Genomic DNA, 72,089 nt, shown 5'->3' with positions numbered 1-72,089 from the left:
TTTTACTTATTCCATTCAATTTGGATTCCTTTTATTCTTTTTATTTAATTATTATATTATACAATGTTGAAAAAAGTGGTGATCCTTTTTTTTTCTGATATTTTAAACTTTTTACCATTAAGTAGAATGCTAAGTATCTTTTTTGTGTGTGTAGATAATTTGTTTTGAATTGAGGAAGTTCCCTTTTGTACCTAGTTTGTTGAGTCTGTATCCAGATTGATTGGATTTTATAAGCATGTTAGGTTTTTGTTAAATGCTTTTTCAGCATCTATTAAGATGATCATGTATTTTTCCTGTTTTGGTCTGTTAATATGATAAATTGCATTGATTTAAAAAATGTTTAATTATAATAAAAAACACATGAATAACATTTACTGTCTTAACCATATTAAAGTGTTAATTACATTCACATTGCTGTGCAACAGATCCCCAGTATTTGCAATGATTTTTGAATGTTAAATCCACCCTACATTCCTTGGGAAAATTCCTCTTGACTATAATATATTATCTTTTTTAATATGTTGTTGGGTTTGATTTGCTAAAATTTTGTTTAGGCTTTTTCGGCTGTGTTTTTGAAAAATATTGGTTTACAGTTTTCTTTTCTGGTGATAGCATTTTCTGGTTTCATTGTCACAGCAACGCTGGCATCAAATAATGAGTTGGGAGGCATACCTTCCTTTTCAATTTTCTGGAAGAGTTTATGTAGAATTGGTATTGCTTCTTCCCTAATGTTTGGTAAAATTCACTAGTGGTTCCATGTGGCCTAGAGTTTTCCTTGTGGGAGAGTTCTTAAACTACAAGTTCTATTTCTTTAATAGATACAGAGCTATTAAGGTTATCTATTCTTTCTTGACTAAGCTTTGGTAGTTTGCATCTTTTAGGGAACTGGTCCATTTCAGCTGAATTGTCAAATTTATAGGTATAAAGTTATTGAGAATGTTCTCTTATTTAAAAAAATATCTGTGGAATCTGTGGTGATATTACATCTCTCATTCTTGATTTTATAATCTGTGTTTTTCTTTTTTTTCCTTATCAAGCTAGCTGAGAGATTAATCAATCTTATTGAACTTAAAGAAACAGCTTTTGGTTTCATTGATTTTTAAAATTGTTCTATTTTGAGTTTATTTTTGTGTATGGTGTTAGAAAGTGGTCCAGTTTCATTCTTTTACAAGTGGTTGACCAGATTTCCCAGCACCACTTGTTAAAGAGATTGTCTTTAATCCATTGTATATTCTTGCCTCCTTTGTCGAAGATAAGGTGTCCATATGTGCGTGGATTTATCTCTGGGCTTTCTATTTTATTCCATTGATCAATATTTCTGTCTTTGTGCCAGTACCATACTGTCTTGATAACTGTGGCTTTGTAGTAGAGCCTGAAGTCAGGTAGGTTGATTCCTCCAGTTCCATTCTTCTTTCTCAAGATCGCTTTGGCTATTCGATAAACTCAAAATGGATTAAAGATCTAAACGTAAGACCAGAAACTATAAAACTCCTAGAGGAGAACATAGGCAAAACACTCTCCGACATACATCACAGCAGGATCCTCTATGACCCACCTCCCAGAATATTGGAAATAAAAGCAAAAATAAACAAATGGGACCTAATTAACCTTAAAAGCTTCTGCACATCAAAGGAAACTATTAGCAAGGTGAAAAGACAGCCTTCAGAATGGGAGAAAATAATAGCAAATGAAGCAACCGACAAACAACTAATCTCAAAAATATACAAGCAACTCCTACAGCTCAACTCCAGAAAAATAAACGACCCAATCAAAAAATGGGCCAAAGAACTAAATAGACATTTCTCCAAAAAAGACATACAGATGGCTAACAAACACATGAAAAGATGCTCAACATCACTCATTATCAGAGAAATGCAAATCAAAACCACTATGAGGTACCGTTTCACACCAGTCAGAATGGCTGTGATCCAAAAGTCTACAAATAATAAATGCTGGAGAGGGTGTGGAGAAAAGGGAACCCTCTTACACTGTTGGTGGGAATGCAAACTAGTACAGCCACTATGGAGAACAGAGTGGAGATTCCTTAAAAAACTGGAAATAGAACTGCCTTATGATCCAGCAACCCCACTGCTGGGCATACACACTGAGAAAACCAGAAGGGAAAGAGACACGTGTACCCCAATGTTCATTGCAGCACTGTTTATAATAGCCAAGACATGGAAGCAACCTAGATGTCCATCAGCAGATGAATGGATAAGAAAGCTGTGGTACATATACACAATGGAGTATTACTCAGCCATTAAAAAGAATATATTTGAATCAGTTCTAATGAGGTGGATGAAACTGGAGCCTATTATACAGAGTGAAGTAAGCCAGAAGGAAAAACATAAATACAGTATACTAACGCATATATATGGAATTTAGAAAGATGGTAACAATAACCCGGTGTACGAGGCAGCAAAAGAGACACTGATGTATAGAACAGCCTTATGGACTCTGTGGGAGAGGGAGAGGGTGGGAAGATTTGGGAGAATGGCAATGAAACATGTAAAATATCATGTAGGAAACGAGTTGCCAGTCCAGGTTCGATGCATGATGCTGGATGCTTGGGGCTGGTGCACTGGGACGGCCCAGAGGGATGGTATGGGGAGGGAGGAAGGAGGAGGGTTCGGGATGGGGAACACATGTATACCTGTGGCGGATTCATTTTGATATTTGGCAAAACTAATACAATTATGTAAAGTTTTAAAATAAAATAAAATTAGAGAAAAAAAAATAAAATAAAATTGTTCTAGTGTTTTTTATTTTACTGATTTCCACACTGAACTTTATTATATTATTTTATTTCTTCTTACTTTATGCTAATTTGTTCTTTTTTAAAACTGCTATGCCTTCAAGTTAACTAATCTTCTCCTCTGCCATGTTTCAGTTCAGTTCAGTTCAATCTCTCAGTTGTGTCCGACTCTTTGTGACCCCATGAACCGCAGCACGCCAGGCCTCCCTGTCCATCAGCAACTCCCGGAATCCACCCAAACCCACATCCACTGAGTCGGTGATGCCATCCAACCATCTCATCCTCTGTCATCCCCTTCTCCTCCTGCCCTCAATCTTTCCCAGCATCAGGGTCTTTTCAAATGAGTCAGCTCTTCGCATCAGGTGGCCAAAGTATTGGAGTTTCAGCTTCAACATCAGTCCTTCCAATGAACACACAGGACTGATCTCCTTTAGGATGGACTGGTTGGATCTCCTCATAGTCCAAGGGACTCTTAAGAGTCTCCGCCAACACCACAGTTCAAAATTATCAATTCTTTGGCGCTCAGCTTTCTTTGTAGTCCAACTCTCACATTCATACATAATTACTGGAAAAACTATAGCCTTGACTAGATGGACCTTTGTTGGCAAAGTAATGTCTCTGCCATGTTTAATATATCCTAAATTCCACAGCATTTTTCATCAAAAATGTATTTTTCACATCTAGAAGTTCTATTTGAGTCTTTTTGATAGCTTTCATGTCTCAACTTTTTGAATACATAGAATACATTAAAACAATTATTTTGAAATCTTTGATTGCTAGTTTTAACATCTGTATCAGTTCTTGGACTATATTGATAGATTGATTATTCTCCTTATTAGGGACTGTGTTTCCCTGCTTCATTGTATTCCTGGCAATCCTCAATTAGATGCCAGAAACAGTGACTTTTACTTTGTTGGATGGTGAATCATTTTTGTTCTTATAAATCTTCTTGAATTTGTTCTGGGATACTACTTGCTTTTCTTGGGTCTTACTTTTATGATATATTTGGTATACCTGCAGCAATCTAGGGTGAATTGTTCCCCACTACTGAGCAAAACCTTCTTGAATACTCAAACCCAATGCTCAGGAGTTATGATTCCTTTCAGTCCGGCTAGGGGAAGATGCAGTATTCTCAGCCCTGGGTGAATGTTGGACTTTATTTTCTAATCTTTTCAGATAATTTTTTTCCTTGGCCACTATATTACTTCACCTGAATTTATTGATCAGTACCCTCCTGAATATCAGAGAGGTGATCCTTTGCAGATCTTTGGGCTCTTCCTCTGTTACTCTATCCTATGAATTCCCACTTGGTGATCCAACTCTCAGCATCATCTCTTTCATTCAGAGTTTTGTTCTCTGCATCACAGCCTGAAAACTCTGAAGACATCAAGCTGGGACAATCATTGACTTACTCCTTTGTTTCTTGTCTCTCAAGGATAACTATCTTTGTTAAGTGTCTTGAAAAATTGTGTGTTTTTAAAAATATTTTATGTTTCTATTTTATGTTTTGTTTGTTTAAGGCAGGAGGGTAAATCCAATTCCAATAATTTAGCTGACTCCACTACAATGAGAGAATAGAAGTCAGAGGAGAAGGTGACAGCTCTGGTGGCCATGGACCAAGTAAGATGGCATCCAGATGGAGAAACACTGGGGGCAAAGATTGTTTCTAGGACAAAGGGAGACACGGTTACCCCCAACTTGGGGTTCTCAGTGGTGGAAGGTGTGGCATAAAAATGAACGTCTCCCTCTAAAAACACAACTCCACACCCCATACTATTTAATAGGAGACTGACACATTGCCAGAACCCAGCAACAGCAGAGAGAAACAGGTCAAGGCAGTGTGAGAGCAGGGACCTCTTTCCACCAGAGATAAGAAGCCACTTATTTAAAGTGACCTCCTCTATTCCTTTTATTCTCCCTTCTTCCCTTCTCATGGGAGGCACTAGACTGAGAAAAGAAAGGAGAAGGAGTAAAAGACAAGGAGACAAGAAGACAAGGTCAAGTCCCCTTCCCACTCTCAGAACTTGAGTTACAAGTCTGGCAAGCTCTGAAGAGGGGAACAGACTTGGATATAATATTGAAGTTGTAAACTGGACTGGACTGGACTTGAGTAACTGACATTGATAGGAAAGTGATGGCTGGAGTCTGCTTGGAGGTTTCTTGGGCAGTGAGACCGAGAGGCTGGACAGAGCTAGTTAACTGAAGGGAAAGGAGAAAATAAATTGATCTTTATTTATACCTCCAGTGAATTGAGGCTTCTCAGTAAACTGGCTACATATGATCTGTTAGCAATAGCTCCCAAATATTGAGACAGGTACTATACTGAGTGATGTACTTACCATATTTGTGCTTCATAACCTACAAGATAGTTATCATTTTATTTCCTCCATTTTGCAGGTGAGGTGAACTGAGACACCGCTGGTTTGCCTAAATACAGAGTGTAGAAATTTCAGATCTGAAATACTGATGGGAACAATTTCGTGTGCATCACTCTGGTCTAAGGAAAATCCATTCTACTCAGCTGCACTGCTCTTACACACGATACTCTCCTAAACATTTAGCCGTGTTCAGAGTTTGTTCCACTTTCGCAGGCTATGTTCTGTTGACCATTTCCTAGCGAGACCCGCCCGGTCAGCTCAACTACAGAGATGGAGGCAGATGAGCAAAGGGGATATTATGGGAAAACATTCATTTTAAGAAGACGAAATGTTGGATCAGGGCTCCCGTCTGAGTGAGAGACATCAAATAGGTGGGTGGCCTTGGACAAGTCATTTCATTTCTTTGTGCTTTGTCTTCCTGACATGTCACACGAGGACAGTAATTGTCTTAGTCCTTTTGGGCTACTGTAACAAAACACCACACAATGGAAGCTTGTGAACAACAGAAATTTATTTCTCACCATTTTGCAGGCTGGAAGTCTCAGGTCAGGGTGTCAGCATGGTGGAGTGAGGGCCCGCTTCCAGATCCAGACTCCTTTTGGTAGCCTCACCTGGCAGAAGGTACTGGGGACCTCTCTGGATTCTTTCATAAGAGCACTAACCCCATTTACCAGGACTCTGTCCTCAAGACTGAGTCACTTCCCAAAGGTCCCACATACTCATATCATCACTTTTTGGGGTTAGGGTTTCAACATATGAATTTGGGGGGACCATAGCAGTAATAGTATCTAGCCCATAGCACTCTTGTGAAGAATAAGGTATGCTGCTGCTGCTGCTGCTAAGTCGCTTCAATCATGTCTGACTCTGTGCGACCCCATAGACGGCAGCCCACCAGGCTCCCCCATCCCTGGGATTCTCCAGGCAAGAGTACTGGAGTGGGTTGCCATTTCCTTCTCCAATGCATGAAAGTGAAAAGTGAAAGTGAAGTCGCTGAGTCGTGTCCAACCCTCAGCGACCCCATGGACTGCAGCCTTCCAGGCTCCTCTGTCCATGAGATTTTCTAGGCAAGAATACTGCAGTGAGGTGCCATTGCCTTCTCCCGAATAAGGTATAGACAAAGCTATATCTTTGGAGGAGTCAGTATAGACAAAGCTCTTGATCAATATCTGGCCCGTGGCCTCCTCTATCCAAGGGTTAACCATTATTGTTATCTGTCCTCTATTACTAGGTAACTTCCTTTCCCCTGCTGAAGGAAAATGTATGAATGCACCCAAACATAGGCATCTAACTTTTTTCTCTGTATTTTCAGGTCTCCTCTCTCATGTCCATCATCACCCCAAGAAACATATCTTTACTTAGCAAAACCACTCTCCCCACTCACAAGAGCAAGAAGGGGGAGAATTTTTGCTCCTCCTGGAAAGAACCCACATCTGACAGTGGATTTCTGCCCAGCTTCCCTGAGTATACTTCTGGTTGCTCTGCTGGAGGCTGTCAGAGTGAGTAGTTAAGCCCATCTCTGCCTGGTTACCCAGATTAGAAGCTCTGGAGTCTTGTTCCATTCCCTCTGCAAGGGCCTGAGTAGCCAGGTGGGTCCCTACAGCACCTTCCATGTGCGCTAGGCGGCAGGTGCTGCATCTGAAAAGCGGGTGGAGCTGCTACACAACCAGTTTTCCTGGCGGCACCAGAATCCCCTGCGAGATCTGTAACAACACAGGTGCCTAGGCCCCAGCCCAGGATACTGGTGCTGTGGGTTTGGTGTGGGGCCCAGGCATATGCATTTTTTAAAGGCTGCACAGGGAATGATGGTTCAGCTGGTTGCAGAGACCTGCATCTGGAAGCCCCTGCTTTAGAGTGTTCCAGGGAATGGCAGCCGCACACAAGCATGAAGGGCAGCACAGATCACCACCCTGGACTCCCCTCAGCGGGTGAGAGCTTTTACAGCATGACAGAGTTGACAGGGACCTGACGGCTCACTGATGCAGCCCAAAGTAAGGATCAGGAGACTGAGGCCAGGAGGGCTTGCCTGCGGTCAGAGCCCTGCTCTGTGGTGACGATGCTGCACACTTCCCCGCTAGCCCAGGGACCCAAGAATACTTTTGAAAGCTACAGGAAGACTCTCCTGCATGAATGAGTGTCTTTAGCTTCTACTGGAACAACCCCAACTCCCCAATAATTCAAAACTCTATAGAACATGTTTTGACCTGAACTGGGATTCACCCCTCGGTGTTCTGGTCCCACAGACCATGTTCTTAATTGCAATGCATCTCTGCCCTTCCTCCAGGACCCGGGCAACTCTCCCTGCCTCCCACTCTGTACCCGACTCTGCTCCTGCCCTGTCTTCTCACAGTCCTTGGGCAAATCAAGACTTCTCTGGGTGTCAGCTTCCTCCTCTGTGAGATGGGGATAATGATTGCATGAGAAAATGTAGGCACTGCTGTGTGTAATTGTAGAAAAGAGTTAAAGCTTATCTTGCCTGTAAACCCTCTCTGACTTTCAATACTGGTTTCCTAGAGGCCTAGGACCTTGGGAAAATCTACATCCTAAACCCCTAAGTTTATAGAAACTGAACCCAGAAAGCTGAATGACTGTGAGAGGGGAGTTCGAATCTAGGTGAACTCACTCTGTACCCCTGTCCTTTCGTCCATATCACAGGCACATGGCCCTGCAGCCCTTCCATGGAACCTCTTACTGTTATTGTTTCACAGATTCCTGACTGCTAGCTGGTCGTCTCCCCTCACTCCTCTTCCCACTTTCCTTCTGTTAGCCTTTACGGAGCACTCATGTTAGTGTGTATTAGGCGGTGTTGGAGAATCTCATCTATAATATATGCTAAGTAAGTGTTTGATGGTGGTTTATTTATTTCCAGTTAATCACATATCCTGGAGAAGGAAATGGCTACCCACTCCAGCATTCTTGCTTGGAAAATTCCACAGACAGAGGAACTTGGTGGGCTGCAGTCCATGGGGTCGCAAATAGTTGGACATGACTGAGCACACACACGCACACAATCACATATTTAGCAATAAGCGCTTGTTTTGTGCTAAATTCTTTTCAGGGAAGCTGTGAGGGATCCAAGAGAAGCAGAGAAGGACATGATCCATGCCCTCTGTCCTCAAGGATTTGGCAGAGTTTGAAGGGAGCAACATACATAAGCACACGCAACACAGACACAGACAGATACACATACACACACCCCTCAAGGACACTAAGCGTCAGGCAAAAGGTGTAGGGGCTACATGTCAATACTGCTGTGTTCAATGGTGGTGATGGTGGGAGGGTAGGCAATCTGGCTTGCGGTTGGGAGGCTGCTGTCCTGTGCTCCCCCCACCTCTGTGATGGTGCTCCCTCAACCTACTCTCTGACTCCCCTTCTCTTTTAACCCCTTGTCTGCCAGGTCCCTCAGGTTTCTGTCTTCTAATCTTTTCTTAGTCTGTGTGGTTCTATGTGGTTTCATCTGTTTCCCTGAGTCAATGATCATCTACTTCTTTCTGCTTCTGAATCTGTATCTGCAGAGAGAAGAGGCTCTGAGTTCCTGACCCTTGTATCCACCTGCCTCCAGAACACCTCTGACCTGATAGCTTAACTGCACTTGTCCCAAACAACGTTTCCCTCCCAACCGGCTTTTCCTCCTTGAGCTCCGGAAAACCTGGAAGTCATTTCTGACGCCTCCCTCTCTCCTCTGGCATCCCGGTGATCATGATGTTCTTTGAATCACAGAATCTTGGAGCTATAACAATCCTCACAGATTCTTTTTTCTCCAACCCTTCTTTTCTCACCTGGGCTATTATGACAACCCTTACCTAACTGCTCATGCTCACTCATCAGTCCTCCACACTGGATACAGAGAACTCTTCTCAAAAACAAACAAGAAAACAAAACCATTCCATCATTGACAGCCCTTCAGTGTCTTCCCTCTGCCTGCAGGGTGAACATCCTGCTCTCAAAAGTGGCCTCTATAACCCACGTTATAAGTTGAGTTGTGTCTCCACCAAAAGCTGTGGAGATCCTAAGCTCTGGTACTGCAGAATGCAACCTTCTTGGGGAATGGGGTAGTTAAAATATGTGCATGCTCCGCTGTCCATGGGATTTCCCAAGCAAGAATACTGGAGTGGGTAGCCATTTCCTTCTCCAGGGGATCTTCCTGAACCAGGAACTGAATCTGCCTCTCCTGCATTGCAGGCAGATTCTTTGCCATCTGTGTCACCAGAGACGCCTGGTTAAAATGTGATTAAGTCAAATGTGTTAAGATGAACTCATATAGAAGGAGGATGAGCCCTTAATCCAATATGACTGGTGTCTTTCTAATAAGGAGGAATTTGGACACAGACACAGATGGAGGAAGGCCATGTGAAGATGAAGGTGGAGATTGGTGTTATGAGGTCCTGGGGCTGCTACCAGAAACTGGAAAAGTCAAGAAGAGAAACACTCCTAGGTACTGTGGAGGGAGTGTGGCTCTGCCAAAATCTTGATTCTGGACTTCCAGCCTCCAGGATTGTGAGACAACAAATTTCTGTTGTCTTACCCACCCAGGTGGTGGCACTTTGTTACTGCAGCCCTAACAACGTAATACTGCTTGTCATAATCCATGTATCAACTACTAACCTCCAAATCTCTTTCAGCTTCATCCGCAGTCTTGTCCCCATTATCTCAGCCACATCCAATTGCTTAGAGCTCTCTAAACCCACCAGACACACATCTCTGCTCACGCTGGTCCCTTCGCATGAAGGCTCGTTCCCCTTCCTACTCCCACCTCTCCTCCAGGCCTCACCTCTCTGCTTCTTCAGGGCCTTACAAGAATTCCCAGGCCCCGTACTGGGTCATGGCCTCCTTGAGAGCAAAGAGTCTGTTTCTCTTTTTTCTTTCTCTGTGGTGCCTTAGCACTGAATCTGACCAGCGTGATGTGACAAGAATCTGAGTTGGGTCATTGTTCTCCCACAGTTTATAATGTTGGTGGGCAGTGGGGTTCAAAATACTCCTTCCTCAACCCTCACTGTGTTGCCAAAGAGGATGCTACCCTGATTTCATACAATACTCGCCAAGAGCGAATCAACTGCAGGCCATGACTTCCAGGAAACCTCCCCCCAAACTGCCAAATTCTTCTCCCCATGCTGTTGCCTGGCTCTCGAGCAGACCTGAGGGAGGGGGACCCAGAGCAAGAGATTTCGCTTGTTCCTTTGAGGTCAACACCTAATCACTGTCCCTCTTCAAATGAAAAATGGGGAAAACACTAGCTAACTATTGTTTAGTGACCCCAACCCCCACCCCTTTAAAATAAACACTCTTTTCAATTAGGAAGATTTGTCACCGGGGACAGTAATTCCGTGTCCTACCAAAACAAACACAGTTGTAATTAGTTTTATCCAGGAAGAAAATTAACTCTGTTTATCTTAGCATAATTAATCATTGACCCTTTCTGTCCGGGCAGCTTGGGGGAGGGCGCGGGAGTGGGGGGTTATGATCTACAGCAATGGGGCATTCCAGGACCCATCTATCTCTCCTCTTGGTTACTCAGCTGTCTGCATGAGTTATTTGAAATAATATTCCTGGCCAAGAGTTATGGAGCTGCCTCAGAGCTCGATTTGAAGAAACACTAAATAAGGCTATGATCTTTATGGTTTCAGTCTGCTGAGAATTTTAGATGAGTATGCATCAGATGGGCATGAAGGCCTGCTGGGGCCCCAGGATTTACTGGACTTCTGTTGTGCCTTTCATAGTGACCTCTGCAAGTCCTGAGGGTGAGAAAGGAGCTGCGGGCAAAGGGTTTGGTTCTTGATGATGGGGGTGAGGCTCTTGCTTCAGTGAGAAGGGCATAAGCTTTGAGGTTAGAAGAATTTGAGTTCTACTCCTAACACATCTTCTAGCTGTGTGACTTGAGGCAAGATACCTTATCTTTTGAAGATAGTCACCTCCAAAATTAAAAAAAAAAAAAAAAGGTTATGGAGAGATCAAGTTTAGTAACTGATACCCTTGGGGATTTGGTAAGATTAGAAGTGAGGTATGCCAAGCCACTAGCCCGTTGCCTGGTACTAAGAAGTTGTTCAATAAACACTGGTAAAGTTTGTTATTCTTGTATGAACTGAGGATTCAGGGGTGGAAGAACATATGGAAAGTCTTCTCTCTATATTTTAAAAGTCCCTGCAACTCAAGGAGACCCTACTGTGTGCTGGACTTTGCGTTAGGCCCTGAAAATAGAAAGAGGGTCTAATCACAACCCACCTTATGGAGTTCACAGCCCACTGGGGAGAGACAGACACACCCAAACATTCTCAATCTGTTAACCAAATGCTAATCCAGAGATGTGGAGTGATATCATCGTGGTGAAAGAGAAGCAGAGACTAACTGAATTTGATTTCACAGTCAGTTAACATGTAATACCTCAATTAACCCTCATGATAATTCTAAAAATAGACACAATGGAGGGTGACCTAGGGACAGCATAATTCAGGCTCACAGATGTTAAGTCATTGTACCCAAACTGCATGGCTGGAAAGTGGTGCAGCTGGGATGTGAAGCCGACTTCTCTGACGTGGAAGCCTGGGCTTTGTCAGTTTCACCTCGGTCGGAGGTCCTGGCTGAGTTTTAATGGCTGGTGTCCTGCTTCAAGACCCCGAGTCAGGGGATTAAAACAGCGTGCTCCCTAGGGCTGGTGTCAGAAGTCTCCGCGATTAAAACTGCAACTTCTTTGGCATCAACCTCTTCCAAATAAAAATCTCTTGCAGGGGGATCATTTTAAATAACGATCTATGGTGATTTTTATGTTCTTGTCATCTGTCAGAATCATAAAAATCTACTTTTTTCGTAATGTTGACATGGCTAATCTCAGAGAAGTGCTTGTCCTCTATACTTGGGGACAAGAGAACTGTGAAATCAAGGAGACCAGTGTCCCGAGATGAGAGAGTCAGAGAGAGAAGATGGGTGGGGTGGGACCCCTTGAGAGGGGCCTGGTGAGCTCCCGCTGGGGTGAGGGGCTGCCAGAGGCGGGGAGATGGATCACACCTGCACTGAGCACTAGGTCTCCTCCTTATTTCCAGAGCAGCAGAGAGCTGCAGAGGTAGTTTTGGAAAGCGGGAGAGCTTCAGGTTCTGCCCACTGCAGACAGGGAGCAAGGCAAGCTTTAGTGATGTGCATGTTGCTGGCAGGATGTGGGGCTTTGGCCTCCCCAAACTTGGCAAGGAATCAGAGTGGGGACCAGTTCATTTTTGGTGCTGCAAAGGAGCCCATGGAAGAGAGCAGCCACAGATTTTTGAGGGCACAGAGGATGTTTTCCTGGGCTGTGGTGATGCCTGGCTTGCAAGGGTGGGCACCCCACACATCCCAACAAGTCACACAGGCTGACCGGCTAGAAAGAATTATATGCTGGGTCCCTTTTTGCCGGCAACAGGCTGTGCACGCTTGGACCACTTCCTCCCCTCCTAAGTGCCTTGGTTTCCTCATCTGTAAAATGAGATAACAGTACCTCTCTTGTCAGACTTGTGAGGACTAGATGACTATATTGTACACATTATCTCACTTAATCTTCGCAGCAGCTTCTGAAATAGGAATGCAATTATCATTAAATTTAGCTGAGTGAGAGGGTTCAAATGACTTTCCCAAGGTATATAGGTTTTAAGTGGCAGAGCCAAGGTTTAAACCCAGCTGTGTCTGACTCTAGAACCTTGCTTTGGCCATGTTCCATGATGCCTCTTTACTAGGAATGAATGGATGAGTTCCCGCACAAGCAGTCACCCAGCCTTGGAGGTTTTTCTGACAACGGTGATTGCACCACCTGTGATTCCCCCCCCGGCAGCACACAACCCTGGCGGATGCCACTTCCATCACAGGGGCCCTCTCACTGCTGACAGAGTTGGAGGCTGTGTGGCACAGCAGTTTCAAGCACAGGCTGTGGAGTCAGGCTAAACTGATTATAATATTGTTCAGGAAGTTCTGGGACTGAAGGACTCTACATGAGGCAGACACTCTCTGATGACGGGCTACCCCAGGATCCCAGATTTCTTGGGGACACAGAAGTAGGTCAAGACAGAGCTTGAAATCTCCATCAGAATCACTTACACTCTCCCCAAAAGGCTGCAGCCAACAGATAAGGGGCTACATCACTGAAACCAAAAATGGAGTCTAAGTTTTGTAGGAAAGGATGGGAGGTGGGTCTCACAGAAATGTTTTTACATTTAAAATCTTCCATTTAGAACTTTATACGCAGGATTTGAACATCAAGAAATCCAGACAAGACATTTTTCTCACTGATGCTTAAGAAGCCGTTTGAACTGTTTCTCCAGTGACCCTCTTCAGTCCAGCAAACATTTATGGAGAACGTATTGGGCACCAGGCACTATCCTGGGGATACAGAAATGAAACTGGGACAGTCCCTGTGCTTCAGAGAGTTTTCTCTCTGTGCTTTCAGAGAGCTGCATGGCATGGCAATGCGTGTGTGTGTGTGTGTGTGTGTGTGTGCATGTATATTGGGTGTGCATGTATATTGGGAGGGTGGGGAAGGGAGGGAAGGGGCTGTTGCACATGAGAACTGTGTCCTCCTACAGTCCTGGGAGGAACTAGTCACTCCATCTGCTGGTCAAGATTAACTGAGGTCATGCCTGCTGAGAGTGGGCAGGTGATTTTTCATTTGGAAACTGGTTAGTATCTACTGGAGAAAACTCTTGGAGATGGACTCTTTTCGTAAGAGGTTTTTGAGGACTTCCCTGGTTGTCCAGTGGTTAAGAATCTGCCTTCCAATGCAGAGGACACAGGTTCAATCCCTGCTCGGGGAACTAAGATCCCACATGCCATGGAGCAACTGAGTCCATGCAACCACTGAGCCTGCATACCAATACAAAAGACCCTGCATGCTGCAGCAAGACCCAGCACAGCCAAATAAATGCACTTAAAAAAAAATCTTTAAAGAAAGAGGTTTTTGAGATCAAGAGAGCTGAGCTCTGTGGGTATTGGTTAACAGAAAGACACCCACCTGTGGGTTGGGAGAGGTCACGGGGGAGTAAGAGAGGGAGAAGCCGCAGGGGAAGGGGTGGCTGGTGGATTTGGTCTGACTTTATGTCCAAGCTCCCAGCTATAAACATCTAGTCTTAGGGAGCTCAGTCTTTTGCACTAGTCATGTGAGAACCATCTGAGAACTGGATGCGACCACCAGGTGAACGGGAGTTAACAGGCTGACTGAAGCGCAATGAACCAGTCTCCTTCGGATGTGGAGACCACACATGGGAGGAGAGTTTACCAGGATGGGAGGGATTGGTTGGTTAAAATCTCAAGGAGAAAAGACTCTGGGGGCTGTGTCTCTGACTCCAAACCTCTGAGGGCTGAGGCAGAAGCAGTGGTAGAGGGCCAAGCTTTAGCTGAGTAGAAGGACAGCTGTCCTAACCGTGGGCTGCCTGGGGAGGCACTGAGTTCCAAAGCTGGCAATGTTCAGTGGAGCCTGGAGGCGAAAGAAAGCTCATCAGTGGGGCTGGGCAGGCAGGGAGGGTGGGAAGGGAGAGCCATGATGCTGCGGATCCCCTGACAGAGGAGGAATCATCTGGTGGAAAGATTGGTGATAAACAGGTCTAGTTGAGACACTGTTCATCTCATAACTGGAGAATGTAAAGTTTACAGTTTAAAGTTTAGAGTACTAGCCTACAGAGGAAGCTAACTGGCAAATTCCTACCTTCCCTAGAGATGTGGATACTCTGTGCCCCAGGATTTCCCTGCATGATTTGGCCTTCTGGGAAAGGCAAGAGAATATGATGCTTTCCTAGTCCATTTGGGCTGCTGTAACAAAATACCACATCAGATCAGATCAGATCAGATCAGTCGCTCAGTTGTGTCTGACTCTTTGCGACCCCATGAATCGCAGCACGCCAAGCCTCCCTGTCCATCACCAATTCCCGGAGTTCACTGAGACTCACGTCCATCGAGTCAGTGATGCCATCCAGCCATCTCATCCTCTGTCGTCCCCTTCTCCTCCTGCCCCCAATCCCTCCCAGCATCAGAGTCTTTTCCAATGAGTCAACTCTTCGCATGAGGTGGCCAAAGTACTGGAGTTTCAGCTTGAGCATCATTCCTTCCAAAGAAATCCCAGGGCTGATCTCCTTCAGAATGGACTGGTTGGATCTCCCTGCGGTCCAAGGGACTCTCAAGAGTCTTCTCCAACACCACAGTTCAAAAGCATCAATTCTTCGGCGCTCAGCCTTCTTCACAGTCCAACTCTCACATCCATACATGACCACAGGGAAAACCATAGCCTTGACTAGACGGACCTTTGTTGGCAAAGTAATGTCTCTGCTTTTGAATATGCTATCTAGGTTGGTCATAACTTTCCTTCCAAGGAGTAAGCGTCTTTTAATTTCATGGCTGCAGTCACCATCTGCAGTGATTTTGGAGCCCAGAAAAATAAAGTCTGACATTGTTTCCATTGTTCCCCATCTATTTCCCATGAAGTGGTGGGACCGGATGCCATAATCTTCGTTTTCTGAATGTTGAGCTTTAAGCCAACTTTTTCACTCTCCTCTTTCACTTTCATCAAGAGGCTTTTGAGTTCCTCTTCACTTTCTGCCATAAGGGTGGTGTTATCTGCATATCTGAGGTGATTGATATTTCTCCTGGCAATCTTGATTCCAGCTTGTGTTTCTTCCAGTCCAGCGTTTCTCATGATGTACTCTGCATAGAAGTTAAATAAACAGGGTGACAATATACAGCCTTGACGAACTCCTTTTCCTATTTGGAACCAGTCTGTTGTTCCATGTCCAGTTCTAACTGTTGCTTCCTGACCTGCATACAAATTTCTCAAGAGGCAGATCAGGTAGTCTGGTATTCCCATCTCTTTCAGAATTTTCCACAGTTTACTGTGATCCACACAGTCAAAGGCTTTGGCATAGTCAATAAAGCAGAAATAGATATTTTTCTAGAACTCTCTTGCTTTTCCCGTGATCCAGCGGATGTTGGCAATTTGATCTCTGGTTCCTCTGCCTTTTCTAAAACCAGCTTAAACATCAGGAAGTTCACGGTTCACATACTGCTGAAGCCTGGCTTGGAGAATTTTAAGCATTACTTTACTAGCGTGTGAGATGAGTGCAATTGTGTGGTAGTTTGAGCATTCTTTGGCATTGCCTTCCTTTGGGATCAGAATGAAAACTGACCTTTTCCAGTCCTGTGGCCACTGCTGAGTTTTCCAAATTTGCTGACATATTGAGTGCAGCACTTTCACAGCATCATCTTTCAGGACTTGGAACAGCTCAACTGGAATTCTATCACCTCCACTGGCTTTGTTCGTAGTGATGCTTTCTAAGGCCCACTTGACTTCACATTCCAGGATGTCTGGCTCTAGGTCAGTGATCACACCATCGTGATTATCTGGGTCGTGAAGATCTTTTTTGTGCAGTTCTTCTGTGTATTCTTGCCATCTCTTCTTAATATCTTCTGCTTCTGTTAGGTCCATACCATTTCTGTCCTTTATCGAGCTCATGGGTAGCAATATAGATGACAGAAATTTCTCAGTTCTGGAAGCTGGAAGTTAAAGATCAAGGTGCCAGCTGGTTGGTGTCTGGTGAGGGCTTGCTTCCTGGTTCATAGATGATCTGTCTTCTTGCTGTGTCCTCACATGGTGGAAAGAGAGCTCTCTGGGGTCTCTTTTATAAGAGACAGCTCCTCCCTCATGACCTTATCACCTCCCAAAGACTCGCCACACTGGAGGTTAGGATCTGAACAAATGAATTTGGGTGGGGAGAAAAACATTGTCTACATCAGATGAGGAAAAGAAAGAGGGGAGAGGGACTTCCTTGTGATCTGATGGTTAAGACTGTGCAATGCTAATTCAGGAGGTGCAGGTTTGAGCCCTGATGGGGGAACGAAGGTCCTACATGCTGTGCTGCTCAGCCAAAAGATTAAAAAAAAAAAAAAGGATAAAAATGGGGGTGGTGGGAGAAAGGGCAGGGGGAGGGACAGCAGAAGGTAGCATCCAGTGTTTAGTGGGCACCTACCAGATTTCAGGCACATTCACACCTTGGCCACATCGACTCCTTGTACAAGCTTCTGTGTTTCACAGATGATGGTCTGAGGAAGGCTCCAGGTAGGCTTGGCTGAAAAGCCTGCTGAAAAGCCTGCTCAGTTCTGGGTACGTCCTGCCTTCCTCGGGGTGGGTAGCACAGCACCTGAAATGTTGCCAGAGGTCATTTCTTGACCCCTCCCCCCAAACCGGCCTCCTGTAATCCGCTTGAAGTGAAGTGAAGTGAAAGTCACTCAGTCGTGTCCAACTCTTTGTGACCTCATGGACTATACAGTCCAAGGAATTCTCTAGGCCAGAATACTGTAGTGGGTAGCCGTTCCCTTCTCCAGGGGATCTTCCCAACCCAGGAATCAAACCAGGGTCTCCTGCATTGCAGGTGGATTCTTTAGCAACTGAGTTTGTTATCTGCTTGCCCTCCCCTTGATTCCTCCAAACTGTGGGTCTCTGCAAAAAAAGAATGGGGCACTTGGCTCCCTCTTGTGGTTGGATTAGTCAGAAGATGGCTTGGAGGAGCAATGCTTGTCAGGAACACTGGAAAAATCACGGCAGTGAAAAAGGTTTGTTGTAATTGTTTAGTTGCCCTAGAGTTAACTTGGGATCAGTAGTATGGCTGCCTGTGGCCCAGGGGTAAACTTCATTCATTCATTCAGATGTGCTCTTTCTGGGCTGGGCACTAAGGGTAGAAGATTAACAGTTTCTGAGTAGATGTGTATGTGCATGCTCAGTCACTCAGTTGTGTCCGACTCTTGCAACCCCATGGATGGTAGCCCGCCAGGCTCCTCTGACCATGGGATTTCCCAGGCAAGAATGTTGAATGATGGAATGGGTTGCCATTTCCTTCTCCAGTGGATCTTCTAGACCTAGGGATAAAACCCGCATTGGCAGGCATGTTCTTTACCACTGAGCCACCTGAGAAAGGTTTGGCTAACAGCATATTCCAGCAGTGGAGTTCTCTGGCACATAGTAGGTGTGCTAATCTGAAGAGTCACTGAATGAAATAAGACTTGGAGTCCAAGGTGGGCCATTGGGGAGGTCAGGGGGGAAAAAAAAGCACACCTAAATATTGAAAACTGTTTCATTCAGCAGACATTCTGAGGACTTCAAGCCTGGCAGGCTAAGGGAGGAGCCAGGATATATGGGAGTTTTTGCAACAAAGGCCAGATAGTCTGAACATCAAACGATTACTGTTAATTAAAGAAAACCAGATATCTTGAGTTAAGGAGTTTAGTGCTTTTCTGCGCATGGGAAGGTGCAAAACTCTGGGCTTATTGAAACCATTCCTCGGATATACACCTTAGCTACCCAGGGCCAGCATCCTATCCTTTTCCACCCTGAGTTCCCTCTGAGTTCACCAGTGGTGGGGAGGGCAGGGCTGCTGTAGCTGAGGACTTAGCTGCATGCAGTCCCTTTGTCTCCACCAGGGCTTACCCGATGGTTCAGCAGGTTAAAGAATTCACCTGCAGGGGACACAGAAGTCCGGGGTTTGATCCCTGGGTCAGGAAGATCCCTTGGAGGAAGAAGATACCTTGGATGAGGAAATGCAACCCACTCCAGTATTCTTGCCTGAAAAGGTCTGTGGACAGAGGGGCCTGGCAGACTAAGGGTTGCCAAGAGTCGGCCATGACTGAACACACACACACACACACACACACTGGACTTCCCTCAGGGCTCCCCCTCAGGGCAGCTTTAGTGGCTTGATGGCTTTCACATCCTCTGTTTACTGATAAGGCAGACACGGGGTAAAGGGAGAACCAATGAGGGAAGAGTGCCAGCTGGGCAGAACTCGAGGCTCCAGACTCTGCTCTCCAGCCACCCCTGGGAGCCCTACACAAATCAGTTACCCTCCACCGGAGGGCCTCGAGCCTCCGCCTGCAAAATCACAGAGTTGATTTATGTTGGTGCTGTTCATTCTAGGCTGTACTTATTAATCACCTGGGAAGTTTGAAAATATCCTGATAACTGGGCTCTCTCCCTAGAGATTCTGACTTAATAGGTCTGAGGTGGGGCCTGTGCATTGCTATTTTTTAAAATTTCCCCAGGTGATTACAGTATGTTGCCATGGCTGAAAAAGGCGTGGGTTATTTTTCCGAACCCCCAAACTCCCATTGCCTGTAATTCTGAGATTGCTTTTAAGGTATTTCACTAAATATAATTTGTATCCTGTAGTAGTAGATGATGTTATTTCACCATTAGGACAATGGGCTGATATTTGTCACCAATAAACCTCAAGATAGTTCTGGATGTTTGTGTCCGTGGGGTAATCCCATCAACGGGCCATGAGAATATGATTTATCCCCCGTGCCTCTAATGTAATTAAGTGTGCATTAAAAGAAGGCTGCGCTGCTGAGATGCAAATTAGTGATGGCAGTTTACCTTCAAATTGCCGTTTTGTTAAGGTTGCCATTGTGTTGTTTCAAGTGCTTAAAAGTGCATTATTCATGTAGCAAACACAGGAAGTCCACCGGGAGAGAAAGTACAACACACTCAAGAGACATTGGAGGCCTCTGGACTTTGTCACGTCCATAAGAACTATTACTTCATTCCCTCCCCTGTTTGTTCTCCCTGTATCCTGTGCCAGAAACGGAACAGTGGTGGGGAAAAGGGAAAGAGAAAGGAAGAACGGTCTGCAGCTTGGGCAGCTGCTCTTCAGATGCACCACTTCCAGCTAGTTCATATTAGAAATATCCAAAGGGTAAGTGTTGTTTTGAGACATGCCTCCCTGCTAGAGAACCTCGTGCACTGAAGGGGAGGAGCATGTGAAGAACATTTCAGAATTCTGAGCTGCGTCTGCGTCTGGCAGCCTGGCCTGCCTCTCTGCCCTGCAGTCTCTCCCTCCATCCTGAGAGCGCTCTGGCCGAACCAGAGAGTGGGTATCACAGAGAGGATGCTACAGGGACCCAGATGAGCCTGCTTTTAAGTGAAATGAGCTCTAGCTTCAGTTTTATAGAACCCCCACTGACTGAGCACTACCATCATCCAGATGCAATGTTTAAATGACCCTCTTCGCCAGTCTGAGGCATCAATAAGGTTTACAAGACGTTTCACTTCTTAATTAATTGTTCAAGTCTACCCTCCTAGAATATCTACCTCCCTTGAGGTCCAAGAGTATCAAGAACTTTCGAGAACGTCACGTAGCACAGAGGGTGGAGTGATGCTTCCAAGTGCAGTCCGTCCGTCAAGGAGACTGTAATCTTCCTGGAGATTCCTCAACTCCAGGCAAGTTTATCTCCTTCTTTTAAGTGGTCAGATCTTGGGAGGTCTTGCAAAGAACAGTCTTTGTGAACCTGAAAGTGTTCTATCACATCCCATCCCACATCTCAGTGTGTACTTGGTGCCTTTCGTTGGTGATAACTAAGAGGTGTGTCTAAAGTGTTCAAAGGAAAACCAAAGATCTACTTCAAGGTGATAAAAACAGTGTGTGTCAGAAATCACTGGCAATTTCTCTTGATGAAAAAAATCTTAAGTTCCGTGTCACTTGGCAGTCTATCATACATGTGTACATAATTTAATCCTGTCAACAATTTTGCAAGGTAGGTGAGTTAATCTCAAAGCTTGAATTTTTATTATTATTAGAGTGATAGAAAAAGCTAATAAGTTCTTACCACTTTCTTTGTTTCAAGAATTGTGCTAGGTCCTATATAAATAATAAATACTGTCTCTAATCCTTACCATAAGACCACAAGGTAACTACTATCATTCCATTTAACAAAGTAGAAAATCAAATCTTAGTAATTTGCTCAAGATTAGGTAGTTTGCACTTTGGGTAAGTAGCAGAGCTAGGATTCAGTATTACATCCTGCTGAGTTTCAAGCCCATGATCTGCACTGCATAATGACCTGCCTGCAAAGGTTCACCTGTTCTGGAGATGGTGGGACATGGTTTTCAGAAGATCCTGTCCTGACAAGGGCAGGGAACACTTTTCAGAGACATACAGTGTGCTCCAACCAAGGGGACCGGAGGTTGCCCAGTGCCCCTCCAGCCCCAGGGCTGACTGGTTGTGAGTCAGCAGGCAGTCTCTTTGTTGATCAGTCTGGATCAAAGAATATGTTAAAAAATATTTGTTGAAGATTGAAAGTGCTCTGACTTGGAACTGAACTGATGATAAAGAAACTATCTTAGAAAAAGTCAGAGAAAGGGAGGTTGCTGTGGTGTGCAGTGGTCAGGGAAAATGGAGGCAGATGTTGACCCAAGATGTGAAAAAAATTCCTTAATGACATCCATCAGACTGCCAGGATTAGGGGGTCTCTGGGAGCATATCTCTGTTACTCCTTTTCTAACAGCAGACTTTTAAAAGCCTGTCCTGTGAATTTTACCTCTAGATGGCACTCATGTATTTTTTAGCCTTTGCAGCTTGGCTTTCAAAGGAACTCAACCAGCAGCTCTGGCCAATGTCTGTCCGAATTTGCATCCAACTATGTTTCTCTAGGTCAGGATGTCCACTGATGGTTAATAAAATGCCAGAGGGGGGAAAAACATGTTTTTTAATCTTGTTTATTCTTACTTCATCCATGTACACCTCCTCTCAGCCTGTTTTGTTTTTGTTCAGTTGCTAAGTTGTGTCCCACTCTTTGTGAAACCATGGACTGAAATACACAAGGCTCCCCTGTCATTTGAAACTGAACAGCCTGGCATCCTGTATGATACATATTTGATCAGATGACACAGATGCTTTTGAGATAGTCTTTCTGGTGATTCCACCATCTCTCTGGATCCTTGCAGAGCATCAAGCCTTGGACTATGAGGCTGAGAGGGGATAAGATCCCAGCACAGCCCTTCCCTGGAGTAAAATAACTGTTTTGTCTCCAGTGACAAGCAGAGAAAAACTGTCTTCTTCAATTCCATGTTTATTCCCCTTTACTGTTACTCATTCTACTCTTGAAACATAGATCAGTAGACAGGATGAAAGTAAGGCTGAGTCAAGATCACAGTCATGAATATCGTGTTTGGAAAGATCATGAAAAGCAGAGACTCTGAAATATACCAAAAGATGTAACAAACAACAAATCAGGAGTAAAGGAACAGGAGGTGAGGCAAGAGCCGTTAAAGACACCCTGTCATCTTTAATTCTCTAGCCATGGAGAGAAGCAAGTGGATTTGAGGTTAGATGAGAAGTTGTGGGAACAAAGCGTAGCCTGGGCTGGTTGAATTTTGTGCTGGAGTCAAAGCATCTCTCCTTCTCCTCACCCTGTTCAGTGTCTCATGGTCATGCCCTTATTCAATGAATATCCGAGCACCTCTCCTGTTACAAGAATTGGTAGAGGCACTGAGGATATAACTGTGAGGAGACGAAGGTCCAATCCCTGGGTCAGGGAGATCCCCTGGAGAAGGAAATGGCAGCCTACTCCAGTATTCTTGCCTGGGAAATCCCGTGGATAGAGGAGCCTGGCAGGTTACAGTCCATGGGGTTGCAAAGAGTCAACCTTCCGAGGCGCAGTGGGTCCGGGGCCTGGCCCAGCCCTATGCCCACCTTTGTTGTGCTCCCAGGCAAACCCTGATGCTCCTGCCACAGAGGAGACCCTTCCGAGAGGTTCAGTGTCCAGGGAGCTCCTGTGTACATGAGGTGAGCACAGATTCCACATGGGTGTTTCAAGGCTTGGAATCAAAAAATCATGTTCTAACACGACTAGGAAGAGTAAGGTGTCAAATATCCTGTCTCGGGTTTGTTCTAATTCCTCACCATGGATTTGTATACCTAGGACCACAGATCTTTGCTGTGTCATCCTAATCACATCTAATGTTCATCCTAACTTATGATTCATATTCTGTGTCTGGAAATAGTCCCAGTATTAATAATACCTACACACAAAACAATTTACTGTTACAACTTATATCATCACAAAACATTAACAATCTTCTGTAGACCAAGCAAATATTTTTAACCATAACTGTTGTGCATAAAATTCACAACCAGAATCCCCAAAATCAAAAATATTTGCACAATAAAAATAATAATTTAAAATACCTGGGCTTCCCTGGTGGCACAGTGGTAAAGAACCTGTATGCCCATGGGGGAGATGCAAGAGAGGTGGGTTCGATCCCTGGGTTGGGAGGATTCCCCTGGAGTAGGAAATGGCAACTCACTTCAGTATTCTTTCTGGGAAAATTTCTTGGACAGAGGAACTTGGTAGGCTACTGTCCAGGGAATCACAAAAAGTTGCACATGATTGAGCACACATACAACTTAAAATACATAGACATATATACACTCACTTTCATACACTTCCAGAATTGTGCTTGGGAACCCATTTGTTGAGTGCCAGTGAGGGCATATTTTTGCTAAACTGCTGCTCCAGGTATTTTTGTTTGCAAAATCTCTCACAGTAGGGCACAGCTGTATATTTGATGAGCAGAAAAGAAAAATATGCTTGTGGCAACCAGAAAGTTTAAAGGTCTTTCCAGTTGTATAAAATGGACCTGCAGAAATGTATAAGCGTTCTCAGGATGCAAAGTTGGAGCTGAAATGTGATATCGAAGCAGTTGTAAAAAGTGTGCAGCAACTATCTCATGAGGTCAAAACTGGTACCCAGATATGCAAGAAATGTTCAGGACATGTAGCTTGTTGGCTTTGTTTCACATGTTGCATAATCTGATCTTGTGTGAATTTCACAAAAGATTCAAATTGTTCTGCTAGATTGGTGTTGAGGATTTGCTCATACTCCTCCTGAATTTCATCTTCATCATCTTTTAAGAGACACTCATATTATGGCACCCCACTCCAGTGTTCTTGCCTGGAGAATCCCAGGGATGGGGGAGCCTGGTGGGCTGCCGTCTATGGGGTCGCACAGAGTCGGACACGACTGAAGCGACGATAATAATAATAATAATAGCAGCATATTATTCCAATTTGTCAGAGTAGGTGGGCTCATCCTTCTTCATCCATGAGAAAGCTGGACAACTGTGAGTACTGTGAGTGCTGAGGAGTGAGGCTGACTTTCCAAAGTACAAGCTTCTTTGTCAACAACTTCTATATGTCTCCATCTTCAATAACAACTATATTCTTTATTTTTTTTTATTCTTTATTTTTTAGTTGTAGTATAATTGCTGTACAACAACATGAATCAGCCACATGTATACATATACCCCCTCCCTCTTGAGCGTCTCTCCCACCCCACCCCATCCCATTCCTCTAAGGTCATCACAGAGCACCAAGTTAAGCTCCCTGTGCTATACAGCAGCTTCCCACTAGCTAGCTATTTTACACATAGTAGTGTATATATGTAGAGTATATATGTCAGTGTTACTCTCAATTCGTCCCACCCTATCCATCCCCTGCTATATCCATGAAGTTCATTCTCTAGGTCTGCATCTCTACTTCTGCCCTGCAAATATGTTCATCAGTATCATTTTTCTAGATTCCATGTATATGTGTTAATACACGATATTTGTTTTTCTCTTTCTAACTTACTTCACTCTGTATGACAAACTCTAGGTTCAACAGTTAAGAAACTGCACTTCCATGGCAGGGGTAACAGGTTCAATCCCTGGTTGAAGAACTAGATACATAGCTAGTTGGAATGGGGTCTGTGTCTGAAGCAGCAACAGTAGCAGCAGTGGCTTGGCATTCAGAGACAGGAGGCCTGAAGTGGGCAAGGGCTCACCACTGTGGAGAGCCAAGGCTCAGCAGCACCACCTTGAATTCCATGGGCTGCTTGGATGTCACCATGCACAACATTCCAGGGACAATATCAATAAAATTAAAAGTTTAAATAAAATTGAAAAATTTCTACACACAGAGATTTGACCAAATCAGCACAAAATGATGTAAAAACTGTGAATGATGAATGCCAGAAATCATAAACCTTTCGACCAACCCATAAAGTAAATTTCAAAAGCAAGCGATTTTAATGTGTGTGTGTGCTCAGTCATGTCTGACTCTTTGCAAACCCATGGACTATAGCCTGCCAGGCTCCGCTGTCCTAAGGATTCTCTAGGCAAGAATACTGGAGTGGGTTGCCATTTCTTTCTCCAGGGGCTCTACCTGACCCAGGGATCGAACTTTTTATATTCTACAAAATATTTAAAGAGGAAGTGGTGCTGGTGAAGACTCTTGAGAGTCCCTTGGACAACAAGGAAATCAAACCAGTCAATCCTAAAGGAAATCAATCCTGAATATTAATTGGAAGGACTGATGCTGCAACTGAAGCTCTAATCCTTTGGCCACCTGATGCAAAGAGCTGACTCATTGGAAAAGACCCTGATGCTGGATAAGACTGTGGGCAGAAAGAGAAGGGGGTGACAGAGGATGAGATGGTTGGATGACATCAACAATTCAATGGATGTGAGTTTGAGCAAACTCCAAGAGATAGTGAAGGACTGGGAAGGCTGGTGTGCTGCAGTCCATGGGGTTACAAAGAGTTAGACACAACTTAGAGACTGAACGATAAAAACAAATGCAAAGATTATATTAATACATAAAAAAATTAAGACTTGTGAACACTCCAATATAATATTTATATCAAACTTGATAAAATCAGTATAAAACAGAAGAGTGACAGGCTAATAATGACTTAAGTTGTATGAACAACATGCAATTGCTGATATTTAATCATTTTAACCTAGAAAAATGACAATTTTATATAGATCAACATAGATCAACATATTCTAAATACGTATTAGCAAATCAAACCTAGTCTATGATCAGTTGAGGCAGTCGCTTTTCTACCATGACCAGTTAGTAGTCCATCCCAGAGAAGATGGGATTCCAGGCAGATCTAGGGCAGGGATGTGAACTGAAATAATCGAGCAGCATATAAAAATGAGGGAATGTCAGTGCCAGGGGAAATAGATGTTATTACCAATCATTCCTTTCTTTTTACCTTTCAGTCACTATAGTCTCATCCAGGAATGACCTGGATTCTCTTCTAGGCTCTGTTTATATCCTCCTTTCAGTCCAACCTCTATCTGGCAAGGGAATTTCTGCTATGCTCCTTTAAACTCCCCACTTACCATCCCATCTTACACGATATTTCAGCTAGAGCAAGGCTTACTTACGATAACACACCATTCCACATATGTTAGGTCTGCAGAGACCTTGTGGAAACCGTAATTCCTGCCCTTAAACTTTACCGATTGTCTTCCTCATCATTGGATTCTACTATGGAAGGAAATGTGTTGGAGCAGTGGGTTAGAAGTAACATGTCTCTCATGCTTCCCTCCCTTTTTCTTCTTGAATATTCAGAAGTGTTTCCTTTTCTAGCTCTCAGGGGAACCAGAACTCAGTAGTGTAATGGTGTAGGCAAAAAGAAGTAAGAATAAAAAAATCTATTTCTCTTACATGCCCTAGATTCGACTATTTAGACGCATAATTATTATCATATAAGATGTAATTGCAAAAGGAAGAACTTACCATTTTAAGAAATCTTTAAAAAGTAAATAGAGACACAGACATAGGGAACAAACTCATGGATACCAAGGGGGAAAGGGGAGTGGGATGAATTTGGAGATTGGGATTGATGAATATATACCATTGATACTATGTATAAAATAAATAACTAATGAGAACCTACTGTATAACATAGGGAACTCTACTCAATGCTCTGTGGTGACCTAAATGGGAAGGAAATCCAAAAAAGAGGAGATACATGTGTATGTTTAGCTGATTCACAAACTGTACAGTAGAAACTAACACAGCATTGTAAAGCAACTATACTCCAATAAAAATTAATTTAATAAATGGTCCATGCTTCCATGTTTATTCAGAGTTATTGTGTTTGGTATAAAAGCTATGATAATCAAGCTTTTCTGGCTGAGTGGTGAGCAGGACTGTAGTCCCTAAGTTTCTTTGTCTCAGATAAATGCAGGTGGGATGTCAAAGTCACAAACGTATTCCTTCACATTCATACTTAACTAACTCAGCAGTGACGTTTGTTCAGCAGTGTGGTAGTTTGGTTACATTAACAGAAGACTTAGTTCCATTTAATACAGTAACACTTTGAGAACAGAATCAATATTACTTTTTAATAAAGCCTTGCTGCAGGTCACGCAGCACACAGAAAATCGATGTCAAGATTATAACCTAGGCCAGTAGGCCAGTGTGACTTAATCTGTTACGCTGCTCACCTTCTCCAGGTGTGTGTGGGTTTTACAACATGGACCACAAGGGCATCAGAATTTGAAGTTCCCCCAGTAGGGATCCTGGAAGTCAGTAAGAGAAAAGGGTAGAATCTAGTTCAGATGAGGATGTTGAGTAGATAGTTATTATATTTCAGCAGGCTGGCAGGGTTCAGGATCCAGCAGCTCAGAGAATCAGCTGAAATAGCCCCAAAGAACAGACTGGGCAGGGAGGTTGTCATTGCTGGGTTCTGTTCTCTTTTGTTTGCTAGATGAACCTCCACATCTAAATAGATTGTCAACAATAGGCTAGAATAGGCTTCATTGTGATGCTACGTGAAGGGCTCACTGGAACAAAGCTGGGCTTGGGCCAAGGCAAGGGTCAGTGACCTGACCACGAGGAGGGCACTACTTCCCTCCATGGCTGACTTTATATGGCTCCTTGGGTAGATCACTGTTTCCAGTGTTTGGTGAAACACCAATCTAGACGTTGCTGTAAAGATATTTTTTGATTCAATTAGCATTTAAATCAGTAAACTTTGAGTAAAGCAGATTCTCCTCAGTGATATGGCTGGGCCTCATCCAACCAGCTGAAAGCCTTAAAAGACTAAGTTCCCTGAGAGTCCATACTCCTGGCCTGCCCTGGATCTCAGACTTGTCAGCCTACACAATTACATAAGTAAAATAAATCTCTCTATATATGAATACACATCTGATCGGTTTTGTTTCTCTGGGAAACCTTGACTAACCCACTCCCTGGAAGAAAACTTGACTCAGCCCCGTGGAAATCACTTTCCACCATGTGGGTGTCACTAATTGCTACCACTTAATTCTCCCACAGTGGACCTCAGAGCCAAGAGGCAGAGTCAGCATTCTGCAGGCTTTCTCAGAAGTCACACTCTTCCTTTCAGGTAAAAATCCATTTTTCTTTTTTATTGATATTATTCAACCAAGGTAGTACTACTACTTTTAAGTTTCTTACCTTTGACATTGACCAACCTTCACACTACTTCTACTCATTCATTCAAGATAACAATGCCTGGCTCCAGCCTAGGCTTTGAGACAGTCATATCTCTCTTGCAGAATAGTTGTTAGGTGTGTCTAAAACGCTGAACATTGTAAGACTCATAGTAGGCACTTGATAGGTGTTATTAGCAATTATTATGCTTCTGTTCAGTACAGGTTCTTGTACAGCCTTATGGGGCTTCAATAGCCCTAAGAAGAAGACTTCCAATACTCCTGGTTTCAAAGTTCTTTGACCTTTACTGCAAAATCTTTGACTTGAATTCCTCTTTGTCCACTCACTCCCCAGCAATATCTTCTATTTTGTTAGTTTAAGAGGGGAGCATGTTCTTTAAAGCTCCCCATCCACTTATCACAAACTCCTTTTATATATTTCAGCACAAGAAAATGTCTATTTAAGAAAACCATTCCTGTGATTTCCACGAGAAGGAAATTTCCCCGAACACGACTGGCCTCTTTCCCCATGACTTTCCTTTGCCCATCAGAAGGGAACAAGGTGTTATGATCTGTTGATGGCAACATCAGCTCACATTTTTCTCAATTTGCATGGAGATAATTTCTCAAAAGTCAATTACCACAGGGATTAAATCTCTTTATTAAACTCATACTAGAGTAAAATTCTAGACAGTGCATTTGTTCTTCAAACATTAATCTCCTTTCAGGTGGTTGATCCTGTGATGATATGGGTTGGGGAGGATGGTTGGGCAGGGAGCACTAACAAGCTCATTTGGTTCTTACATTAAGCCAGCAATTTTGTTGATGATAAGGAGCTGAAATTACTAGCCTTCTTAGAGCTCAGTTGTCATCATCAGAAACTACTCCACCTGTCTGAAATCTTACAGTATAAAATAATAATTTCTGACAGTACCTTTACACCCACAGGTTTTCTCACATATTTTCTTATTATAACTGTTCTTTTATCTCATTAAGACCTAGCCCTGAACTGCCTCTGTGCTTTGTCATAATAACCTGGAAGGGGCTATTGGATCTGCTGTCTAGAGTCCAGTGGGCTTTATGAGTTAGAAATCTCTAAAAGGTCACCGTTGAGAGACTGAAAGATCCCTGACAGACACAAGCAAGACACAAAAGGGAAAGCTCCAAAAGGGGAAAAATGTCTGTTTGGTTGTGACCATGTTATGCCCTGAGATTCTTTAAGCATGAACCACTGGAACTCTGATGGGCAAGCATAGTGATTAGAAGTGATGAGAAGTCACATCCTGGCTCTGGACTCTAACTTTCGATATACCTAATGTCTTCTAACCTCTTGACCATAACTGACAACAGGTCAGAGTCAAATCCCTTCTCTGATTAATTCCTTCTCTTTACCCAAAATGTGAGGGTTATTTTACTTTCTTTAGGATTTCAGAAGACAGTGATAATTGATGATACAAATTTCCAGTTCCAGAAGCAGGAGAGTTATACCAGACAAACAAAAAAGACCAAGTCAAGCTCTGTAATGTGATACCAGAGAGGGGATTTCCTTCATTTAGGAGTTCGGCTGATGCTTGGATATACCTATGCTACTGTCGACTTGCCTTGGCTTGACTAGAGGATGCTCATTTGAATCACTCACCGAGAGTAAGCTGGCTGCTAGTGCAGTCCTGCCTCACTCTGTTCTCACTGCACAGCAGCAGCAGTTACCAAGGTGGTGTTTCTGGGAACATAGAAAGAGGAAGGATTTGTCAAAATTTTGGATGGATTAAGTCATAGGTGGGTGGGTAGTCTAATCCTCTTCCAATCTAGGTTCCATTCTATAATTTTTTAAAAAATGAAACAAAGATGAATATTTTTAATAATAAAAGGTACAATTCACAAAGAAGATAGACATCATAAATGATGATACACCTAACAACAAAGAAACAAAGACACACAAAGCAAAAATAAGAAGAGATATAAGGGAAAAACAAAAAAATATATAATCATAGTGAGGCATATTAAAATTTCTCTGAGAACTTTTTATCAAGTGCAGAAAAAATAATAGGAGCATCTTGAATTTTGTCATTAATAATTTAAATATAGCAGATTTCTGTTTATATTAATTTTATATCCTACACAAATATATTTAAAATTTTGAATCTCAAACATTATTATTAGATGTCCATAGGACATTTAGAAAAACTGGTAAAAAGATAAACATTACTAAACTTCAAAAAGTAGAATTTTTTGTGATTCTGTTATGCATATACACATGTATTATTTTTTAAATTATTTTCCATTATAGCTTATTACAAGATATTAACTATAATTCCCCATGCCATACAGTAAACCTTTGTTGCTTGTCACATATCTATTTTTTTTAAATTAGAAATCTAGCATTCTATTCATACTAAGTCAAACAAGTAGAATCAAAGTGTTATAAATTTTTTAGTTAGGCAAAAATTCAGAAGTTTTCTAAAATATATATTATATATATTATTTGTATATATGTATACTAGAACTTTTCTACTGCCCTTGAGAAAGGCTTGAGTAAGAATATTTAAAAAAAAAAAGAAGAGATGAAGAAACTGGAGAACATAAACAAATGAAATGGAGTACTGAATATGAAATAGAAAGAGTGAAGCAAGCTAGATAAAAGTAAAAGATCCTCATAGTCCAGTTGTTTTTAAACATGGCTGCTCATTAGAAACATACCTGGAGCTCTGGTCTGTTTTTCCTTACACTGTTTTCTCCTGCTCTGCTCCATGAAGGGAAGTTTGCTACTGGTTCATTTTGGGAAAATTCACAAAGAAAAACAATGAGTTCCGAGACAAAGAGATGCTGGGAAAAGCAGATGCAGAAATCATGGTGGCCTTATTTTTATCCATTTGGTTATGGACACTAACAGCAATAGGAAGTGCAGGAGAAGTGTATCAGGTTCAGGGTAAGAAAAAGGATTACTTATTCTTCTTTAAGACAATGATTCATTCTGATTTTTCCTTATGACCAGGTTCATTTAACCTGGTCTTTCTTAGATTTAAGTGCCTGCCATCTTTAGAAATGGGCTTCCTTGGTATCTCAGTGGTAATGAATCCACCTGCAAAGCAGGAGATGCAGGATACATGGGTTCGATCCCTGAGTCGGGAAGATCCCCTGCAGGAGGGCATGGCAACCCACTGCAATATTCTTGCCTGGAGAATCCCATGAACAGAGAAGCCTGGAGGGCTGAACTGAAGCAACTGAGCACAAGCACAAGCATCTTCAAAAACGTAGAAGGCCAGGAGTCGGTGCGCCACAGGGTAATGGACACAGGTCACTACAGATAGGACACGTTCATATTCCATTAATGGAGAAAATGCAGATATAATATATGTATGTGCATGAGTGCTAAGTTACTTCAGTCATGTCTGAGTCTGTGTGACCCTATGGACTGTAGCTTTCCAGGCTCCTCTGCCCATGGGATTCTCCAGCAAGCATATATATATATATATATATATATATATATGCTTATATATGTATATATAATACATATTTTATATATATATGATTTCATATCTGACATATATGACATAGTTCTTAGAATAGCAAGCCTTCTAATCAACTCTGATTTCCAGTATTTCAAGTACAATTTTACCTAGTCCCTGAGGAAGAAGTTACATGGAGTATGCTTATAATACCTCCCCAATAAGAGAGAAAGAAGGTATTGCTGCTACATTGCTCATGTCAGAAACTAGTTATGAAGCTATAAATAACATTTATAACTTTTCCTCTATCTAGTCCATATTCCATTTCCCCTCACTTCTGAGTATTGGGGCTCTTTAGTTCAGTTCATTTGCTCAGTCGTGTCCGACTCTTTGCGACCCCATGGACCGCAGCATGCCAGGCCTCCCTGTCCATCTCCAACTCCCAGAGTTTACTCAGACTCATGCCCATTGAGTCAGTGATGCCATGCAACCATCTCGTCCTCTGTCGTCCCCTTCTCCTCCCACCTTCAATCTTTCCTAGCATCAGGGTCTTTTCAAATGAGTCAGTTCTTCGCATCAGGTGGCCAAAGTATTGGAATTTCAGCTTCAACATCAGTCTTTCCAATGTGGGGAGACCCTAATCTTTATTCCTAAAGCATCTGAGTCTTTAGCAGTCTTGCCTTTATTACTGTGGTCTTTAATTAGCATGTACTACTGACCTTGAAGTAATTAGATGTATTCAAGAGAATCCCCTGGATTCTCTCTGCCTTGATGGTATCTGTTTCCCTTTAATATTCTTACTTATTTATTTATTTGTCTCTGTCAGGTCTTAGTTGTGGCATGAGGGATCTTTGATTTTCCTTGCAGTATGCAGGATCTTTAGTTGTGACATGTAAACCCTTAGTTGCAGCATGTGGGATCTAGTTCCCTGACCAGGAATTGAACTCGAGACCCCTGCATTGGGAGTGTGGAGTCTTAGCCGTTGGACCACCAAGGAAGTCCCTTGTACCCTTATTTCAATACCTTTTAATTTCCCTGTTGATTGGTGGCTCAGCTGATGAAGAATCCACCTGCAGTGCGGGCGGGTTTGATCCCTGGGTTGGGAAGATCCCCTGGAGAAGGGAAAGGCTACCACTCCAATATTCTGGCCTGGAGAATTCGATGGACTGTATAGTCCATGGGGGTCACAAAGAGCTGGACATGACTGAGGAAATTTCACTTTCAGTGGCATGGAGAGCCCAAGTCATTTAGGTGGCAATCTCCACTTACATGTCACCAGGCAAACACTGCTTACTTTTATGATGTTATTCCTTCCTTGAGAAGGTCTTTAACCTAACATAGTTCAGAATTGTGGGAATAGAAAGCAAGAGTAGGAATGTGGATTATTGGGTGTGATAGTAAAAGAAATCTCTTCTATCTTTGTTTCTCTAGTCTTAAACCTAGATATTTTGGAAATGGAATAAAAAAGCACCACTTGCAAGTCATTGGTTCAGAAAAAGAACGGCAATTTATGAAGTAGCGTTGCAGCTGTGTGCATAGTGCTTTCCAGCTAGCACCGTAACAAGAGTCTTCAATAGGCCATTCCAGTGATCTATAAGATCAGCTGCTTCTGTGTGAAGGAGAATATGGTAAGTTCCACAGATCCCATAGGTAGGAACTCATCACTCCACTTCTTTTATGGTGAAATAAGTTCCTCAATTAGAAACTATATTAATACTTTGTAAGGAACACCACAGTGACAATAAGGCATTGTTGCGTCTGTTCTTCGTGATGCTGGCAGAACCACTGTAGCCAAGGAAGGCAAACACACGTAGGGATAATTATCCCATCCAGTGAAAACAAATTTTCCTTTTCTTTAGGGTGGCAGAGGTCCAATACAATAAATTAGTGGAGAATGATTTGTCATGCAGGACATTAGCTGAAGATATGGGGCTTAATGTTTAATCCTGGGTATTGACAGTTGGGAGATCAATGGTTCCAATAGGCAGAAGCCATGCAGAGGGAAAATCCATCTTGTTGAGCTCATGCATTACCCCACATCCCACTGCAAATACTTGAGCCTATTAAACAAGTACCAGTGTTGCTCATAAAAGAGACTGATGGATGTTCACAGGATGGGCACCTTACTCACGTGGCTAATTGAGGGCTTCCCCTAATAGGCAACGTTGGATGACATGCAAATAACTCGCAAATGTGCTCATACTTCGTGCTCATTGTAAGAGGTGAATTCACACATGTAACTTCTCAGTCGTCACTAATCTTACAACTTGGTTTAGTCCACGATTCTGACCAGGTGGTGTTCATGAGCCAGTGTAGATCTTTATGATTATCCACTGTCTCCTTATCAGGCTACTAGTGTCTATTAGAGTCCAGGAACAGCCCAGAAGTTGGTTCTCTAAAGGAGAATGGTTGTTTGTAGAAAATGGAATGCCTTTTATCCAAATTTGTAGATATTTACATGATGATTTACAAAAAAGAAGAACTGAGTTGGGCAATCGGATTTCAAAGCTCAATATGAAATTACACTAATTAAAACAGTGTTCGACTGCTGTAAAGACACACAGATGGATCAGTGAAATAAAATACTGTCTAAAAATGCATCCAAATTTTTTGTTCAAATTTTTTACAAAATTTTTTGTCAAAAATCAGTTACTAACATATGTATCAATCCCTCTGACCATTATATATCTATAATGGTTTTATACTATATCTTGAATTTAAATAATATAATACATCTTGAATTTAAATGATGCCTCTAACTTTGTTCCTTTAAAAATTGTTTGTCTATTCAATATTCTGAACTTTCCCATATCATTTTGTATGCACTATGTCAATTTACTCCTCAAAAACCTGCTTGGCTTTTGATATTAAGCTTGGTTTCTGTATAAACTTTGGAAGGAGTTTCTTGAAAGAATTTCTCTCATGTTTTCTTCAATCATCAGCAGCTACTATTTTGCACTTGAGGAAGGTCCTGTGTACCTTAGGGAAGAGCTCTCTCACTTCTTATGCTCTGTCCCCAGTTTTTGGTATACTATTTCCATGCAGGAAAAATTAGTGTTTTATACTGACTTGTGTATAATCTTTTGTAAATATAGTGTTAATTTTTTATAGGATTTAAAAGCCCTTATTTCTCTTTACTTTTTCTATCAAATACTGAAAGAGAAGGGTTAAAATGTGCAACATAGTTGCGGATTTGATTATTTCTCTTTTTAGTCTGGTCAGGTTTTGCTTCATGTCTTTTGAATGTCTTTAGCTAGAAGTATACACATTTATGATTTCTATGTTTTCTTGATAAATTGCATTTCATCACTTTGTACTGTTCCTCTTTATCTCTGTTAATATTGTTTGTTCTGAAGTCTATGTTGCCTGATATTAATATAGTAAGATATTAATATGTTTGCTGTTCACAAAGTATATATTTTTTCAAGCATTTACTTTTAAACTTTTTGTGTATTTATATTTAATTTAAAATTATAATAATATAATGATATGATACCTCACTTTTATCTAGTTTGAAGTCTCTTGTATTTTCCTTTTATACCTTGTTTTATGCTAGATGAGCATCTTTTAGCATTCTACTACTTTCTTATTAATTATGGATTTTTAATGGTTGCATTTGCTTTGAAATATACATCTTTAACTTGTCAAAGTACACTTTAAAATATCATGTCAGTTAATGTATAACATAAGAAACACCCAAGAGTAGACTTCTGTTCTCTTCTTACCCCATTTTTGTGCTACTGTTATTCTTTTTTATTTCTGCATGTTATCAACTGTATTATATATATATATTTTTTTACATCAGAGAAGAGAACGTGATTTTTTATTTCATAGGGATTTTAAAAATTCCCTATTTGATCTTATCTTTCTTAGCTTATTATGACTGTTTCAGTTCAGTTCAGTCGCTCAGTCGTGTCTGACTCTTTGCGACCCCATGAATCGCAGCACGCCAGGCCTCCCTGTCCATCACCAACTCTCGGAGTTCACCCAGACTCACGTCCATCGAGTCAGTGATGCCATCCAGCCATCTCATCCTCTGTCGTCCCTTTCTCCTCCTGCCCCCAATCCCTCCCAGCATCACAGTCTTTTCCATTGAGTCAACTCTTTGCATGAGGTGGCCAAAGTACTGGAGTTTCAGCTTTAGCATCATTCCTTCCAAAGAAATCCCAGGGCTGATCTCCTTCAGGATGGACTGGTTGGATGTCCTTGCAGTCCAAGGGACTCTCAAGAGTCTTCTCCAACACCACAGTTCAAAAGCATCAATTCTTCGGCTCTCAGCCTTCTTCACAGTCCAACTCTCACATCCATACATGACCACAGGAAAAACCATAGCCTTGACTAGATGGACCTTTGTTGGCAAAGTAATGTCTCTGCTTTTGAATATGCTGTCTAGGCTATGTTAGGTCACTTTATTTACAGAAATTTATTTGAAATCATATTTTTATTTTTCAGTAATCAGCCAATAGTATTTTAAGAAAGACAATTAAGAGAGAAGATGTCTTAAATTTACCCACCCATTTACTATTTCTAGAACTTTTCTCCTCTGATAAATTGGAATTTACATATGGAATAATATTCCTTCATCCTGAAAACTTCATTTTATACTTCTGGTAGCCTAGAAATGCAGGCAAAGAATTCTTTCTGCTTTAATTTTTCTGAAGATTTCTGACTTACATTTTAACTTGATACAGAGGTTAAGGCTGACTTTTTTTTTTTCTCTTGCAGCCTGTTACTCATTTCTGTATTCTTATGTCTTGTTTCACTTCTATTAAGAAGTCAGTAGTGATTCTCATCTTTTGGCCCCTGTAATTAACATGTCTCATTTCTCTGGCTACTTTTATTTTTAAGCAATTTAGTCATTATATGCCTTGGAGTGTTTTCCTTTGTATTTCTCCTGCTTTCAGAGTTGTCAAATAGCTTTTTCTTCCCCATTGTTGAAATGATTATTACAGAGACTGCTTCTAGCCTTCTTCTTATGTCAGAAACATTCTCTTGCATGTCACCTTGACAATTTCAAAAGAATTTCTTAGAGGTATATATCCAAATATGTCCTTCAGTTCAGTTCAGTCACTCAGTCATGTCCGACTCTTTGTGACCCCATGGACTGCAGCATGCCATGTCTTCCCATCCATCGACAACTCCTGGAGTTTACCCAAACTCATATCCATTGAGTCAGTGATGCCATCCAGCCATCTCATCCTCTGTCGTCCCCTTCTCCTCCTGCCCCCAATCCCTCCCAGCATCACAGTCTTTTCCAATGAGTCACCTCTCTGCATGAGGTGGCCAAAGTACTGGAGTTTCAGCTTTAGCATCATTCCTTCCAAAGAAATCCCAGGGCTGATCTCCTTCAGAATGGACTGGTTGGATCTCCTTGCAGTCCAAGGGACTCTCAAGAGTCTTCTTCAACACCACAGTTTAAAAGCATCAATTCTTTGGCGCTCAGCCTTCTTCACAGTCCAACTCTCACATCCATACATGACCACTGGAAAAACTATAGCCTTGACTAGAGGGACTTTAGTTGGCAAAGTAATGTCTCTGGTTTTGAATACGCTATCTAGGTTGGTCATAACTTTCCTTCCAAGGAATAAGCGTCTTTTAATTTCATGGCTGCAATCATCATCTGCAGTGATTTTGGAGCCCAAAAAATAAAGTCTGACACTGTTTCCACTATTTCCCCATCTATTTCCCATGAAGTGATGGGACTAGATGCCATGATCTTTGTTTTCTGAATGATGAGCTTTAAGCCAACTTTTTCACTCTCCTCTTTCACTTTCATCAAGAGGCATTTTAGTTCCTCTTCACTTTCTGCCATAAGGGTGGTATCATCTACATATCTGAGTTTATTGATATTTCTCCCAGCAATCTTGATTCCAGCTTGTGCTTCTTCCAGCCCAGTTTTTCTCATGATGTACTCTGCATAGAAGTTAAATAAGCAGAGTGACAATATACAGCCTTGATATACTCCTTTTCCTATTTGGAACCAGTCCGTTGTTCCATGTCCAGTTCTAACTGTTGCTTCCTGAACTGCATATAGGTTTCTCAAGAGGCAGGTCAGGTGGTCTGGTATTCCCGTCTCTTTCAGAATTTTCCGCAGTGTATTGTGATCCACACAGTCAAAGGCTTTGGCATAGTCAATATGTCATAAATACTTAAATCCTTAATTTAATGCTGTTAAGAGATTTCAGTGGCTTTCCTGGTGGTTCAGACTGTAAAGAATCCACCTGTAATGCAGGAGACCTGGGTTCTATCCCTGGATCAGGAAGGGTATTCCCTTGGAGAAGGGAATGGCTACCCACTCCAGTATTCTTGCCTGGAGAATTCCGTGGACAGAGGAACTGGGAAGGCTACAATCCATGGGGTAGCAAAAAGCTGGACATGACTAAGCAACTAACACTTAAAGTGATTCCAGAATAGATGGGTTTATTTTCACTCCCACATGCCCAGTGTCCTAATCCTTATCAGTACTCAGTGTTATCCAACTTTTAAATTTTGCTTATCTAATGGGTAATAAGTTGTATCTCCTTTTGCATTTATATGCCTTTATCTGTTTACTAGCAAGATTATTAATTTCTCGATACAAGTTTAGATAGTCAGTTCTACCCTTTGCGGATTTCTTATTAACAAATTATTTGTCAGATTTTGTCTTGTTCCCCTGTGATTTGCAGGCATTCCTATCTAGGTATTGATCCCTTGATATCATTAGGCTTTGAAAATATCATACTGTCATGTCAGACATCTGCTAACTTCATCTATAATGTCCTTAATTTAGCGTAGATATTTAAGGTTGTCAAATTAATTTTTCCCATACAGTTTGTACTTTGGGGTTCTATTAAGAAATACTTTGCACCCCAGTACCTCAAAGACATTATCCTGAGTTTTTACTTGCATGCTTTTTTTCCATAGAGGGAACAAATTTTCCTCTGGAACCCCTTTTTTCAACTGATATGTGATTCCACCTGTTTTTAGTCAGGGTTTTGGCAAGGAACTACAAGGCAGATTCAAATGACATTCTGAATATCATCAAATGAAGAACATGTTTATTTAAGAGTGATTGGAATTATGTGAGTCAACAAGATCCTCAAGATCTGGCTACTGTTGGCTACTGTTGGAACTTGTCACCCCTCATACATTAATGACAAATGACGAAGAGTGTTGTCGGAGCCTGGATGATCTGGAGCTGTGGATGATGGGCTACGGGCAGGAGCTGTAGTTGTAGGGGGATGAGCCCCCTGATGTGTGGCAACAAAACAGGAAGGGAGCAAGGAAAGAGATGCTTTGGCCTCTTTCTCTTCTCATCCTTCAGTCTCCCATGACTCTCATAGGCCAGAAGGGGAAGGACCCCAGGTGACTGACTTGGTAGAGAGCAGCTCTGCAAGCTGGAGAATAAAGGAAAGAAGGAGAGAATGGATCTGAGGGGACAAATGGAGAAAGACCTACATACACCACTTGCATCAAATACTGCATTTACTTTTCTCATCTCTCTAGTCTGTTCCATGTGGATTTGTCTTTTTGCACCAATACCACCCTGTGTCTTTTTACAATGGCTTTATTATATATGCTAATGTCTAGTACAGTGAATTTAGAAACATCTCTCTTTACTGTTTTATGATTATCTTTGTTATTAGTGAATGTTAATTCTTCCACATTATTTTGAGGTTAAGCTACCCTATTGCTCCTACCCTTCTGCTACCATTGTATTAGAATTTTATGGTCTGTAGACTAATATGATGGCAACTTTTATCTTTAATTTTATTGTATTTTTAAACTTTACATAATTGTATTAGTTTTGCCAAATATCAAAATGAATCCGCCACAGGTATACATGTGTTCCCCATCCTGAACCCTCCTCCCTCCCCATACCATCCCTCTGGGTCGTCCCAGTGCACTAGCCCCAAGCATCCAGTATCGTGCATCGAACCTGGACTGGCAACTCGTTTCTTACATGATATTTTACATGTTTCAATGCCATTCTCCCAAATCTTCCCACCCTCTCCCTCTCCCACAGAGTCCCTAAGACTGTTCTATAAAGTGTTAATATTTTCCTCCTCCCTGAACATGATATTGTTATCCAGGTTTTTAGGTTTAGAAAAATATTCTTAAAATTCCTAAGCAATCTCACACATTATTTAACTTAAGCTAGAGAAAAGTACTATTCTTGAAAATTTGTATTTCTCTATTTTCTTATTACTTTCCATGTAAATTATTTCATCCACTTTTGTTCATTTTTCTCCTTCCTTTCTCATACTTGTGCTACTTTGACAGCTTCACTTTCTGATCATGTTAGATAAAAACATTTAATTATTTAGATTTATTTATTTATTTTTTGAATTGTATACTAGTTATATTTTTAATATTTTGAGGGACCTCCACACTGTTTTCCAAAGCGGCTCTACCAATTTACATTCCCAACAACAGTGTACAAGGGTTCCCTTTTCTCCAAGTCCTCCCCAACACTTATTTGTTGTCTTTTTGACAAGAATCATTCTGACAGGTATGAGGTGATATCTCATTGTGGTTTTACTTTACATTTTCCTGATCAGTAATGTTGAACATTTTCACGTGCCTACTGGCCATCTGTATGTCTTTGGGAAAATGTCTATTCAGGTCCTCTGCCCATTTTTAAAATCAAGTTGTTTTAATTTTTTACACTGAGTTGTATGAGTTCTTTCTATACTTTGGATATTAACCCCTTATCAGACATATAATTTGCAAATATCTTCTCTCATTCAGTAGGGTGCCTTTTTATTTTGTTGATGAATTTTCTCACTGTTTAAAAGATTTTAAGTGCTGTTTATTTATGTTTTTCTTTCCCTTGCCAGAGGAGACAGATAAAAAAACAAAAAAATTACTAAGACTGTGCCAGAGTGTAAAAGAGAAATATTGCAAAGATTTTTTTTCCTCATTAAAAAAAATGTTTTTGGAGATTTTTAAAGCTAGCCTTTATCAAGGAAGATTCTTTCTATTTCCATTTTCAAAGATTATAGTCAGAATATTCCCTTATATAATATTCTTTAGACCTCATAGTGTTATTTCTCCTTCATACTGCTGCTAAGTCACATCAGTCGTGTCTGACTCTGTGTGACCCCATAGATGGCAGCCCACCAGGCTCCCCTGTCCCTGGGATTCTCCAGGCAAGAACACTGGAGTGGGTTGCCATTTCCTTCTCCAGTGCATGAAAGTGAAAAGTGAAAGTGAAGTCACTGAGTCATGTCCGACTCTTCGCGACCCCATGGACTGCAGCCTACCAGGCTCCTCCATCCATGGGATTTTCCAGGCAAGAGTACTGGAGTGGGTCGCCAGTGCCTTCTCCTTCATAGATAGTTTAAATTGATCCAGATGACATGTTACATAATAAACATTGTTTCATGCTTTACTTTCAAGGGGAGGCAAGTCAAGTTGAAACCTGTGCTTGCTTGAGAATTGTTGCATCCTAATGGTAAAAATGAGTTTGAACAAGCAGCCGTACACATTGGGTGAGACCGCCACTTTCGCACTTCTTTTGTGAGGGGAATATACATTTTAGGCTGGAAAACTAAGCTGTTGCACACAGGCATCCACTGGGGTTCTTACAGAAAGCCCTGTGGGTTCCCATGTGACCACAGCACATCTGCTTGCAGTTTCTGTGACAGCAGGAGCCCAGCTGATCCAGGTAGAGATCGGCAGGCATTTGGGTGAGGTCCTTTCTGAAGAGCCTGGAGTCTTTCTTAGATCTGTCTTTTATTTTGGGGAACAAGTAAATGAGAAAATTTGAGATGCTTCTCTTTGGTTTATTTCCTTCATTACTCCTTTGCTTGACTATATAAGCTGCATAGGAAGCTACCCAGTATTTTTGATTTTAGGTCCTTTTTATTCTGTCTGGGTTTTGTTTTGATGTTTATTTGTCTTTGTTTTTGTTTTTGCTCCTTTTTCACTTCTTTTCTTCAGAGTAATTTGCTTTAGAGGTTAAGAAAAGTTGTATGTCCAGTAGGTCTCTATTATTTTAAAGAGTAAACTTATTTCAACTTCCATTAGAAATGAGCTTAGAAATAACTCTATGTATACTGAGTACCAACAAGTATGTGCTACTCATTCCTTTGGATTGATGATAATAATAAAAAAACATAGATCTGTTCAAGGTATCTCTAAAATAGACTAAACTAATTGTTCCATTTCTAGATAGAGTAGAAGCCAAAATTGTGCCTTAAGTAACTAAGTCTCTGAAAATTAAAAAAAAGTTGTAATGAGGTGATTCACTTTATATATACATATTTGCATATATATTAATATGCTTCATGTCTTTTTATAAATCATAAATATAAATCTCCCACACACATAAGAGATAATTTCAGTGATTCTTAGCCTGCATGTGTGTTTAAGAGTGGGTGAGATACATTCAAAGTATCTGGAAGGAAAGTAGGTCTTTAAGCAATTTTGGTAAGCTGGCTCACCAGTCTTGAAATGCTTGCCTTTGGTCTTTCATTTTAAGAAAACTTTAAAGATAAATATTTAATTTGTATAAATATTATTTATAATATATTTGCATTATACAGAATAACAGTAAACTGAACAACCATGTAACTGCAATCCATTTAAGTAAAAAGACATGTTTCATCATTAAATGAGGTAAAAAAAGACCCAAGTTAGTTTCCAAGAGACAGCTTCCTAAAGTTAAGGACCAGGCTTATATTTTACTTTCTGCTCCATCTTCAGCCTGTGGCTTTCACCTCAAGGTCCAGGTTCTATCTTAGGTATAGCCAAAGGATGGGCTTCAGTCTGGCTGTAAAGAGGAAGGGAAGGTTTCTCTTCTGAATTTAGGGATTAAAGTAAGTTCTTTATAGTTCTGTTTACATCACACTGACCAGAAATCAGTCCTATAGCTCACCTGGCTGCAAGGAATCTGAAAAGTGTAGTCTTTGAGTTGTCCCAGTTACTCAATGAACATTGGATAGTCTGTCTAAGTAAGGAAAGATTTGTCTTTTTTAAAAGACAACAGGCGATTTGAATGGCAAGGATTAATTAATATATTTTAGATATTGAGCCTTTTGAGCTCTAGTTGTTGTAAATGTTTTCTTTATCAGGACTTGTCATTTTGCTTTCTTTATATCTTTTGATATAAACACACTTAAAGTTAATGACGTTGAATTTAACATTTGCCATCATTTTATTCGGTCTGAGGAATTTGTTCATATCCCAATTACATGAAGAGTCTGTTGTTACCAAGTGGTCTAATATTTGCATAGATTTGGTTTTCACGTCCATGTCTTTGATCTGTGTGTGGTGTGAATGGAGATTCCAAGGCTCTGCTTCTCTGTGCATTGTCTCTTGTCTCAGCACCATTCACAGAACAGCAATTCTTTCTTCAGTTTGCAGTCCTAGTGTTATCCTGGATCAGGTTTCCACATGTTTGAGTATAATATTGGAAGAAGAAAAAAAAATCTTACTTCTTATTTCTTGTATCTGATTGAGCCAAGATTTTCTGCCAGGCAGTTAGCACACTTTTATAGCTGAGCTTTTTTCTGCAGGCCCTCTGGGAAGCTAATGGGGAGTCCAGCTCCCACCTCTCTGATGTGGCGTTTCCTTTGAATGTGGAAGTAGTGGATGGAGCCAGAAGGTCGTAGATCCAGGCAGACCCTGCCTGTAATAGAGGAATTATGAATGTTTTGCCAAAACTGGCCTGTTGCCCATAGTAGAAGGCACACGAGTGTTTCCATTAGGAAGTGAGGCAACATCAGAGGCAGCAGACGGGGCTCCGAGTGAATGGCTTAAGCCAAGATGCAGTTGAGGCCAAGTGAATCTGGGATGTGCGTAGCTGAGTTCTGTACACTGTTCACGCTCTTGTCTACCACAGCTGCCCTCCACAGTAGTCATTTAATGAAGGCATGAGCCACGGTAAAGGCACAGGGAAGAGGGAGGAAAAGACCTAATCTCAGTGGGTCTGACACCTGTGGTTTGCTAAGTTATTCAGTGGCACATCAAAGAAAATTCCCTCAAAAGGCAGGATTTCAAAATTGTCTCTGTTTATCATTTTCCTATGTTACCCACAATTGCTATTTCATTTTCCAGGTGTGATGGAGCCTGCATTTTCCTATGTAACTGGATACTCTGTAGCCATTCTCTTACAAATGGTAGTACTCCCCTCAGGTAGGGTTATCTACTTCTTTTTCATGGTAAGTTAGGTCTATAAGGGAAAATAATGAAGATAAAGGATATGGAAGGAAATGAGGAAGCTTTTCCATTGCTGTTCTCAGATTCTACCTTTTCTGTTCTAGTCTTGAGGATAAAAAATGAGTGTTAAAACAACTTATAAGACATTATTTTAATTTCTGTGTCTTCCTGAGCCCCAGCTCCATGCCACAGTGCTGCTATGATGTACCAACAAGGGAGACTTCCCTCGCCGGCTGTCCAATGGTTAAGAATCTACACTTCCACTGCAGGGGCCGCAAGTCTGATCGCTGGTCAAGAAACTACGGTCCCACATGCCATGTGCTGTGGCCAAAAGAAAAATAAAACAAAATAAAACTAGCCATATGTTTAAAAAAATAGTGATGTGCTAAGGAGAAGAGACAGATACCTGTCCAACATCCACCTTTGGGAGCCTCAAATTCTCACTGGCAAATCATAATAAATAGATCCCTTATGTTTAAGAACAAACCATGGTCATTTATGTGGTAATATGAATTGTAAGTTTAGTAGGACCTCAGATAAAGAAGTTGGTATGAACTGGAGCTGTTCACAAATTTTCTTAGAACAATAGGCCTTAAGTCTGATAAATCAGATACCTTATAGTGAAAAGGATAAACATTGGTGGCAGAGAAATGAACGAATCTGGTATACTTGAAAGGAGGGAAAAGTAAGATTATAGGAAGAGCTGTGTGATAGCTTCATAGCAAATTATCTCCAAGATTAGTGATTTGGAGTAACCATTTTATTATACCTCATATCTTGTTGGTCAGGAATTCAAGTCAGTGCTCAGCTGGGTGAATCCTCTGAGGTCTCTTTGTATATTCAGCTTGTGGGCAGAGTGGTGCAAAGAGCTCAAGGCGGCTTCATTTATATGTCTAGCATTTTGGCAGAGTAGGCTGGAAGGCTGGGGTCCCTTGGCACTGTCAACTGGCATGTTAACACATGGCCTTTCTGTTATGATGGTTTCAGGATCATCAGACTTTGTATATGGCTACTGATGGCTTCCAGAAAGAATGAAAAAAAAAAAAAAAAGGAATGAGACCTGCTCATTTCTAAGACAGACCCAGGAACGATTACAGGTAGTCTTCCGCCATATTCTATTGAGCAAAACAGTATCAGAGGACAGTTTTAAAAGGAGGGGAAACGGGCACTTTCTGTTCATGGATGGAGCATCAGAAAATTTGTGGCCATCTTTAATGCACCAAAAACTGATATTGAAAAAAGAAGCTGGTGTATTTGATAAGCAAAGGCTGTTATTCAGCCATAGTGGTCCACATCCCTCCTCCCAATGGTGTGAGCTATTCACATTCCTTTATTAAATATTTATGGAGTACCTCCCATCTTCAGGCAATGTTTTATGCCCTGGGGATAATACAGAGCATTTTTTAAAAGACAGAGACTCTGTTGTTGTACAACTTACATATTAGTTGGTTATAAGAGAAAATAAAGATAGGAATTTAAAATATCAGCAATAATAAGTGCTATGAAGATATGACTAGGGGAAATGTTAAGTGGGTGGTGATAAAATTTTTCCCTAAGAAGTTGACATTGAAGCTGGGACCTGAGAAGGAAGAAGGGAGCAGGGATGGGAGAGTGTGAAAGAAGAGCACTGCTGTCAGGGGGAAGGTGTCTTTGAGAGCAAAGTTGAAAAATCAGAAAGGACTTGGCATCAAGAGCTAGGAATTAGGCCAATGTGTCCAGAGCAGACCTAGGTAAAGCTTTCTCCTGTGGCCTTCAGAATAAACCCTTGACCTCCGACTTCCTCCACAGAGCAGTTCACTGTGAGCAGCTCCAGGAGCCACCAGGTGGCCTGGGGGGTGGCCATGCTGAGCTCAGCTGCCAGCTGTCCCCACCACAGAGTGCAGAGCACATGCAGGTGGGCTGGTTTCAGGAGTACTATTCCCAGCTGGTTTACCTGTACAAGGACAGGGAAGAAGTCTCTGGAAAAAGCACTTACAACTATGTGAATCGCACAGTACTCCTGAAGGACACCCTAGGAGAAGGCAGAGTCACCCTCAGGATCCATAATGTCAGTGTTCTCGATGGGGGACAGTACCACTCTTTCTTTAAAGATGGTGACACCTCTGAAGAGGCCATCATGGATCTGAGGGTAGCAGGTTAGGACAAAAAAAGTAATCTCCATGTTTCCTTGGTAACACTACCCTGAACCACTTCCGGAGATAGTTTGCTTATTTATATATGTGCATAATGTACGTATACATACATATGTGTATGTCCTTGCAAACATATAGACATACAAGTATTTATCCTTATATAAATATTTATATATCCATAACTTCTTTCCAAATGCTAATACAGTATATACTTGTCTTGCAACTTGTTTTTTTAACCTAATAGTGTAAACTGAAGTCATATCAGTGTATTGATTTTTTTTCCTAGCCCTTTCATGGTTGCAAAGTTTTCCATTGCGTGGACGATTCAGAATTATTTTACCCATATCCTGTTAAAGGACATATAGGTTGCTTTCAACCTTTTGATAAGCAAGCAATACTCTATTTAATTATTTAAATAAATTACTACATATGTAATTTCACACATGTCCAAGTGTATGTCTGTGTTTAAAACTTTAGCATCAGTTTGTCAAATCACACATATACTCACACAAACACGTGGACACACACTCACTCATATTGTTTGGGCTTTTAATTCAGTTCAGTTCAGTCACTCAGTTGTGTCCAACTCTTTGCAACCCCATGGACTGCAGCATGCCAGGCTTCCCTGTCCATAACCAGATCCCAGAACTTACTCAAATTCATGTCCACTGAGTCTGTGATGCCATCCAACCATCTCATCCTCTGTCATCCCCTTTTCCTCCTGCCTCAATCTTTCCCAGCATCAGGGTCTTTTCCATGGCATCAGTTCTTCCCATTAAGTGGCCAAAGTATTGGAGTTTCAGCTTCAGCATCAGTCCTTCCAATGAATATTCAGGACTGATTTCCTTTAGGATTGACTGGTTTGGTTCCCTTGCAATCCAAGGGACTCTCAAGAGTCTTCTCCAAAACCACAGTTCAAAAGCATCAATTCTTTGGCACTCAGCTTTCTTTATGGTCCAATTCTCACAGCCATAGATGATTACTGGAAAAACCATAGCTTTGACTAGATAGACCTTTGTCAGCAAAGTAATGCCTCTGCTTTTTAATATGCTGTCTAGGTTGGTCATAGCTTTTCTTTCAAGGAGCAAGTGTCTTTTAATTTCATGGCTGTCGTCACCATCTGCAGTGATTTTGGAGCCCAAGAAAATAAAGTCTGTGACTGTTTCCATTATTTCCCCATCTATTTGCCATGAAGTGATGGGACCAGATGCCATGATCTTAGTTTTCTGAATGTTAAGTTTTAAGCCAGCTTTTTCACTCTTCTCTTTCACTTCCACTAAGAGGCTCTTCAGTTCCTCTTTGCTTTCTGCCATAAGGGTGATGTCATCTGCGTATCTGGGGTTATTGATATTTCACTCAGCAATCTTGATTCCACCTTGTGCTTCATCCAGCCCGGTATTTCGCATAATGTACTCTGTATATAAGTTAAATAAGCAGGGTTATTTAATATATATAGCCTCAACATACTCTTTTCCCGGTTTGGAACCAGTCTGTTGTTCCATGTCTGGTTCTAATTGTTGCTTCTTGACTTGCATCCATGTTTTTCAGGAGTCAGGTAAGGTGGTCTGGTATTCCCATCTCAGAATTTTCCAGTTTGTTGTGATTTACACAGTCAAAGGCTTTGGCCTTGACTCAATAAAGCAGTAGTATTACTCAATCAATAAAGCAGAAGTAGATGTTTTTCTGGAATTCTCTTGCTTTTTCTATGGTCCAATGAAAGTTGGAAATTTCATCACTGGTTCCTCAGCCTTTTCTAAATCCAATTTGGATGTCTGGAAGTTCACAGTTCACATACTATTGAAGCCTGGCTTGGAGAATCTTGAGCATTACTTTGCTAGCATGTGAAATGAATGCAATCGTGCAGTAGTTTGAGCGTTCTTTGGCATTGCCCTTCTTTAGGATTGGAATGAAAACTGACCTTTCCCAGTCCTGTGGCCACTGCTGAGTTTTCCAAATTTGTTGGCATATTGAGTGCAGCACTTTCACAGCATCAACTTTTAGAATTTGAAAGAGCTCAACTGGAATTCCATCACCTCCACTAACTTTGTTCATGGTGATGCTAAGGCCCACTTGACTTCGCATTCCAGGATGTCTGGCTCTAGGTGAGTGATCATACCATTGTGGTTATCTGGGTCATTAAGATATTTTTTGTATAGTTATGTGTATTCTTGCCACTTCTTCTTAATATCTTCTGCTTCTGCTAGGTCCATACCATTTCTGTCCTTTATTGTGCCCATCTTTGGATCAAATCTTCCCTTGGTATCTCTAATTTTCTTGAAGAGATCTCTAGTCTTTCCCTTTCTATTGTTTTCCTCTATTTCTTTGCACTGATCATTTAGGAAGGCTTTCTTATCTCTCCTTCCTATCCTTTGGAACTTTGTATTCACATGGATATATCTTTCCTTTTCTCCTTTGCCTTTAGCTTCTCTTTTTTTTCTCAGCTATTTGTAAGGTCTCCTCAGAAAATCATTTTGCCTTTTTGCATTTCTTCTTCTGGGGTGTGGTTTTGATCACTGCCTCCTGTACAGTGTTACAAACCTCCATCCATAGTTTTCAGTCACTCTCTATCAGATTTAATCCCTTGAATCTATTTCTCACTTCCACTGTATAATTGTAAGGGATTTGATTTAGGTCATACCTGAATGGTCTAGTTCTTTTCCCCACTTTCTTCAATTTAAGTCTGAATTTGGCAATGAGGCATTCATGATCTGAGCCACAGTCAGTTCCTGGTCTTGTTTTTGCTGACTGTATAGAGCTTCTCCATCTTTGGCTGCAAAGAATATAATCAATCTGATTTTGGTATGACTATCTGGTGAAGTCCATGTGTAGAGTCTTCTCTTGTGTTGTTGGAAGAAGGCGTTTGCTATGACCAGTGCATTCTCTCACCAAAACTCTGTTAGCCTTTGCCTTGCTTCATTCTGTACTCCAGGGCCAAATTTGCCTGTTACTCCAGGTATCTCTTGACTTCCTACTTTTGCATTCCAGTCCTATATGATGAAAAGGGCTTTTAATTAGACTTCATTAAATTGACAGAGAAATTTAGAGAGAACTGATATTTCTTTCTGCACCTGGTACAATTTATTCTCCTGCATCGGTATGAACTCTACAGGATCCTAATCCATAGCATCACTTTCTATGTTGAAATTTCTGTGTTGATAGGTGCCAAACTCCTTTAATGAAGGGTCTCTTCTACTTTTAGGGAACTCCAAGCTGCTCATTATTTTCAAATTGCCTCTAGGTGATCAGAAAAGGTCTCCCGGGGGAAAGGCCAATAACTGTCTGGTATCTATACGGGTATGGAGTGGGGTTGATGTACCAAGATCTTCACCCTCCTGGGCCTCTAGTTTCCAGTCCTTTCTCTTCTACCCCCAGAAGTTCTCTTAAAAAAAAAAAAAAAAAAACACGGTCATGAGTTACCTTCCTGACAAGCTATGACCAAAGGCAGAAATGGCTACACCCTCCCTGAATTCCAATCCATTACCTCTCCATGGACTGTAGTCCGCCAAGCTCTCTGTCCATGGGGATTTTCCAGGCAAGAATACTGGAGTGGGTTGCTATGCCTTCCTCCAGGGGATCTTCCCAACCCAGAGATTGAACCCTGGTCTCCTGCATTGCAGGTGGATTCTTTACCATTTGAGCAACCAGGAAAGCCCAAAAATACTGGAATGGATAGCCTATCCTTTCTCCAGGAGATCTTTCCTACCCAGGAATCAAACCAGAGTCTGCTGCATTGCAGGAGGATTCTTCACCAGCTGAGCTACCAGGGAAGCCCTATACCTCTCCAAGTCCTGTAATTTCTCTGTCTTGTTAGACATTCGAGAAAATCTTAGGGGATGAGTTTTTGTTATTTCCTTCACCAATCTTCAGCAGAAAGATTGGTTCAAAATACTACATCATCATCACTACTCTAAAGACACCATTGATATTTTTTAAGTTGTATTTATTATTTGTATACTTGTCTACTCCCCCAAATAAATTGATTCCATTTCTGTGCTCAAAGAGTGATGCGAATTTCAAAATAACCACTATAAAGACGGGGATACCTAGTGGAATTTGGTTTTAGCTTTGGATTAAAAAATTTTTTTCATTTTGTATTGAGGTATGCTTTATATACAGCAGAGTGCACAAATCTTAAAGTACAGCTCAGTGAATTTTTACATATTGGGATACCCATGAACTTGCCCTTCAGATGAAGATATTACCCAGATGGTTCCATCTTGCTCCTTTGTAGTCAATACCATTCTCTTCCTACTGAGGGAAACAGTCCTTTAACTTCTATCACCATAGATGAGTTTGCCTCTTCTAGAACTTGATATAAGTGAAAACATATGTTTAATATTTGTGATTACCATTACCTGCTCATCATTATTCATTTATGTTGTGACTAGCAAAAGTTTGTTCTTCTGTATTTCTTGTAGTATTCTATGTTATGACTGAACATTTGGGTTACTTTCAGTTTGGGGCTATTAATGAATAACACTGCCATGAATATTCTTGAAAATCCTTTTAGATGGACATTAGTACTCATTTCTCTTACATTGTTAAGTAGGAGTGAAATTGCTGGGTCATAAGTATATGCTTAATGTCCGTAGATACTAATAATTTTCCACAGAGATTGGACCCATTTACCTCCCTGGAGCCAACCGTGTAGAAGACCTCTGCCATCCCCCTGTCCCTTGGTAATGCTGGTCCCAGTCCTGTGCATCGTAAACATGTTTACCCCAGACATTCTGTTGGGGGTAAAGTGGTATCTCATTGAGATCTTACTTCGCCTTTCTCTGAGAGCTGGTGATATTGAGCATCTTTGCATGTATGTGTTGACCATCTGAAGATATATATATGCCGGAGTCCAGCTCCAGCAGCCAGGGATTCAACCTGAAGTGGTGAGTGGTGTTGGCGAGAAACTGAGGCAGTCCCTCAGTTTTCTTGGACTGCCTGTTTATTTCAAGCTTATGATTCTCTTTTATACTTTTACAAAAGCATTAGGTCAGAGGTTTGATATTTTTAGTTCCCACTGACCCAGATTTGTTGTCTCCATAAATCATTGTTGCCCCTCAAAAGGAGTTTTTGCCTCAGCGATTCTCTTATCTACTTTTTCTCATGTATCCTTGTGAATACACTGTAACTCATGCTAATGTCTGGGCTGCATACCACATTCCTCAGTTTATTTCTTATCTTTCTAAATCCTGTTTGCCCCTAGAATCCTAAGCTCACTATTTCTTAGAAAGGGCTTCTAGCTAATAATATCTCTAAAGTCCCTAATTTTTATAAGCTATAGTAGAATATGCTAACATTACAGCATCCCTTAAATTTTTAGCTTCTAACTATTTTAATTATTCCTAAGCCCTAAATTCAGCAAACTCCTTTGCCATAAACACTTTCCTCACAAATAGGCTTCAGATAGCAATCCCTCCCATGGTCTCAAGCTGTGGCCTGTGTGTTCACCCTGGAACACTTTTTTGTAAAAGTCCTTGAACAAATGTCAGTGTTAACTTTATGAATTATTCTCTGAGCAGAGCTGCAGAAGGCTTTGTGCCTTCTCATGCTCCTCTCAAAAACAATAAGCACCTTAATATTCCTTTTCAGTCAACTCAGCCGAGGAGAGGAAAAGACAAGTCAGAATTACAAGGCCTAACTCCTTCATCCCAGGACCATGCCTGCAGAATGAGGAGAGGGGTCTGGGGCCATGCCTCCATTTTGTCAGTAATGCCTAATGCAGTTCCCGACATATATACATACATATATATATATATGTATGTGTATATATATATATATATATATATATATATATATAATCAAATGCTTCAAATCTTTGCTAATTTTAACAACCAGGTTTGCTGTCTTATTGATTTATAGTATTTTAAAAATATATTTTAGATTCAGATTCTTTCTCAAATGTATCATGAACATCTTCTCCTAGTCTATAGCTTGCTTTTTCACCTTCTACCTGTTGTCTTTGGATAAACAGAAATTATTAACCACTGTAAAGTCTAATTTATGAATTATAAACATAATGATAATCTTTTCGTCTATGGTTCATACCTTTAGTGTCCTGCTATCCTGGATTTGGATTGGAGTATTCAGTTCAGTTCAGTTGCTCAGTCGTGTCTGACTCTTTGTGACCCCATGAATTGCAGCATGCCAGGCCTCCCTGTCCATCACCAACTCCCGGAGTCTACCCAAACCCATGTCCATTGAGTCGGTGATGCCATCCAACCATCTCATCTTCTGTTGTCCCCTTCTCCTCCTGCCCTCAATCTTTCCCAGCATCAGGGTCTTTTCAAATGAGTCAGCTCTTCTCATCAGGTGGCCAAAGTATTGAAGTTTCAGCTTCAACATCAGTCCTTCCAATGAACACCCAGGACTGATCTCCTTTAGGATGGACTGGTTGAATCTCCTTGCAGTCCAAGGGACTCTCAATAATCTTCTCCAACACCACAGTTCAAAAGCATCAATTCTTCAGCACTCAGCTCTCTTTATAGTTCAACTCTCACATCCATACATGACCACTGGAAAAACCATCACCTTGACTAGATGGACCTTTGTTGGCAAAGTAATGTTTCTGCTTTTCAATATGCTGTCTAGGTTGGTCATAACTTTCCTTCCAAGGAGTAAGCATCTTTTAATTTCCTGGCTTCAGTGATTTTGCAATGATCTGCAATGATTTTGGAGCCCCCCAAAATAAAGTCAGCCAATGTTTCCACTGTTTCCCCATCTATTTGCCATGAAGTGATGGGACTAGATGCCATGATCTTCGTTTTCTGAATGTTGAGCTTTAAGCCATCAAGAGGCTCTTTAGTTCTTCTTTACTTTCTGCCATAAGGGTGGTGTCATTTGCATATCTGAGGTTCTTGATATACTCCCGGATTGGAGTACTACCCTTGCCCTAATCTGCCCATCTGTATTAAACTTACGAATATAGCGGACCACAGAGAATCAGAGGAAACATTTATGTTTCAGCTTCTGAGTCTACAACAATAATTATAATGGCATTTCTGTCTTCTCCTTCAGCTCTAGGCTTGGATATACAGATTAATGTTCAAATTCCTGATGCAAAAGGGCTCATGCTGGAGTGTAACTCGGGAGGGTGGTTCCCATCACCCCAGGTGGAGTGGAGAGACAGCAGGGGAAACGTAATTCCACACTCATCAAAGTCCTCCTCAGTGGATGGAGCTGGATTATTGCACCTGAAGATGAGTGTTCTTCTCAAAAACAGCACCCACAGTCCTGTCACTTGCTGCGTTTGTAATCCAGTCACTGGTCAAGAGAAAAGGGCAGGTGTTATCCTACCAGGTGAGTGCTTGTGGCTTGGCTCTATCAAGGAGAAACTGTTTTCATCTATGTGACAGATGAAAGATAAAGCTGACTGAAATAAATAAACGTGAAATTGCTTTATAAACTACAAACTGCTCTAGACATGTAATATTTAAACCTTATTAAGTTCCCAGGAGCAGGGAAAACATAGGATGTGAAAGGGGATATTTCTTTAAATGGAAATAATTACATTAATTAGATAAAGAGCCCTTACTCTGTTTAGCATGTTAAGGTTTCAAAAATTATATGTCATTCAAATGCTAGATCCACTATTCTCTAGCTTTGTGAACTTTGTTCTTTGAGTGCAATATTCACTCTTTCTAGATTTCTAGATCCACTTAACCTTTAAGACCATTCATTTTTCTCGTTTGGAAATGATAGCATAGATAGATGGCATTTTGAATTTGAAATAAAACATTGCAAATGAAATGGCTTTACAAGACATAAAGCAAAATGCAGAACTAAGAGTGACTTAACAATTACGGATGCCACAAGTGGTCTTTATTACCACCTTATGCATAGATATACAGAACAGTTAGTAAATATCCAGCAACCAGGAAGTGACAAATCCAAGATTTGGGCCCAGTTCACACGGTGAGTACCTACAATCTGAGCAAGGCTGTTTTTTTTTCTGACAAAGGGTAAGTGCGACCAGGGAAGTCAGAGGTGAACACAATAAACTGTGTCCTTTGTTCTTCGGCCAGTGACCAGGTATAGTCCCCAAAGAAGTCAAGGTGGATGGAAATGACAGGAGGCGAGAAAAGGCCCATTTAGTTAGAACAACAGTTCAGCTGTTACACAGGAAGATTACTATCCCCAGCAGTAGTTCAAACACAACAGAAATAGCCAAATAATTTACGAGGCTCTCGGTACTCCTTGAGATACTCAGATACCTGGGCTCTTCCTACCTTACTGCTCTGCAACCTCAAGGGTTCTAGTCCTCCTTGCATGGTTAGGTCTGATTTTCATCATTACAACTTTATCCCAAGTCTTGGGGATGTAGAAAGGGAAGAAGCAGAAAAAAAGCAATTTTCTTTCACATTTGGAAGTTGCATAATCACTCCAGTTCTATCCCATTGACTTAATATTAATTGCCACAGCTAACTGCCAAAGAGACTGACGTATAATCTTTCACTTGGTGACCACATGCCACTGTAGTAGTTAGAATTGGGGTTTCTGTCCACGGCGTTGCAAAAGAGTCAGACACAACTTAGTAATTAAACGACAATTACAGGTCACTGGCAATTGATAGTAATGTTGGGCAAATGCTGGCATTACACTTTTCTGCACTTTGGGGAGTATGAGGACTTCCTTGATTTATTTCCACTGAGAAATTCGTAGCTTTACAAAATATTTTGAGAAGGATATTGGGTTTTCTTTCCTAGGGGAAGTTTTATCATGTCAGTCCTAAACTAGAGAGAATTTAAACTCTGAATGTTAGGTAACTCAGTTTTATTTCTAGAATTTCAGAGATTTTGTATTTTTGAAAACTTTCTAAAATTCATTGAGGCACATCCTGATCCAGTTCCATGGCCATTGGCAGCCCCAAATGTTACATGTATTGTGGTGCCCAGGTCCCTGTCCTGTAATTTTTTTCATTTCATGGATTTGTCCCCTAGAATTAAAAGGAGAAAAGTAGGAAGTTATTCCCCCATCCAATCCAAGCCTGTCCCATCCTTGGCCCCCAAATTCCCTGATTTTAGTCTGTCCCCCAGTCCAGCTTCATAGGACAGTAGCCTTCATCTGAGCCCGGTACATAGTGCAGAGTGTAATGGGGGCCTTGAGAGTGGGTCCTGCTTCCTTAGCAGCAGTAGTCTATGCCCAGGGGAGCCTTGTGATACCACTGCCCTGCTTATCACGTCTTTCTCTCTCTTTCAGATATCCTGTTCAAATCAAAGTCTGTGGGGATGTTATGTGAGAACTTATACCTCCTGATATATCTGATCATTTTACTTGTTGTTTCATGTATTTTACTCGGGACAGGTAAAAAGCTCTGAAGTCACCCCATTATTTACCTGATATCAAATGCCTAGGGAAGGCTCATACAAAACTGTAAGCCCACTCCTCAATGTATCCCACTCCTCTTTGTCAAAGAAGGTCTCATTGCCTTGAGTTACGTCAGGTTAGGCTGCCAGCTTCTCTCCTCGTGATTCTCCAGCACTGCTGCTGCTAGAGGGTCTATCACTACCAAGACCTCCTGGTCCTTTCAGATACTGTTGCCCATCACTTGGGCCATTTTCTGAAATCTTAATAATCTGTCCTTTCCCATAGACAGCCATGGATCTTTAAACTTATCACTAGAATGGTTCAGAATACTTTACCTGATAACAAGAATAAAAGGAAAACATATGGACTAATGCCCAGATTTCTGGCCCTTCTCAGTTTGCTCTCAATGCCACTTTTTCTCTTCCTATCAATTAACCTGAACATGCACTCTTTTTCCCCATTAGAAGTAGGAAACAGGCTTAATTTAAGTGAACTGAAAACAGAGGGCAGTTGAAGTTATCAGATATGTTGGAGAATGACTTTGGCCTTAGGAACTTCAGACCATGCAAGATGAGTAACAGAAGTGACTGCTTATGACATCAAATACTTTAGACTTTCTGAGAGAAAAAGGCCATCATACATTCTAGGCTTTTCTGAAAGGAGGAAGAGATGGATCAGGAGACTTTGGGAGATTACCTGATATATGGTGAAAAAATGACAGAAACACAATTCACAAGACAGGTTCCTTTTGAGAGCTGTCATGAAAATGAGACTTACCTATGATTCAGGAAATATAAGGCTAAAAAAGAGCATGGGATTCAACTTGTCCAGCCTTCTACCCAATTCATAAATCCCTCTATAACCTTGAATGAGTATTTATCATATGTCAACTGATGAGACAAACAATAAGTAGTAAACCACTTACTAACTTACCCAAACGTTCCTACAAGTTAGGCTCTATTTATTATCATCATTCTTTAGATGAAGAAATTAAGGGGCAGAGTTTTTAAGCGACTTGGTCAGGCTCAAACAACCTATAAATACAGAGGCAAAATTGGAACCCAGATGTTTCAAACGTCAAACACTTTGCTCCAGCCACCATGCTCTTCTTCATGTTGACTTTGTGTCTTATCAAGACTATGCTTTGCTTATTTTACAATGATGGGGAGGTCACTGGCTTATTAAAAAATTGACTTATTTATTCAGCATATTTATATTAAACCTCTCTTAGATACTAGGTACTGTTCTAGATATTGACAATAAAGTACAAGAAAAAGCGAGAAAACTCTTCCTTTTGGAAATTTCTTGTTGGTAATTTCTGCTATTTGTGGTTTAAAAAACAAAACAAAGAACTAAGACAAAAATAAAAGCAAACACTTTCTGGGCCTTCTCTATTCTAAGCCAAGCATTCATAGTTATTTGTTCCTTGCATAGTATATTTCAGGATTACCCAATAATCTTGTCATTTTCCTCTAGAAATGTTAAGAATCAATAAATGAATCTTTTTCATCTTGCTTGCTGTAGGAACTCATGGCTTAATAAGAAGAGTTGTCTAGTCTTGAAATGATCTTTCTTACATTGTAATAAGCTTCTTAGTATATGAATATTCAAGAAAAGATTAAATAGCTAAATGACAGAGATGCTGTGGGGGAGAGGCTTTCATTTTACCTTAAGGCTCTTACATCTGTTAAATTCTTGGCTTCCAAGGTACTTTTGTCCTGTTAGCTAATTCACAGTTTCTGCAAACTACCACTTTGTTGGTTCTATAAACTTTAGACCCTTGAGCATTTACAAGGTTATAGTGACCAGGCCCCTCCTCTTTCTAGATCTTTTTCCAAGGCTGATCATGTGCTGCATTGTGCAGAGGGAGGTAATTCTTCCTAACCCTTCTCTATCTTCAATGTAAATGCCTGTAATCCCAAACTTCAGCCCAGCTCCTAATTTTTATGCCTGAGCTCTGACATAGGTTAAACACACGTGAATAGAAATAGCAATGAGAACTTTCCAAAGCTTCCTGTAACCAGAATATTTGTTGTTATTCCAATGTATCCCCAAAGACCTATCTTCCTAACTCTCTTTCTTGTTTTTTTTTTCAGTTTCACAGAATAGATGGTTTGTTCTCTTTTCATTCTGTATCCCTTTCGTGATATATGCTGGCATCTCACCTGTCTACTTGAAATTCAAGATTGGAGGTAAATGGGACTATGAAAATGGATCTCTCTCGCCTGGTACCCTTGTGATTAGTAGTATTTAAATAAAGCTGGGTGATCTTTGTAGCATCAACAGGATAAGGAGTTGGGGTTTAGGTGACTTGCCAGAGGCTTTAGATTCTGCTCCCTGAACTGATTGAGGCCCAGAGTTTTAGGCTGTATAAATAGCTGTATCTCTGCCTCCACTTATGATCATATTTGCTTGTGCTCCAAGGGAAAGTATATATTCCTTCAGGCCTTATAGCCATTTCCATCCAAATTTATCAAATCCAGGCACTTATTTAAAAAACCCAATTATTATTTCTTTGAAGTGTCACTGATATACAGTATTGTGTTAGCTTCAGGTATATAGCTAAGTAATTAGCTTCAGTTCAGTTCAGTTCAGTCGCTCAGTCGCTCAGTCGTGTCCGACCCCATGAACTCCATGAACTGCAGCACTATGCAAAGTCGTGTCTTTGTGACCCCGTGAACTGCAGCACTCCAGGCCTCCCTGTCCATCACCAACTCCCGGAGTCCACCCAAACCCATGTCCATTGAGTCGGTGATGCCATCCAGCCATCTCATCCTCTGTTGTTCCCTTCTCCTCCTGCCCCCAATCTTTCCCAGAATCAGGGTTGTAATTAGCTTATATATATATATATATACATTTCAAAATTATTTTTCATTGTAGGTTATTATAAGATATTGAGTATTTTAATAACTCCCTGTGGTGTAGACTAAATCCATGTTGATTATTTATTTTACGTATAGTAGTTTGTATCTGTTAATCCCATACACCTAAGTTATCCCTTTCCTTCCTCCTTTTTACCCTTTGGTAACCACATTTGTTCTCTATGTCTTTGTTTCTATTTTATATATAGATTCATTTGTATTTTTTTAGGTTCTACATATATCACATAGTATTTGTCTTTGTCTGATTTCACTTTATATGATATTCTGTAGGTCTATCCATATTGCTGCAAGTGACAATATTTAATTCTTTTTTATGGCTGAGTAATTTTCCTGTGTGTGTGTGTGTGTGTGTGTGTGTATCTCACATCTTAAACCAATCATCTGTGGAGGGGCACTTGGACAAAACCCAATTATTTTTTTTTAATTTCTTTTATTGAACTATAGGTTATTTACAGTGTTGTTACTTTTTGCTGTAAAGTGATTCAGTTACATGTTTATATATATCTTTCTGTTGTAAAACCCAATTATTGATGTTACCTATAGATTGACTCCAAGTCATGATTCATAAGAACTTTTGGGTTAGAGATCGTCTTTGAAAAATTAATGAAAAAATTAAAATGTAAAATTTTGCTTATTTTTATTATATATTCAGTTTTAAGACTGTTGAAAGCTATCTCTTAACCCTCTTTACTATATATTTAGGTGTCATTTAGAAGTGCAATTATACTATGCCATATGCCGTGTGATGCTAACATCTGAGAATTTAGCAAAACTTTTCATTAGTTTGCAATCACTGGGAAATATTTACATAGAACAATGACTGTTGAAGTAAACAAAAGAATCCTTTTATTATTTGCTAGGGCATTTTCCAATCTATTACATATTTCTTAATTGCCCACAAATTAAGGACATTTTCATCTCCAGTTTGCATCTCCAGTTATAAATCATTTGCATCTCCAGTTATATATAAACTATTTGCATGTCCAGGTATATATAAACCATTTGCACCTCCGTTTACAAACCCAAGTCTCAAATCCTTACAAAGATGAACACAAAGGCCAACCCTATGAAGTTAATTAGAAAGTAGTAAAAGTATGTAAGACTGTACCAGATGAAATTCTAACAGTATGGGAGGTCTGAGTACCCTAAACCAATGTCAGACTACAATACACATGCTGCAATACCTGTCTATGTATCTACCTATTTATCTAACCTTCTGCTGCTGCTGCTGCTAGGTCACTTCAGTTGTGTCCGACTCTGTGCGACCCCAGAGATGGCAGCCCACCAGGCTCCCCCGTCCCTGGGATTCTCCAGGCAAGAACACTGGAGTGGGTTGCCATTTCCTTCTCCAATGCATGAAAGTGAAAAGTGAAAGTGAAGTCGCTCAGTCACGTCCAACTCTCGTGTGACCCCATGGACTGCAGCCTCCATTATCTAACTTTCTAACAGCTACATATTTATCTATCATCTATCTAACATGTACCTACACACCATTGGTTTCAGATTAGCTATTGAGAAGCATTGCTAAAAGAACATTTTCAAACAGAAGGAAATATGAACATTAGGAATTATGGAAGAAAAAGAGAAATGGTGGGCTTCCTGTGTAGCTCAGCTGGTAAAGAATCCACCTGCAATGCAGGAGACCCTGGCTTGGGAAAATCCCATGGAGGAGAGCATGGCAACCCACTCCAATATTCTTGCCTGGAGGATCCCCATGGACAGCAGAGCCTGATGGGCTACAGTCCATGGGGTCACAAAGAGTTGGCCACGACTGAGCGACTAAGCAGAGCACAAGAGAAATGGTAAATAGTTGGATAAACCTATTAGAATGTCCTTCTTCTCTTGAGTTCTTGAAAAACCATTGGCTATTTCTCTCCATGTTGTCCTACGAATTGACTCTGGACAAAGTACCATCACTGGAAGTGTATAACAAATGGCTTGGTCTTAGTCCACTGAGGCTACTATAACAAAATGCCACAGATCTGGTAGCTTATAAACAATAGAAATTAATTTCTTACAGTTCTGGAAGCTGAAATGTCCAAGATTAAAGTGCCAGGAAGATCATATTCTAGTGAGGGCCTTCTTCCTGTTTCATAGCTGGCACTTTCTCACTATGTCCTAACATGGCAGAAGGGACCCGAGGAACTCAGTGTGGTCTCCTTTATAATAACACTAATCCTATTCATGAGGGTTCCAACCTCATGACCTCCCAAAGGCTATACTTCCTAACACCATCACATTTGGTGTTAGGATTTTGACATACAAATTTTGAGAGGGACACAAAAATTCAGACCATAGCAATGGAAGTAAGTAAAAGACAAACAAACATACAAAAACAACCTTCAAAAATCTTTGATGGTAGAAAACAAAAATCAATATTGTCCCACTGGATTTTAATGTATCTAGATATAGATGTAATATATAAGACAACTACAACATAAAGTAGTGACAATTAAAGGGACCTAATTGTAGTGGTAAAATTGTGATTCCAAGTAGGTTGTAGAAAGTTGAATATGTATATTTTAATGTAATCATCAAAACAACAAAAAAAACCCAAAACTGTGTAAAATGATAGAATTTCAAAACACAAATGATAAATTAAAATACAATAATAAAAAGTTCAAAGTATCTCAAAAATTCAGTAAAGGGGAAACAGAAATAAGAAATAGGGACAAATAGAAATTAATTTAAAAAATGATGAAAACTTAAATCCAAAATATCAATAATTGCATGGAATATAAATGATTTAATTTGTCAATTTTTCTTTACACTTCTTTAATTTGAAGCCATATTAGGTATACACATTTAAATTTGATAAATGTTACTGATGAAAGAGAATATTAATCATTACAGTGTAGGTAATAATGCTTTCTTGCCTTAGTATCTACTTTGTTAAATGTAGTATAGCTACACTGGTAAACTTTTGTTTGCCTTGTATATCTTTGTTTAACCCTCAATCTTATAAAAATCTTTGTTTAAATTTGTCTGTGTGCTCATGCTTTTATATTTTTCTTGCAAAAAAATCATATAATTAAATTTTAATTTTTAAATCGATGATGATAATTGTCATTTAAATGGATCATGTATCCCTTTTGCTTACTGATGTTTCAAATCTCTAACAATATTTTGTGCTTATTAATATTTTGTGAACTTCTTCTTTTATGTATGTTTCCATTCTTGCATTCACTTTTGTTGTATATTTTTAGTAATTACATTTTTATTTTTATAATTTCAAACAATTCCATCTGTTTCCACTTATAATTGGCATATAATTTATACAGCATTTCTATTATCTAAGTGATTCCCTTAGAAATTATTAACATGTACACTTAACTTACCAAGTCCAAAGTGAATTAATACTTTAAACACCATTAGAAGATACAATGACTTTAGAGTAATTCAATAGCATTTAGCCTTGTTGAGTTACATACTATGGTTGTTGGGAATTTTAATGCTGTGTATAGTTAAGCCTCAGAAAAGGTTATTATAACCGTTGCTTTATAGACCATTGTTTATTTAAGTTTATCTATATATTTACAGTTTTTTAAAAAACATTTATTCTTTCTTGCATCTCAGACTTTACAAATACTAACATTCTGACTGGCAATCTTTACCTCAACTTTCTTTCTTTTTTTTTTTTTTTAACTTTATTTCAATAGTTACAGAATTTGGGGTTGGAAGTTATTTTCTTCCAGGGCATTGAATACATTATGTCAGTATTTTGGCTTCTATTCTATTGAGAAATCTGCTGTCAGTTTGACTGTGACTCTTGAAAGTGAACTTTATCCTCTGGCTGATTAAAGAAATTTTACTTGCCTCTGTGTGTGTGTGTGCACGCATGTGTGTGCGCGTGTGCACTCGTGTACTGTGGGATTTAAAAATTTTTTCATAATAGATATTTGTAGGGCTCCCTGATTTTCTAGATTAGTGTTTTTCATGAGGTCTCAAAAATTGTCAACTACCATTGTTTCAAATTCTTCCCTTTTTCCATTCTTTAACTCTTCTTTTTTTACAGCTGTAGATAACTATCGATCAGAACTTTCTACTCCATGGTATGTGTCTCTTTCCTTCTCTTTTTTGTTTTCTGTTTTCTCTTCATGTTCGTATCTTCCCATTTATTAGTTTATTAGTTACCTCCTGAAATATGACTACTCTGTTTCAAAACCCACCTTCGAATTCTCTATTTTAGATATTATGTTTCAATTCCATCTATTTACTACTTTCCACAGGTACCATGTCTCATTATCTGTACTGCATATATTTCTTACATTTCTAATATTTTTTGTTTATTTCAAGTTTTTAAATATAATATGCATAGTGTTTTATAAGATTCTGTCTTATAATTGAAATATCTAAAATTATTTTGAATCTGTTTTGGATTTATGCTTAATATCGTCTTTGTACTTCTAATTCATTCAACAAATATTTAATAAGGGCCAGACATATTTCTCGGAGAAGGCAATGGCACCACCCCACTCCAGTACTCTTGCCTGGAAAATCCCATGGATGGAGGAGCCTGGTAGGCTGCAGTCCATGGGGTTGCGAAGAGCCGGATACGACTGAGTGACTTCACTTTCACTTTTCACTTTCATGCATTGGAGAAGTAAATGGCAACCTGCTCCAGTGTTCTTGCCTGGAGAATCCCAGGGACGGGGGTGCCTGATGGGCTGCTGTCTATGGGGTCGCACAGAGTTGGACACGACTGAAGTGATTTAGCAGACATATTTCTAAGAACAGGAGATTCAGCAATTAACAAAAAATTAGAAGACCCTGATCTCCTGGAGTGCAGATTTTAGTGACAACATTTGGAATTAATGAAATGAAGACTACTATCTCTAACTTTTCGGTTGGTTCTTCCAGGGTTTTATCACTGTAACAGACTTTAAAGATTTGAATTAAGTGATCATGACTCCCTTTTATCACTGTTTGTCCATTTGTTATTTAAATAGATTGAGCTCCTTAGATATTGTGATCATACCAGTGCATATTCAAATTTTGCCTTCCGCCACTGAGCTGCAGTTACAAATAATTCTGTTTTAGCCACTTGCACAGAGGCCCACTGTATTATATCTATGACATTTCTGGAACATTTTGCGTCTGCATCTCCTAACCAAGCATATAAAAACAAATAAGAGTCTGTCTTCAGTTATCTGTGGATGAGTGAATAGAGATGGAACTTCACAGTTTGCATTCAAGACTCAGTTCAAACTGCATGCGCACCCTGGTTCATCCAAACCAGCAAGTTGTATCTTGTCATAAAGCCTGGAGGTGCTGTCACAACCTGGGCTCAGAAAATACATGTAAATGAAGGCCAGAAGGCAGATTTTCCTTTATCAATGCTCCATCTTCTTATCAAATGGGCTCTACACAGGTTTCCCTTATTTGTGCATCTTTTCCAATTCTATTTCATTTTGTTTAAAAAATACCTTTTTTTAAAAAAAAAATCCTCCCTCTTTTCCAGTCTCTGATTCAGATGATCTATTCCCATTGTATAGTACTTGGATACGTGATATATGTGTGATCCTGACTGTGCTGATGATATTTTTTCCCGTACTCATTTCTTGTCTACTGCAGACCCTGGAAGGTAAGTGAGGCAGCAATGGGAGGATCTCTGAGAATGTTATCTCCTATACCCCTAGCTGAATCGCTTGAGTGTTAAACCTGCACTCTTGAAAATTCTCTTACATGGTTAAATAAGCACAAGGAAAAAAAAAAGTAGCTTGGGTTATTCATATGTTTTCTTATACATTAGCAAGCAGAACAAGGGCATTTTAGGGTTTAACCTCATGCCTTGTTAAGTGCTCATTCCATTAAATTCTAAAATTCCCCTTCCCTGATAAAAGAACACAGAAGTGTGAGAATAGGGGTTTTACCATTTATATTAAATAAAGAGTTAGTGTCACCAGAGAAAGACCTCAGCCCAACCACACTTAACTGTTGACCAATTAATTATTGAAGATTTTCTTTTCACAGGGAAGGCCCGCAGGGAAGGTCCTCTTTGACATCTGCATGGAACTCTTCCTTCACCTGAAGCTTATGACATGGTGATGAAGGCACTCATCCAGGGAGGAGTAGCATATAATCCAAATCATGAGCAATCTCCATGTAAGAGTCACATGTTAGCAAAAAGAAAGAGCAGATTCAATAGCATAAGAGCCAGAGCAACAAAAGCAGATTCATTTCATACCCTTCTGAATGCCATAATTCCAAACCCTAATTAACTACTCAGTCATTATACTTCTCTGGGACTAATAAATAAGTGTAGTTTCTTTAAGGATTTGGGGGTTACATAGTGAAGAAGAATGGAGATCACATTAATCTTCCTATTCTGCACTTTCAAGTTCATGAATAAAATGTCCAAAAAATCCTACTTACTTAAACTTTTTCTCATTTTGCTTAAAGTTTGACATTTTAATTCTAGAGGCTTTTCTATTCATGTGGGCCATAGATACCTAAACATTAGTCTCTTTTATAATAATTCCTTCCAATAACAGATATAGGAAATAGAAAAGAAGTAGAGATATTTAGGCAAGATTACAGAGTCTGTATCCTCTATTCTTGTTATTTACTATCCACTGATTACACAGACAGTATTCCCAAGGCAAGTAATAAGCAGAGACATGGCCAGGAAAGTTGCCACTCCATAGCACTGAGAACTTTCTACAAAAGAGTTAAACTTCAATAAGAGGAGACTGAGCCTGCTGCTGCTGCTGCTAAGTCGCTTCAGTTGTGTCCGACTCTGCGCAACCCCATAGATGGCAGCCTACCAGGCTCCTCCATCCCTGGGATTGTCCAGGCAAGAACACTGGAGTGGGTTGCCATTTCCTTCTCCAATGCATGAAAGTGAAAAGTGTATGTGAAGTCTCTCAGTCATGTTTGACTCTTAGCGACCCCATGGACTGCAGCCTACCAGGCTCCTCCGTCCATGGGATTTTCCAGGCAAGAGACTGGAATGGGTTGCCATTGCCTTCTCCGAGACTGAGCCTACTGCCACTTAAATTTGAGTTGAGCTTCATACCATGAAGTAAAGTCGCACCAAATGTTTTAGACCCATAAACCCAAAAATGATCTACCCTGTTGACTTTCCCACTACAATTGTGGAGGAAGGCCAATCCAACAGGGCACAGCAGTCAGGCAAAACAAATCAGGACAAGGGAAAAAAAGACAGGACAAAGTGTGTTTGTTTGAGTTTCCTGAGCCATACAGCAAATGTAAGTTTCCATGTTATTCTCTCCATACATCTCACCTTCTCCTCCCCTCTCCCCATGTCCATAAGTGTATTCTGTATGTCTGTTTCTCCATTGCTGCCCTGTAAATAAATTCTTCAGTACAGAGGGAGTTTCAAAAGAGAGGGGATATATGTATACCTATGGCTGATTCATGTTGAGGTTTCTCAGAAAACAGCAAAATTCTATAAAGCAATTATCCTTTGATAAAAAATAAATTAATTTTTAAAAGAAATAAAGCAGGGGATTATAAATTTGATGACATTTAAAAAAGTGACTCTCTAATTGACCAGGTATATTAAAAGAAGAACAAAATAAAACTTTTAGAAATGACAAAAAAAAAAAAAAAAGCATGTTTGTCCCAGTGGAGACTTACATTAAGGCTCTGCTTCCTGCCAGAGATGAAAATGAAAGTCCACATGGAGGCGGAGGTAGCACACCATCCATATACTAAACAATGTCTCTGGAGGAATAGCATGCCAACCAAAGAAAGAACAAAGTAAGAGCGTGAGAGCCAGAAAAGGTCTGTGCTCGCTCTAACATAAGCTCCCTTTGTCCCTTTCTTGCTACTGTTCAAGGGTTTTCCCTTCTGTCGAAAGAGGATCAGATAGATTCCAAATTGGTCCTAATTTGCTGATGTCCAAAATACCCATCAGTTCCCCAAGCTTGTGAATCAGGAATTTCCTTTTCTGAGAGGTGTCAGAGTGTGTCTTGTCCTGACTTGTTCCTAAGTCAGGCAGTTTCAGAAGTATCAGGCTTCCTTTACCTGGACTGCAATTGCCAAAGAAATGGGTCATAGCTATGATATTTGAGTCAATGTTCTACTTTCAAATAATACCACTTAATGTTTTCCCTGAAAAATATATTTCAAATATTCCAACATGGAATTAGAACTGTATCTGTCTTAGGAGAGACTCTATTCTCTTTTCAAAATTGTATATTCCAAGTTTATTGTAGGCAGTTCTCAGATTTTGTGGCTTGCATGATACTTAAAGCATTATCTTTATTTGTCTCTATGTATCTCTCTATCTTTCAAGCCTTCTTGAATGACCCTTGTAATTTAAAAATGATTGCTAATATTGGTTTATGCACTAGAACTTAACTGTATAGAACATTACAATCAAAGGGGTTCTTCTTTCTCCAATTTTGTTTTATCTAGAAAATGTAGACCTTTATCTTATCTCCACTGTTTTGTGGATGTCATAGAGTACCAACGTAGCCTCTGGTGTACACTCCGCCCATATCTAACTAATTAGACTTAAACTTATACACCTTCAATATTACTCACTGCTTCTGTAACAAGTTTTCTATAATGATGGACATTCAACTTCTCATACAAAACATAGGATACTTGAAGACCATAGAACCAGCAGTATAAAACTTAGAGGAAAAAGCATTTTGGACCAAGAGCCTATACTTTTGTGTAAACCCAAATAATTGCCAATGTATGAGAGCAAATTAAAATTTCTATATATAGTCTAAGAACTCCTAAAATATATCACCTATGTATCTTCCTTGCAAATTTATGTGAGAAATTACCTAAGGCAAGTGCAATTGTACCATAATTAAGATCTCAAGCTAGGAGACTATATCATATATAGGAAAAGTGGTATGTTAAGAAACAACTAAATGTATCATAAAATCTAAAAGTTTCCCTTAAATAATCCAAACATACCATAGTCAGAGATATAAAAGGACTAAAGTCTTTGACTTACAAACTGAGACTTAAATTAGATGAAGTTACAAAATAGAAGATGGTTGGTTTTCAGGACATATGCTTTGATGGTTAATTATATGTGTCAACTTGACTGGGCTAAGGGACCCCCAGATAAGTGACAAAACACTTCTGGGTATGTCTGTGAGTGTGTTGCCCAAAGAGTTTAAGATCTTAATCAGTAGACTGAATAAAGCAGTTAGCTCTCTCCAAGATGGAAAGACATCAGCCAATGTGTTGAAGGTCTGAATAAATCAAAGAGGTGGAGGAAGGGCAAATTCTGTCTCTTCTTAAGCTGAGAGGTCCACATTCTCTTGACCTCGGACATCAGAGGTCCTGGTTCTCAGGCCTTCAGACTCCAGAACGTAACACCAATGACCCTTGATTCTTAGGCCTTAGACTGGGAGTTACACCTTCAGTTCCCCTGGTTCTCAGGTCTTGAATTTGGACTGAATTATACCACCAGCTTTCCTGGTTCTCCAGCTTGCAGTTGGAAGACTGTGGTACTTCTACTGGTATCTGCAACCATGTGATCCAATTCCTATAACGTATGTCCTATTATGTATCTCTACATATATCCTATTGGTTCTGTTTTTCTGGAGAATAATGACTAGTATATATGCTTAAAATGTAATGATGAAAGCAGTTTCAGTGTAAAGGGATTAAAAAAACCTGGAAAATAATAGCTGTATACTGATATTAGGACTTCCCAGGTAGCACAAGTGGTAGAGAATCCCCTGGTGATGCAGGAGACTTCAGAGATGTGAGTTTGATCGCTGGGTCAGGAAGATCCCCTGGAGGAGAGCAGGGCAACCCACTCCAGCTTTCTTGCCTGGAAAATTCCATGGATGGAGGAGCCTGGCAGGCCACAGGACATAGGATCATAAAGATCCAGACATGACAGTAGTGACTTAGCATGCACATGCATGCATACTGATATTAGTACTTGTAATTATAAAGAAAATATAATTAATATAGATAAAGAGGATTACTATTGCTGTTGTTTAGTGGCTCAGCTGTGTCCGACTCTTTGCGACCCCATGGACTGCAGCACACCAGGCTTCCCTGTCCTTCTCCAACCCTTGGAGCTTGCTCAAACCCATGTCCATTAAGTTGGTGATGCCATCCAACCTTCTCATCCTCTGTTGTCCCCTTCTTCTCCTGCCTTCAATCTTTCCTAGATTCAAGGTCTTTTCCAATGAGTCGACTTCACATCAGGTGGCTGAAGTATTGGAGCTTCAGCTTCAGCATCAGTCATTCCAATGAATATTCAGGGTTGATTTCCTTTAGGATTGACTGTTTTGATCTCCAGGATTACTACATAGCATTTTAAACTTTAGCCATTTTGGTTGGCATGTGGTACTATTTCACTGGGTCTTAATTTATATTTATGTGATAACTACAAATGTCACTTAGTGAAATGTATTGGGAAAAGGAACACATTTAAACATGTTATACTTGTCTTTCACAGTACAAAAATGAATCCAAGGCAATGCATAAGTGTCTACATGAGACTTTAAGAGAGTGAACTGTTATACTGTAATCAAAAATGCTAGATTACAGAAGGAAAATTTGATAGGGACCTAAAACCTCAAAGAAAGATTTCTGAAGGTGGAGTTTGAATTGGACTTTTAAGATTATTAATGTTTTGGGCTCAGAAATTAGGAGAAATAAAGCAAGAGGAGAAGACAATTAGTGATGCTGAGGAATAGGACTGTTGTAAGGATGGCTTGTTTTTAAGCGGTCTTGCTTCTCTCTTAGGTTCCCGGTGATTTGAAAAGTTTCTCTGTGAGATCTGCATGGTGGATGGGAATTAGGAACATGTTAATACAGTTCTCTGATGACAGAATTAAATGAGTCATAGAGTCTGAGTTCAGCATCTTTCTGAGAATATGTTGTATCTGGAAATCCTTCACTTTCCTGCAGGACTGAATTTTTATAATAGGAATATTTTGTTCAATATAGTTAGGTCTGAAGAGTAAATTGAAAAGGACATTTTTTCCTAGGGTTGTACAGGTACACAGATTATTCATTTCTTTTTCTCTAAGCCTGAAACCATCATGGTATGTATTGCAATTCATATATTGATTTTAAAATATACATATTATTACACTATTTTAAGTTGTTATACTTAAATTTTAGAGTCACAAACACTATATGTAAGTTAAGGACAATACTTAAAATGACCTAGGAAAATGTTTGTTACTGCCTCTTCCTTGGTCAGATCTATAAATATTTCCAACTTTTAAATAAACATCACTGTTGCTTCTTGGAGAAAAGAACTTCACTTGATTGAAATGCAATGTTGTTTTTCACAATTAAGATGTGTGACAAGAAAGTAAACCAGTCATTAAAATCACATTTCCTCATTGGTCATTACTGGGTTTTGATAAGCTAATTTGTATTGAAGTGTCAGCATTTTATTTGTCATCCTTGAAATATGAGATTCTACCACAATGCCCCATTACATTTTAGTAGTAGCCTCAGGTTAGATAAAGCACTAGTATAAAATTCAGTGATCTGAATTTTCAAGTATTATAGCCAGCACAACTAGTCACAAGGAGCGGATTTTTTCACTCTTTAGCAGTTAGCAAAGACACAACATGAGATTTAGCTAGCAAAGTTTCTGATAAAAGCAGTAATGGCTTCAATAACCCTGTATCTATCAGGTATTTATCCCCATAACCCTCTGTTTTGATGGTTCTCGAAAAATATTTGTATTACAGAGAGCTGTTTTACCTTTACTACCCCCATAGGTTTATTTTCTTGTATCATCTAATTTTATGCTTTCATATATTTCTGTTAAGTTGATAATTTCATTATCTCACTAGTCATGACCTGAGAACAGATCATGATACACTTGCCAGCTAGCTGTCTTCACCATAGACGTGTCAAAATCAGTACTCAGAATTGATATACATTTCCCTTCAGTGCTCTTAATTCTGTTTTCCCACCTCCTGTATTTCTGTGTTGATTATCAGTATCTCCATGTTTATGATCTCTCAAAAAATACATCTGGGCATGGTTATTAACTTCTCTATTCTTCTCAGACTCTTTTCCTGCCCAACACACCCTCTTGTTTCATCAATACTGTTCACTTCTCCTTTAATATATGCCTTTTAGAAGTACTTCTCACTAATGAGAAATTGGAAAATCACATTGGGAACTCTGAGGAGGGCAAGTGTATTAGAAATTTTGGAACAGGGAGAGGATAGGAATTGATACCATCTACAGCAGCAGCATATGAAAAATCTGCAGATGATAGCCCTGCTGCTGCTGCTGCTGCTGCTGCTGCTGCTAAGTCACTTTAGTCGTGTCCAACTCTGTGCGACCCCATAGATGGCAGCCCACCAAGCTCCCCTGTCCCTGGGATTCTCCAGGCAAGAATACTGGAGTGGGTTGCCATTTCCTGCTCCAAAGCATGAAAGTGAAAAGTGAAAGTGAAGTCTCTCAGTCGTATCCGACTCTTCGCGACCCCATGGACTGCAGCCTACCAGGCTTTTCCTCCCATAGGATTTTCCAGGCAAGAGTACTGGAGTGGGGTGCCATTGCCTTCCCCGATGATAGCCCTACATGTGTTTAAAAATGGAGTAAATTACATGAAGAAGACAAAATAGAAGAAAATGATTAATAATGTATTATTACAAACCTTTATTCTGATGATAGAGACTGTTTAGGGACAAAATTACTGAAAATCATATCAATGACACTGTATCATGGATAGTTCTTAGAAAAGTAAGGGATGCAGATTGTTGCCAAAATCCTATTCCTGGAGTTTGGGGTAGCGTAGGCATTAAATATTAGTGACAGTATATTCTGAGTCACAGACTAAAATAAATATATCTCTTGATACCTCAAGTTTATTTAAAAACAGAGTGGGTTAGAGATGAGCTATTTTTAAATAACCTTTTCCCCAAACCTTTCATAACATATTTTCATTGGTGTACTTTTTATTTTTGAAGGAAAGTGGGAAAAAAGGAGCAATTTTTCCTAATTATTTGACAAAGTTAGTGAATATTGATATGCACACTGTAAAAGAGCACAAAAAACCTCATATAACCTTTGAATTTATGCAAGAATCATTCACATAATTCTTGTAAGTGAAATTAAACATTAAATGAAAACTAACTTCTAACTCAACCAAGAAGAGGATCAAAAATCCTTTACTATTAAGAAATTTATTAGCATAATATAATGCATCAATTATTCCAATGAGAAATATGATAATAATATAGTTGATGTCATTAGAGTTATTACATTTTGAAATAGTTTCTAACTCAAGCTAATCAAAAGAAAATGTCTATTTTAACGTTCTATATATTAACCTTCAAAAACAGAGTATTGGAAATATCAAGTATTATTATTATTAAGTAGCTGGATTTGAACTTGGGCAAACTCCAGGAGATGGTGAGGGACAAGGAGGCCTGGTGTGCTGCAGTCCATGAGGTCGCAAGGAGTCAGACACAACTTAGCAACTGAAAACAACAAAAGCTGGACAGAATGCTTCTTGTAGCCTGCATTAGCTTATTTAGGTGATGGGCTGAGATACAGAGTTTTAAAATGAGCTCAAGATCAAAGAGTTAAAAGTCCCTGTATTTTTGAGGTGTTGTTTATACCACGGGTAAAAATTTTGGAAGGTCTGAGTATCCTGTGGCTTGACTGGTGCTACACTTCTAGTACAGCCTGAGATGAAGAGCTCTGATTCTATACACCCCTGACAGGGGCCATGTTTCATCTGAAAGTAAACCTTTACCAAATCAAGAAGTTAGATATAAACCAAAAAGCTAGAAAATGAATTTCAGAAAGTAAAATATAGAATAAAATAACATAAAAGCATAAATAAAAAATGTTCAGATTACCAACAAAAATAAACTTGATTTTTCCTCTAGTAAAATAGACACATACCATAGTTAAACTTTTTTATGAAAAAAAGGGACAGGTCATATGTAAAAATATAACAAGAAGAAGTAGATAGTTCTGCCTCAAGCCATGATGAAACAAGATGTTCCTAAACTCTTCTTTGTGAACTGTTTAAAAAGATGAGTAAAACATGTGTTTATAAAGTGCTTGAATATGTCAGTGACAATGGTGAAGTAAGAAACTTCAAAAATCCTCCTCT

At 40.3% G+C, this 72,089-nt stretch overlaps 1 protein-coding gene across 3 annotated transcripts; it reads left to right on the top strand.

Annotated features, from left to right (window-relative positions):
* Positions 1-27,300: 27,300 nt before the first annotated feature.
* On the top strand, positions 27,301-64,411 carry LOC112445889 (selection and upkeep of intraepithelial T-cells protein 9-like). 3 transcript variants are annotated; one of them, XM_059885142.1, is made up of 7 exons: positions 27,301-28,080; positions 33,004-33,200; positions 52,860-53,141; positions 55,041-55,145; positions 57,245-57,340; positions 63,492-63,614; positions 64,004-64,411. In XM_059885142.1, the coding sequence occupies exons 3-7, from the start codon at positions 52,913-52,915 to the stop codon at positions 64,030-64,032; spliced, it is 582 nt and encodes a 193-aa protein (XP_059741125.1). In that variant the 5' UTR covers positions 27,301-28,080; positions 33,004-33,200; positions 52,860-52,912; the 3' UTR covers positions 64,033-64,411. The 3 variants fall into 3 exon arrangements, with proteins under 3 accessions (XP_059741125.1, XP_059741126.1, XP_059741127.1); XM_059885143.1 differs by lacking the exon at positions 27,301-28,080 and adding an exon at positions 28,903-29,476; XM_059885144.1 differs by lacking the exon at positions 27,301-28,080 and adding an exon at positions 30,884-31,052.
* Positions 64,412-72,089: the final 7,678 nt, after the last annotated feature.

Source organism: Bos taurus, chromosome 3, assembly GCF_002263795.3.
Source record: "Bos taurus isolate L1 Dominette 01449 registration number 42190680 breed Hereford chromosome 3, ARS-UCD2.0, whole genome shotgun sequence".
NCBI lineage: Eukaryota > Metazoa > Chordata > Mammalia > Artiodactyla > Bovidae > Bos > Bos taurus.
The sequence above is the reverse complement of the archived record's forward strand: the minus strand, read 5'-3'. Positions and strand labels throughout refer to the sequence as shown.

What these genes read in the sequence shown, in the direction of transcription:
- LOC112445889 (XM_059885142.1), top strand. Translation starts at nt 52,913, where the DNA reads ATGCTGGAGTGTAACTCGGGAGGGTGGTTCCCATCACCCCAGGTGGAG. An exon ending in GGCAGGTGTTATCCTACCAG is followed by an intron (nt 53,142 to 55,040) that starts GTGAGTGCTTGT and finishes TCTCTCTTTCAG; the next exon opens with ATATCCTGTTCAAATCAAAG. An exon ending in CTTGAAATTCAAGATTGGAG is followed by an intron (nt 57,341 to 63,491) that starts GTAAATGGGACT and finishes CCTCTTTTCCAG; the next exon opens with TCTCTGATTCAGATGATCTA.